At 38.2% G+C, this 60,948-nt stretch overlaps 1 protein-coding gene across 1 annotated transcript; it reads right to left on the reverse strand.

Moving 5' to 3' along the window:
• Positions 1–31,808: 31,808 nt before the first annotated feature.
• c27h16orf87 (chromosome 27 C16orf87 homolog) lies at positions 31,809–56,527 on the reverse strand. Its single transcript, XM_060911249.1, has 4 exons — positions 56,229–56,527; positions 53,400–53,478; positions 36,193–36,372; positions 31,809–33,757 (listed from the first exon to the last, which is right to left on the reverse strand). The coding sequence occupies exons 1-4, from the start codon at positions 56,292–56,294 to the stop codon at positions 33,639–33,641; spliced, it is 444 nt and encodes a 147-aa protein (XP_060767232.1). The 5' UTR covers positions 56,295–56,527; the 3' UTR covers positions 31,809–33,638.
• Positions 56,528–60,948: the final 4,421 nt, after the last annotated feature.

Genomic DNA, 60,948 nt, shown 5'->3' on the forward strand with positions numbered 1-60,948 from the left:
TTTAACATGACAGATGCTGCTGACAAGCCTACATGTAAGGATTGACCTTTTATGAATAACCAAAAATATCAGAAAACGCAAAATTGTACTGAATAAGTTGAAATGTTATCGGGATAGTGAGGTTCACTTCGCTTAAAGATACACTGGTCCAGATTTGCCTAATGTATTGTGGTCTGTCTGTGGCTAGAATGTGCCTTGACTTTGGGTTGACACTTCCTGTAAAAATAAACCCCTCTGGACAGTGGTATGAAGATTAGTCGTGAACTGGAATGTCAGACGTGTTCCAAAACAAAGAATTCAATCATGTTGCCTCCTGCCAGGAAAACATCGCTTGAGAAAGAAAGAAAACAACAACAACAACAACAACAACTAATACTTAATCCAGGGGTTTTCTCACATTCGCAAATAATGGTACAGGCAGAAAATAGTTGTTTTGTTTGTGCAATACAGCACACAGGATGTGAAATGAAGCAGTGCAGTACAGTGCAGAATGTTCCCAAGTGGCACAGCTGTCTCAGGTTTCACATTTGTAGTCAGGAATCATGAGATTGAAGTTTGAATCCTGACCATGCCACACTGTTGTCGAGCGTCCAAGAGAATATATTCAACCCTCTGGATGAGGAGGACAGGACTTTTCTCTTTGAACTCTTTGAATCAGAGCGATGTTAGCTAATCTGTTAGCCCATGTATACATATTAGGACAGTTAAGCGACAGTTTAAAATTTGCAGTGGCTTCTGACGTACATGTTTAACCTTCACCATCTGCTGTTGCTAGTTGGCATGCAATATAGCTAAGGTTGCCAGATACCCATGACAAAACCAGGCCAATGCCAAAACTCAACGCATGATCCTGAACACAAATAAAAGTCCAAAATCAGGGCTACTGTTATCAAATATATTGTATTATTCTATCCACATGCACTGGATATGAGCAATCGCACGCTCTGATTGGCCACTTTACTACTAGGCTATCAGCTCATATACCATGAGTAGAGAAAAACAAAATGGCGGAGTGTGTTGCTGAACCAACCGAGGATGAAATAAAAACTCTACTTGAAAACAAAACCGCAAAAATTATCAAGTATTTAAAAGAAACAGAAATAGCTGAAAGAATATAGTTTCCCCCCCATATCTCCTGTGCCACACTCCAGCCCAGACGGTGGCAGTAATGCACCTTTAAGTTGGTTTGCCAACCACCAAAAAACCCTAAAGAAGAAGAAAACCAAAAAAATACAAAAAAAACCCACAAAACAAAATATGGAATAAAAGTATTTGATGTTAAGAACATATCTTTTTAATTTTTCAAGAATTATTATTACTATCACATTTTTCACAAATTGCTCATATTATTTCGCTGGTTTGTTTACATTCTAAGCGGAAATTATTTTGTCGGACATTTTGTATAAAGTTTTTATTTATCAAATTTGCAAAAAATAAAAATAAAAATGCTCTGTTTCTCAAAATCCAATAAATATGGATAGAATAAAGCTGTTATTCCACTCAATCTCATCGTACATGGCTTATACACAACTTGGTGCTACACGCCTCGTCGGCTATCAGCTCATGTATGACTCAATTTCATGGAATAACTGTTAATTTTTTTTTTGCGGTCCGGTTTCCATCAAATCCTGCGCTCTGATTGGCTGGCGAGCGGGTCCGTATCCTACGATACGGACCCCAGTTACGGACCCCGGTTATGGACCTCTGGTGACTCGCTCGTTCACAACAACAAACATAGTAGCATTTTTTGTCAACATTTATCTTTTTTTATAAGATTTATTTATAAGATTGTCAAAAATATTATAAATTTTTGCCAGCATTTCTCAGGAGAATAGCATTAATTTTACAGCATGGATAGCGATACCGACAGTCTTCACAGCGAAAGCGAGTTTTACTCCCCTGAGGAAGAAGAAATAAAGGAAAACATTTCAGGAGAAAGCTAAAAACCTGTAACTGTTGCTAACGCTGAGCAAAAACATGGCTGAATCCTGAATGACTCAATTTTGTATAAATAGGGGACTACATAGGCGCCAAAATGTAGTTTTTTTCCTGCCATGGAAGTGCACTTGTATACAGAGGAGGAAGCCATTTGCATTACAGCCGTGAATGAGGATTCAAAATGGCGGCTCGGCTCGGTTTTCCCTTTCGGGCGCTCTGGTTTTCTGTTAGAATTTGGTAAAGAAAAAAATAAATATATTATTTACCAGCTTAAGGTCGGTCCATATGGTGAAATACCGTGACCCCGGCCTTGAATGCTGACCTCGGCCCAGAGGGCCTCGCTCAGTACTTTCAAGACCTCGGTCACGGGATTTCACGATACGCACCTCCCAGCTGGTAAATAACATATATTTCCAAAGTAACACCATACAATACATTTTAATGTACTATATTAAAACCTAGACACTTTTCTACATCATTCTTTTACTAAGAATAATGTTGCTCTCGAGCCTAGGAATGGGGAGAAACTAGAAAGTGTGGCTCAATATTTGATAAATAAAGAACACATTGGCAAGTAATTCACAATGTACATAAAGCAGTGTTGAAAGGTATGTACAGTATGTACAGTCACTGGTACAATGATATCAGAACGGCCAAGGCCAACATGAAAAACAAACACCAAGAATGCAGTAACTGATGAAAGAGAAGCTGAGTTCCTTATAACTCACCTATGACTTACGTAAATTGTTTTATTACATATTCCCATAAATAAAGAATAGCAATCCAATGAACTCACACCAAACAAGCATATTCATCCAGTAAAGGATATCTGTTATTCTTATTCTATAAACATTTACTCTTATTACACAACCTAATTTCTACATGTTCGCCGTGTTTGAAACCTCAGCCTACATCGTGTGCATTACAGGTGTGGAATAGAATAAAATTGTATTATTTGAATAAAAATAAACCCTGAATTAATATAATTACTCTAATGTGTGCAGTGTGCACAACAGCTACCTAAAGTAACTCAAACTCACAGGGTCATTACCCGCGGATAAATTAAAGTACATTAAATTAAACTAAATTATGTGGAAAATATTTGCTTCCCTCAATATCACACAACCTGACTGGCCATGCAAGACCACAGTACTTTTCCAAGCATGAAGAAATCGTTTGAACAGATGGAGTCATAGAGCGTAGTCACATCCGACCTGAACCACACTGAGCTGAATTTCACTTCCTGAAGACAAAACTGAAGGCAAATCAAACAGGAAGTGTAAATGGCTGCATCAAAACAGCTTCAAGCAAAGAATCGTGGACTGAATGTTATCAGATTAGTTAGGGTTTGTGATTCTTGTAGAGAAGGGGCTCTTTTCCAGCATTTATGGTCTAACAAGAAAAAAAACTATTCAAAAATTAGGTACATTAGACAAATATGTACTACCTAATTGATTGATTGATTGATTGATTGATTGATTGATTGATTGATTGATTGATTGATTGATTGAAGCCAGTTGAGTTTTTTTATTCCAAAACGTTCCACTCAGACCAAGTGAGCATTATTCATACTTCTTTATTGGACCTATTTGATTAAATTAATGAGTCATACTTTTAATAATAACCAAATAATAATAATAATAATAATAATAATAATAATAATCCTTGATTGCGATCTTCACTATTTAACAATTATTCTCTGAAGGTGAAATGAAACCTCGACTTCATCTCGATTATTATTCACCAATATTCACTAAACCTAAGGCGGATAGTTGTTTTGGTATAAATACACCAATGATTTTGTTTTAAAATTGTATTTAAAAATTTTTTATTTCAAACTTCAAAAGCGGCATGTACACCGAGTCACATAAAATACTTTGTTTTGAAATCGATAAAATAAATCACAATTCCACCTTACTTTTGGTTTTAGACCAAACTTCGTAGCATCTTTAATGCTTTTAGGAACAGCATTTTCTTTCATCATTTCTAATTCTTCCTCACTTATGGTGACGAAGCGATTGGCTGCCATTTTGCCAAGTCGTTCGAGGTGATTATCGAGAAATGGTCCTAATCTCTCGACCAATCAGTGCACGCAAGTTCCTATAATCACCTGCGTATTAATACTAATTTCATTATAAAAATTTTTGGATCTCATGTTAGTCCCAGACACCATCAGACTATTGTTTGTAAACAGTATGGCTGTAAATAATCTCAAAATCAGATGCTAACTGTCTTTACATGCACAAATAAGTAGTCTGATTATTGGAGAGAGAAAACGATTTTGTCAATAAATCCAAAATCTTTCAATAACTTCAAAAACTTGTATTAGTTATAACACTTTGAAACATCCACATGGGTTTCACAACACGGAAAGGACATAAATAACAGCAGTAGTTTAGGATCTGTCTCCAGACTGTATGGAATCATAACACTGTCACACCCACTGCGTTTACAGCATCGTGTGTGTGTGTGTGTGCAGGATGTTAATGAGCCTTTTGTACACGGTCATGTCTTACATATAAGTGACTGGGCTTTATTTATAAATCCCTCCCTCGTGAGAGTATGGTTTTCCATCCTGTACTGGTGCCAGATCCTGAGTGTACTCTATAGATGTGTGTTATGTAATGGACAAGCAGTGGAAAGGTACCACCTGTGTGCTGTGCTTTCTCTCACTGGAATGTGAATCCATCATGGCCTTTCCACAGACAGCATTTATGGTGGGTGGAATTCACCATTATCAGCTGGTGCTAACTCAGTTTCGCATGTTGTACGCAGGGGTGTGTTAGTGAGCCAGAGTGTTCGGGAGCATGGAGGATATGGGGCTGGCAGCAAGTCGGCTCATAAATGGATATTTCCTCAACTCGATTTTGGCTGTCCACACATTTACATGTGAATAAGGAGATGATGAATAGGAGAAAAACACACCAACGTTGCTTAAAATAATATTCCTGCTCTATGAAATATCTTATTCCGAGCAATTGCACACCTGATTGGCTACTCTACTACTAGGATATCAGCTCATATACCGTGAGTAGAGAAAAACAAAATGGTGGAGCGTGTTACTGAACCAACCGAGGATGAAATAAAATCTACTTGAAAATAACCCTAAAAAAATACAAAAAAGCAACAAAATATGGAATGAAAGTATTTGATGGTAAGAAAAGTATCTTTTTATTTTTCAAGAATTATTATTATAGCATTTTTCACAAATTGCTCCTTACATTTCGCTGGTTTGTTTACATTCTAAGCGGAAATTATTTTGTCGGATGTTTTGTGTAAAGTTTTATTTATCGAATTTGCAAGAAATAAAAATAAAAATGCTCTGTTTCTCAAAATCCAGTGAACGTGGAGAGAATAAAACAGTTATTCCACTCAATCTCATCGTACACGGATTATAGACAACTCGGTGCTACGCGCCTCGTCAGCTATCAGCTCATGTACGACTCAATTTCATGTAATAACTCTTAAAGGATATGGGACATGAAACATAAAAGCACGCTATATCAGTTTCTTTCCATTAAAAATATGAATTAATTGCATCAACAAATACAAAATCATCTATTAAATTCAGCAAAATCGTTATATTCGTGATGATTATATGGCATTTCTGCTCGACTTCCGATATGCATTTTTTGCAACCGGAAGAGCCGCTGTCACGTGATCATACGTCACAAAAACTTTTGGGCACAGCACAAGCGGGTAGATGAATGGAGAAGTGGATGACAAGAAAATTGTTTTTATAGTCTTTAAAGTACATTGGACATCATGGTGTATTGTGCTGCTTATGGTTGCAATAATTCCAATGGGAAATGCCCTGGAGTAAGTTTTTTTGCATTCCCCAAGGACCCAAAGCTGAGGAAAGTGTGGGCTCACCTGCGCATGCGCAGTAGGCTTCGCGCATGCGCAGTAGGCTTGGTAGGACGAGGTAGGATAACTTTACAGAACACCTGTTGAAAAAACTTTGCACCTACTGTTTCCCACAAACTGTGTTCGGACCATTTCACTGAGGATTCTTTCAACATTAATACTCAGGTACTGAGCGATATTAATTCATGAAACAGGAAGTATAAGGATGAGAAAAAAAAACAGTTTAAATCGGGAAGCTGCGCACATTTGCGCCAGGCTGCACAAATGTGCGCAGCTTCCCGATTTAAACTGTTTTTTTCTCATCCTTATACTTCATGTTTCATGAATTAATATCGCTATTTTTTTTTTTAATCGGATCTGCGCGATTCAGCCGTGAAAAAGGCGGCATCCGCCGAAAGGCGCGCTGTTTACATCCCTGCACGGAGGCCAGGGGACAGGGCAGGAATATTTTTGTTGATATGAGTGATCCGGTGCGATTTCGCGACCCCCCTGTTGAAGACTTCTGCGCTAAGCGACTGAAAGCCGAGGTAAGGATTAGTATTATAATTTTGGGTGTATCAATTATTGATTATCATAATTCTGACTCGTTTCGCCATTTTGAATGTTTTCATCTCGGACTCTGGAAGCATTGTATCTCAATCAATCTCGAAAAATATCAGCAAAAAAAAAACTAGCTTGCAACGGACTTTAGCTAGATCTATGATGAACTTTCAATGTATGATACAAAAATAATACTTCTTTCAACAGATCATTAGCCTTTGAGCAGAATTGTTTTTATCAGTTTCATGGGGACTGAATGAACTCTCACTCTCAGAATCATCTGACCCGTCAGAGTAAAGACAAGATCCATGTTCATGTGAATTTCCAGCTATCGGTTCGAATTGATAGGGTCTAACTTCACATCTCTGTGAAACATCGGGAATATCACTGTCGATGGTGTCCATTTCGGTAACCTGTTTACATTAGATTCCCAAGCGCTGGCTCCTTGGAAAGTTTTTGTTGCGTCACGGGTCACGTGACCACCTAGCTCATTAACGAATCCTTGTTTTACGCTGATGTATAAAAAAACTTGAATAATGTGATGATTTTCACATTTTTGACGCCCTGCAGTGATTTAGATGGCATTTCTTATGTCCTTTATACATAATTATGCCCAGGTAAAAATCCATGTCCCATATCCTTTAAATATCCTAATTGACCATTTTTATGTCAAATTGATATTTTGTCAGAGATTTACATCAGGCCATTAAAACTCCTGAATCAAGGAAGAGATTTTTGTTGACAAAACGTTCCATTATGATACTTTCCAGGTTGACTTATGTGACATTATAACAACTGACATTGCATCACAGTGTACATGGCAATATCTTGGACTTTTCCTCACCTTTAACTGAAAGAAGTTTAATTTGATATTTAATATTTTTTAGAATTTAACGTAAACCCATAACAAAGCTATGACACCATAATAACAGTATTGTGTATATTTTTGATCGACCTCTGTTTATAAGATATTTATTAATACTGTACTTATGGCACTGTCATGACACCATAATTACAGAATTATGTCTCCATGTGAATAAGTTTAATTTAACTACAGTACTGTGCAAAAGTCATAGGCACCCTATGCATATTTTTTCTTTTCATACAAACTTTGTTATAGATCTCTAGTTTATGACTTCTACATTATCAAGTCGGTACAAAAATATTTTAGAGTTCCAAACGTTCAGGGGTTTTTCCAGCACAAAATTAAATGTTACAGGAAAAAAAAGTTTGTATCTGAGCAGCATATTCCATAAGAGAGCACTTTCCAAATTAAAAAAGAAAACATAATGAAGGCTGCTGGGTTTTGGTGTAAAATGAAGAAGTGAGTGTGACGGTCAAAGTGTCCAGAAGAACTGGGGCTGGTTCTGTAAGATGCTCAGTAAAACCTACAGATCATTTCCACATAAAACTGCACTCACTGGACCTCAGACTACTAATTTATTATTATTATTATTATTATTATTATTATTATTATGGCGGCACGGTGGTGTAGTGGTTAGCGCTGTCGCCTCACAGCAAGAAGGTCCGGGTTCGAGCCCCGTGGCCGGCGAGGGCCTTTCTGTGTGGAGTTTGCATGTTCTCCCCGTGTCCGCGTGGGTTTCCTCCGGGTGCTCCGGTTTCCCCCACAGTCCAAAGACATGCAGGTTAGGTTAACTGGTGACTCTAAATTGAGCGTAGGTGTGAGAGTGTGAATGGTTGTCTGTGTCTATGTGTCAGCCCTGTGATGACCTGGCGACTTGTCCAGAGTGTACCCCGCCTTTCGCCCGTAGTCAGCTGGGATAGGCTCCAGCTTGCCTGCGACCCTGTAGAACAGGATAAAGTGGCTAGAGATAATGAGATGAGATGAGAGATGAGATTATTATTATTATTATTAATTAATTAATTTATTTATTTATTTATTTTAAAGCAAAGCGTCGTCTCACACCAAATATTGACTTTGTTTCATTTATTATGGCCCCCTGCTTAATGTTTATAGTATTTTTTTTAATGTTGAAACATTTCATTTCATTATTTTTAAGCCATTTTTGTCCACAGCATTTCTTTACATGTTCCTCAGACTTTTGCACAGTGCTGTATTTATGAGATTTTAATGTAAAGTCATAACAGTGCTATAACACTAATATGTCAGTAATATCAGAGTTATGTATATAAAAATAAAACATAAGTGCAACCATAATTTTTTTTTGCTTTGCATGTTTGAGAGGAGGGGCGGCACGGTGGTGTAGTGGTTAGCGCTGTCGCCTCACAGCAAGAAGGTCCGGGTTCGAGCCCCGTGGCCGGCGAGGGCCTTTCTGTGCGGAGTTTGCATGTTCTCCCCGTGTCCGCGTGGGTTTCCTCCGGGTACTCCGGTTTCCCCCACAGTCCAAAGACATGCAGGTTAGGTTAACTGGTGACTCTAAATTGAGCGTAGGTGTGAGTGTGAATGGTTGTCTGTGTCTATGTGTCAGCCCTGTGATGACCTGGCGACTTGTCCAGGGTGTACCCCGCCTTTCGCCCGTAGTCAGCTGGGATAGGCTCCAGCTCGCCTGCGACCCTGTAGAACAGGATAAAGCGGCTAGAGATAATGATATGAGATGAGATGTTTGAGAGGTCACATCATGACCATTTTGTGACTCTGACACACCAAAAGTCATAACATTCTTATGTAATTAGTTTAGAATTTGGAAAGTGTTATAACACAACCTTATGTCAATACAAATCTGTCACCTGACTCAGGGGTTAAGTCAACTTGACTTCAGAATTAATGAAGGCAGGCTTTATGAAAGATGACATGATTCTGTAGGTTTAAATTAGTGACAGGAAGGGCTTACAGTCACGTGAAAAAGAAAGTACACCTCTTCCAGTTACATTTTTTTTTTACCAATCAAGACATAACAAAAAATCATCTGATCCTTACCAGGTCCTAAAATTATGCAAATCTAACCTCAGGTGTAAAGCAACACACAACAGATTCCACTGTGTCATTATTTATTTAACAAAAACTAAGTGAAAATTCAGAATCCATGTGTGAAAAAGTAAGTACACCCCACGAGTCAATAGCTTGTAGAACCACCTTTTGCAGCAATAACTTGAAGCAATTGTTTTCTGTATGATTTTATCAGTCTCTCACATTGTTATGGAGGAATTTTGGCCCAGTCTTCTTTACAACATTGCTTCAGTTCATTCATGTTTGAGGGCATTTGTTTATGCACAGCTCTCTTAAAGTGCCATTCCACCATTGGATGTATTCTTTGGCATAAAATACAATATATTTTATGACAACATGACTAGACAGAGAAATCTTTTAGCTTCAAAATGATATATCAAACATAATTTTTTGACAACGACAAGTATATTAATTTTGCGACCAAAGTCACCTACTGTACCCTTTTAATTTCCGCGCAGTAGTGAAACGTGATGTCATCGGCAGGTTCCCCTTCTTGTGTACCACGTCACGTGTGACGTGGCACAGATTATCAGCAATGGCGGATAGAACGCGATTTCCATTTGTCGATTGCTGTGCCGATATTCACCATCGACCGTCTCCTTTGGGCATCACTTGCTATTTTCCTTCGCTTCTTTTCCAAAGCTGACAATCGCGTTCTATCCGCTATTGCTGATAATCTGTGCCACGTCACACGTGACATGGTACACAAGAAGGGGAACCTGCCGATAACATCACGTTTCACTACCGCACGGAAATTAAAAGGGTAGGTGACTTTGGTCGCAAAATTAATATACTTGTCGTTGTCAAAAAATTATGTTTGATATATCATTTTGAAGCTAAAAGATTTCTCTGTCTAGTCATGTTGTCATAAAATATATTGTATTTTATGCCAAAAAAAATGCATCCAATGGTGGAATGGCACTTTAAGGTCTTGCCACAGCATTTCAATTGGGTTGAAGTCTGGACTTTGACTTGGCCATTCCAACACCTTGATTCTTTTCTTTTTCAGCCATTCTGCTGTAGATTTGCTGGTGTGCCTGGGATCATTGTCCTGTTGCATGACCCAATTGTGGCCAAGCTTTAGCTGTTGGACAGATGGCCTCACATTTGCCTCAAGAATACTTCAGTATACAGAGGAGTTCATTGTTGACGCAATGACTGCAAGGTGCCCAGGCCCTGTGGCTGCAAAACAAGCCCAAATCATCACCCCTCCACCACCGTGCTTGATGGTTGGTATGAGGTGTTTGTGCTGATATGCTGTGTTTGGTTTTCGCTAAATATGGTGCTGTGCATTATGGCCAAACAATTCCACTTTGGTCTCATCTGTCCAAAGGACATGGTTCCAGAAGGCTTGTGGCTTGTTCAGATGCATCTTTGCAAACCTAAGCCATGCTGCCATGTTCTTTTTAGATAGAAGAGGCTTTCTTCAGGCAACCCTTCTGAACAAGCCATACTTGTGCAGTCTTTTTCTAATTATACTGTCATGAAATTTAACATTTAACATGCTAACTGTGGCCTGTAGCATCCTAGATGTAGTTCCTGGGTTTTTTGCAATTTCTCTGAGCATTGTACAGTCTGACCTTGGAGTAAATTTGCTGGGATGTCCACTCCTGGGACGTTTGGCATCTGTCTTGAATGTTTTCCACTTCTGAATAATCTTTCTCACAGTAAAATGATGGATTTCAAATTGTTTGGAAATGGCCTTTTAACCCTTCCCGGACTGATGTGCAGCAACAATTGCTTCTCTAAGGCCCTGTCCACACGGCAACGGATTCAGGTGACTCCGATACAATTGCTTATCATTTAGGCCTGGCGTCCACACGGCACCGGCGTTTTGGGTGCCCAAAACGCAATCTTTTTGAGAACGGGTTCCAGAGTGGAAAGATCTGGCAACGTTGCCGTTGCGAAGTCGTCTGGATGAGTAGAACGGAATTGTTTACAATGACGTCACAACCACATGACTGTGAGTGCTTCATGCCGGGTAGAAGTGTAACAAATATCACCAGGAAAAAGCCTTACAGAGCACTAGTGAGAGTGAAACACGAGCTTGGATATTATTATTATTATTATTATTATTATTATTATTATTATGTTCAGTGTTAGTTCACAGTAGTAATGCAAGAAGCAGAATAGTGACAGTAATAGTGAAGCAAAAACATGCAATTGTACAAACACTGCAGCTCTACAGCAAAATATTCATTTATGAAATGGTCTGATTCTTAACACCAGTAGTGCCAATGATCTCATTGCGATGCGATGCGAGTTGTCAACAAATCCTATAACTTGGTTCATGAAACGCGCTTACAAAATATTTTCACTGTGAATATTTATTGTGTAATGGTGAAAAGTGAGAGAGAGAGACTCTGCCCTTAGGGCAGAGTCAATCCCGCCAGCAAAAATAGGGAAAAAAAAGGAGCAATCTCACCTCTTCAGATGTTGATTTAAGTCCGACAATACATTCCTCAAAAAGGGCGTAGAGGAGCAAATTAATCCATCAACGTGTAACATTCAATTTATTCCGGACCATTAAAGACGCCGCCTTCCGCGTAGAATCATACGTCATCCTCGCCGCCATATTGGATAGGTCAAAGCGGAGAATAAAGATTCATGTGCTGCGTTTAACTGTACCAACAGGTTTACCGTCCAAACGAGATCACATGGGATTACCTTTCACAGGTGAGAAACAACAAATTAATCCATCAACGTGTAGCATTCAATTTATTCCGGACCATTAAAGACGCCGCCTTCCGCGTAGAATCATACGTCATCCTCGCCGCCATATTGGAGAGGTCAAAGTGGAGAATAAAGATTAGCTGCGTTTAACTGTACCAACAGGTTTGCCGTCCAAACGAGATCACATGGGATTACCTTTCACAGGTGAGACTGGAAAAATACTTTTCATTGTATTTGGTCATTATAATGTAATTTTACAAACAGATTTTCCTGACTTTGTGGCTAATATGAAGTCTCGCGCATAGTAGTTTATGCGCATGCGTCCTTACTTCTTCTATTGTTCTGGTGTCTCCGAAGGGACCGTCTTACAGCGCCCCTAGAGGTGTGGCATGTGTATTGCATCGTTTTCAGCAAGCGTTGCGTTGCCATATGTACCTGATATTTTACTGATTGTTGCCCATTTGGACGCGATATATTTTTAAATAACATCTCGTTGCCGTTGTCGTGTGGATGTAGCCTAAGATCATTGCTGATGTCTTTCCTCCTTGGCATTGTGTTAACATACACCTGAGTGCTCCAAACCAGCAAACTGCCAAAACTTCTGTTTTTCACTTGCTGATGATCATTATCTCATCTCATTATCTCTAGCCGCTTTATCCTGTTCTACAGGGTCGCAGGCAAGCTGGAGCCTATCCCAGCTGACTACGGGCGAGAGGCGGGGTACACCCTGGACAAGTCGCCAGGTCATCACAGGGCTGACACATAGACACAGACAACCATTCACACTCACATTCACACCTACGCTCAATTTAGAGTCACCAGTTAACCTAACCTGCATGTCTTTGGACTGTGGGGGAAACCGGAGCACCCGGAGGAAACCCACGCGGACACGGGGAGAACATGCAAACTCCACACAGAAAGGCCCTCGCCGGCCACGGGGCTCGAACCCGGACCTTCTTGCTGTGAGGCGACAGCGCTAATCACTACACCACCGTGCCGCCTGCTGATGATCAATTAATCAAATTAATTTGATCAGCAACACCTGGCTGCTAATTGCCTTCATAATTTATATGAAAGCAGTAAGGGTGTACTTAATATTTCACACACTGCTACTGCATTTTTTGCTTACTTTGTGTTAAATAAATAATGACAGTGTGAATATGTCATGTGTTATTGGTCATGTGAGGTTGTATTTGCCTAATTTTAAGACCTGGTAAGGACCAGATGATTTTTTTATTATGTCCTGACACTTAAAACCTAGACATGAAAGAGGGTGTACTTTCTTTTTCACATGACTGTAAGTAAAATACAGCTGTGTCAGTAAAACCTGTTGTGGCAGAAACATAAGAGAGAAAGTGACTATGAGTCTAGACTAACAAGTATGAATGTGGTGTCCACTGTAAACAATATATTTCTAAAATAAACGAACGTGCCCAACAGAGAGAATGCATTACATTCATGCATTATGCAAAAGGTCAGTCATGCGCAGAATCTCATGAATGCATTTTGATCAAACGTACAATTGAGCTGTGTGTAAGTTAATATCCTGTCACAGCTATTCGCACCCCAGACATTGCTCTAATGGACATGCTGTAAGTCAAACAGGGTGGCTTTCCATCGTCCAGGATGACATGGATGACATCCTACTGTTTGTTCATAGCAGTGTTTAGCCTTGAACTATCTGAGGTTAAGTTTTATATTGTGGCCTGCGGTTTCTGTTTACAGCGGCCTTCTCTCCATCCAGGGATGTGTGACACGGCAGGACACAGCAGCACAGCTTTCACCCGCTGAAATGAACTGCTCCAGTGCCTGAGCTTCAGACCATTCATTGTACTAATTGCATTTCACTTCCAAAGAATGCTTTCCATTGATTATTTCTCCCCCATGTTACCGCTTGTTTTGGTTGCGTAAAAAAAAAAAATCCTTAGAATCATGACCAGACATTACAACCAGCTATGAATAATTTTCCTGAACACTGAAATACCACCGAGTGAAGGTCATGCTCCTAAAAGGAGATGAACTCATCTTGGTGGTAATATATTTGAGGATGATTCACAGCTCAGGAGTGATGGAAGGCAAAGCTACAGTGACAAAGAGACAGGATTTAAATAGCACTTTAAATGACAAGTAAAGCAAAAGCACCAGTCTGAAGCTCTTAATCCTCTATAAAACATTGCTGTAGCATTCACACAAAGTGGTGGCTTTAAAATAGCAATAAAGTGCCTGAAATAGAACGTTTTCATGCCAGCTTTAGCTATAAAACAAAAATTGTGAGCTTTGTTCAATTTCTGCTATATTCCAAACCAATTTCTGCTATATTCCAAATCTTGACATTTCATAACCCATCTTTTTGTATATATGTGAATTATTTTTAGGGATGCCCCTTCATCTTTCGTTGCTTATGCCAATTCTGGATTTGAATTCTTCAAAATAAGTGAGCACTCTTGTCATTATCTGGTTCTGAAAGGCTCCATTTGAGTAAAGCACAGCCTTTGCTTGATGCCATCATGAAAATCGTGCTAAAAAAAGAAAAGATTGCATTTAGTTACCGTGAACTTGCGGATGTAGTCAGATACGCTGAACCCGCTGGTGTTGAGGAGCAGAGATTTGTACAGTGACGTCCCCATGTCTTGATGTCTTTACTGGAGATCACGACAGTGGCATTCTTTAAATCTGGACTCTCTGGGGGCCACGATCATTCTGGACCCCTAAAGGGGTTCTGTCTTCATGGTCCTGTTCCCTTTTGTCTTTGTTTGTGCCCCTCCTGATACCAGAGTCCCCTCAATGCGGCACCAGGCCCAGAGCACTTCCTGCAAAGAGATAACAGCTGCCTGAGATTAGTACGGTATGCTGGAAATGTCAGGGTCCTGTTTTGCTAATGGGGTACATATTTGTTTTCGTACATCGCAACTGTCCCTGGAGAAGGCTTGAGAGTTGTTTCTGCTGTAACCTCAGATCAGAGGGCAGGACAGGAGAGACAGGACTGTCTGGTCTGGGATAAAGTTATAGTGATTGTGTGTGTATTTTTCTCATTGCGGAAGCAACAGATTCCTGAGCAGATCCGTCTGCTTGTAAGGATCGCTAGATATGAGCCAGGTTCAACACGGTTTTATTTACCTATAAAACTCAAACTCTTCCATATTTCTTTCATTTTAAAAGCTTGGTTTGAAGAGAAGGTATTTATTTTGGGATGATGGTCAACAAGCTGTGATATGTGATGTATCAAACTCACATAGCAGATAACAGCACAGATGCATGACGAGGTTCTGACTAACACTTAATTCTTCTTCTTCTTCTTCTTCTTCTTCTTCTTCTTCAGTAAATGCTTTATCCTGGTCAAGGTTGTGGTGGATCCGGAGCCTGTCACAGGAACACTAAGTACAAGGCACAGACACACCCTGGTTGGGATGACAGCACGGTGTAATCACACATTCAGACACTCATTCACATCTAAGCAATTTAGCGCAGCCAGTTCAACCAGAGAACCTGGAGGAAACCCAAGGAGAACATGCAAAACTGCACAAAGACAGTAACCTGAGCTGAAACCAAGAGCCCTGGAGCTGTGCCAGTGTGCCATCCTTTATTTATTTATTTATTTATTTATTTGGGAAACTTTACCTTAGTGAACTTTTATCTATATGGCATACACAATGTTATTAGCGTCATCATTCATACATGGAATGAGTGTGTGTGTGTGTGTGTGTGTGTGTGTGTGGTGCCCTGTGAAGGTGTCCCATCCTTTATCCTTTTAGCAAAAAAAGTATTGTTGCATTTTGCATTTATTTTAGACCTCTTATAACAGTATATGCATTTACAATTCTTTAAATAATTTTATAAAATTTTACATTTAAAGCTAGACGGCCTTTCAATTTCATAAAATCAGTGAAATTTAGTTCCCTCTGAAATGTGGTGATTGTGATATCTGTTTATTTCTGTAATATCTCACAAAATATCAGGCCATTCTGTGGCTGAGAAGTTATTTAATTTAAGGGGATTAAAGCAAATAATGTGCATGAAATCGCTCACTTCGCGCAGTCAAGCAGACAGAGGAAGTCTGTGTGCGCATGCCCAGGTTTACCTTCTTCTTCTTCTTCTTCTTTTGGGTTTTACAGCAGCTGGCATCCACAGTGTCGCATTACTGCCATCTACAGGTTTCCCTTTGAGCGTGCACTGACAGTTCCATCATTCTGTCGCTAAACGAACAGCTGATCACACCGAGGTGCTCGCTGAGCGCCCATATTTATTAGTTTGGTCCTGCGTTTCCTTTCCTTCATATATAACATAACGTCTTTTCTTCTTGCTTTCCGTTACTGTAGTCGGTCTTTCACGTTTCAGTTGCACACTCACGTCCTCCATTTTTCTCTCCTGTTTCAAATCTGTATCCCACAATGCCTTGTGTGAACAGGGAAAGCCCATCATGTGATTCATGGCATAGTATCTTGAATTGGGTCATGGTGAAGCAGGAAAAAATAGAAGAGAATTTAGGGCCACGTGGCCTCTAAATTAATTAATTGTTCTATTTAAAAAAAAACTAATAAAATTGAAAGTCTGTGATTTGAATTCAGTAGCTTTCGGTCACTAAACAAAAATAATTGGGTGTTGGGAAAATGACTTTTATGACCTACACTTGAAAAATCTGAAAGGCAGTACAGCTTTAATTGTTTAAATATTTTCTTAAAATTTCCAGCAATTTTCATGGAAATTGGATGATGTTAACTGTTTTGGAAAAAAAAAGCAAAAATATTTCCCACTGATTCTTGACATGGCCAAAAGATCTAGCTTTCTAAATTCCTGCAGGTTCTACCTGGAACCTTTTTGAAAATTGAAACTCACTTGTAAAGTTCTACATACACCTTTACATGTTCTCCCAACCAGACAAACTGAAGAACCCTTTAGGAAACCAAATTGAACTTCAATGTAGTCCTTTGTAGGCTAAAGGCCAATTTATGCTGACAACCCAGTCCTCGCAGATAGCATCGCAGACATTGTCTGCGTAGCCCCCCCACCTTCGCAGACGCTCTGCGCGTACCTCCCAAAAATTGTGACCACCGCAGAAGCCTCGCAGACAGCGTCGCAGACAAGAGGGCTCTGATTGGTCCACTCTACATCCGCTGTACACGCACTTCCGCTTCCCTACTTTCCCGGTTTGGTTTGTTTTCACGACCGGCATTTTTAAAAACACGAGCGAAGATGGAGCAGCATGAAGAGCGGTTGATTGAGGAAGTACGTACATCTATGCGACTCCAGTTCTAGTCATTATATTAAAAAAAAAGTTCTAGTCATTATAAGTAACCAGAGGATAAACACTCCACTAACCACACCCACCAACTACTCCTAGCGACTTCGCGCTCCCTTGCGTTGTGGCGGTGAATAACATCGCGCACGCCTATTACTCCCCGCTCAACGATAAATTACAACTGTCTGCGAAAAGCTATCTGCGAAAGCCTTGTCGCAAGAGCATGCAGAGGCCTTAAAGTGGCAGTTTGTTAGTGCAAGAGGTGGAGCTTTCTGAATTGACAGACAACATGACTGACAGGTGTTTAGAGATTCCTCCTTGTCCTGATGGGATGATTGTTGGTGGTCCACATTAAGTCTTGCTTCTCTGATTTAAAGAGTTTAAAAATCTCTGGCTGCTCATTTAAGACTTTAAAAATCAGGTAAAACATGAGCAGCAGTTTGAATCTCAGGTGTACACACTCCAGGACATCTCTGCATCATGCACTTGACTGTGTTTCAGGGAAAAAGACAGCAGGGAGCCATTCTTGTACACATTTATATAATGATATACAGTATTGTGCAAAAGTCTGAGGCGCATGTAAAGAAATGCTGTCGACCAAAAATGGCTTTAAAATAATGAAATGAAATGTTTCAACATTAAAAAAATACTATAAACAGTAAGCAATTAAGCCATAATAAATGAAACAAAGTTAATATTTGGTGTGAAACGACTCTTGATAGATAGATAGATAGATAGATAGATAGATAGATAGATAGATAGATAGATAGATAGATAGATAGATAGATAGATAGATAGATAGATAGATGTGAGTGAGTGAGTCTCAGGTCCAGTGAGTGCAGTTTTATGCGGAAATGATCTGTAGGTTTTCCTGAGCATCTTGCAGAACCAGCCACAGTTCTTCTGGACACTTTGACTGTCACACTCGCTTCTTCATTTTACACCAAAACCCAGCAGCCTTCATTATGCTTTCTTTTTTTAGTCTGAAAAGTGCTCTGTTATGTAATATGCTGCTCAGATACAAACTTTTTTTTTCCTGTAACTTTTAATTTTGTGCTGGAAAAAAATGGACATTTTGTACTGACTCAATAATGTAGAAGTCATAAACTAGAAATCTATAACAAAGTTTGTATATATATATATATATGGGCGGCACGGTGGTGTAGTGGTTAGCGCTGTCGCCTCACAGCAAGAAGGTCCGGGTTCGAGCCCCGTGGCCGGCAAGGGCCTTTCTGTGTGGAGTTTGCATGTTCTCCCCGTGTCCGCGTGGGTTTCCTCCGGGTGCTCTGGTTTCCCCCACAGTCCAAAGACATGCAGGTTAGGTTAACTGGTGACTCTAAATTGACCGTAGGTGTGAATGTGAGTGTGAATGGTTGTCTGTGTCTATGTGTCAGCCCTGTGATGACCTGGCGACTTGTCCAGGGTGTACCCCGCCTTTCGCCTGTAGTCAGCTGGGATAGGCTCCAGCTTGCCTGCAACCCTGTAGAATAGGATAAAGCGGCTAGAGATAATGAGATGAATGAGATATAGATTTATATATATATATATAGGGTGCCTAAAACTTTTGCACAGTACTGTGTATGTATGTATATTACATAGTGGGTTATAGAGGAGAAATTGGCGAGTTCTTATTACAGCTGAAGATGCTAGACGGTAAAATATAACACAATAACACAGAGGTGAGAGAAGTCAAAGGAAGCGATATGCACTGTACTGGCACAGGAGAGCTCTAAAATAGGACTGGCTGGTTTTAAATTGGAGGAAAGGATATAAAATGGTTTGAAAATGGATAATATTGTACAAGAAGAATTTTGAGTCTCTCATACTGCAATTACACCTCCAATTTCAAACAGTTGACGTGTTTTTCGATCAGCAGAAGGATGGAAAGCAGCCAGCTGTGTGTATTTGAGATAAAAAAAAATAGCTTGGAGAGTTTGTTGTTCATATCAGTGTGTGTGGGTGGATGGGTGGGTGGATGGGTGGATGGGTGGGTGTATTGTTGTTCTACACAGGTGGCACTGTAAACACTTCAGTTGGTTCTTAATTGTGAAAAGCCTAATAAGTAAACGTGTATGTTCTGGGATGGAGTGTTCTTTCTGATGGTCTCTTTTCCTGGCATTACAGGTGGTATATCAAGTGTGCCAGGCCACAAAACCGCAACATGATTTGCTTGAACGTGAAGTGGGTTTCAGAGACTCGTTCTCTCACACAGTTCCTGCAGTGTGACTGTTTGTGAGGCTGTGCGCCAATGATGAGCAAAAAACAACCATGAGCCCAAACAACACATGTTTAATACTGTGTTTTAAACTTTGTGCCACTGGATGTTGAAATCTTTCCTGCGTAATTTTAAACCAGATGAAATATTCTGCATAGGAAACAAAGGAAATGTGATTCCCCCCCCCCCCCCCCCCCCCAATACACTACCGTTCAAAAGTTTGGGGTCACTTTGAAATGTCCTTATTTTTGAAAGAAAAGCACTGTTCTTTTCAAAGAAGATCACTTTAAACTAATCAGAAATCCACTCTATACATTGCTAATGTGGTAAATGACTATTCTAGCTGCAAATGTCTGGTTTTTGGTGCAATATCTCCATAGGTGTATAGAGGCCCATTTCCAGCAACTCTCACTCCAGTGTTCTAATGGTACAATGTGTTTGCTCATTGCCTCAGAAGGCTAATGGATGATTAGAAAACCCTTGTACAATCATGTTAGCACAGCTGAAAACAGTTGAGCTCTTTAGAGAAGCTATAAAACTGACCTTCCTTTGAGCAGATTGAGTTTCTGGAGCATCACATTTGTGGGGTCGATTAAATGCTCAATGGCCAGAAAAATGTCTTGACTATATTTTCTATTCATTTTACAACTTATGGGGATAAATAAAAGTGTGACTTTTCATGGAAAACACAAAATTGTCCGGGTGACCCCAAACTTTTGAACGGTAGTGTATGTATAGCAGCACATGATTAGATCATAGCCTATACTCTTTTCCAGATTAGTTTCACACAGAATTGTGAACTATGGACTGTGAACTTTAGGATTTGGCTGCCATCTAGTGGTTACATTCACAACAGACTGTATTTGAAGTAGACGTTAATCTCAAGTACAACTCAGAAATTAAGAAAGATATATAGAATGTTAAACTGAATAAATATGTTACTTATTAAAGGAATAATAAGTTTGAAGGGGAAAAATATCAAATGTACCCAATTAATATCCAACTTACCAAAATGTAGACAATCAGCTAAGACATATTTGCTGCATCATGCAGCGACGTATTTCTGAAAACAGTACAATGTATGTTTAAGAGCCATCCAATTTTATTCTGTTTTCTTTTATCTGGTTTGTATTTTCACAGATGTACAATTTGCTAATAAGCACATAAAGCAGCATAATTAGACATAGCTTAAATAAGTGCAATTAAACATTTGTTTTTGAAATATCCTGTCAGGTTAGCTTATATTAGCCAGCTATCTAGCATCTGTAGTAGAGAATGTAAACATCTGTGAATATGACATTTTTAAGAAAAAAATCTGTCATAAATCTTGTCAGCTTGTTAGCTCTTATTAGCTAGCTGGATGGAGTTAGCAATGTACATTATAGAATGATCCAATATGATTGAAAATCCTGTAAGAATTCTTGTCTTCTCGTGTTAGCTCTTGTTAGCCAGCTGGATAGAATTAGCAGTGTAGTACATTATTTAAAAAGAAATCATGAATATGACCGAAAAACCTGCAAAATCGGGTCATGTTATCGTATTTTAGCTTGCTGGATGGAGTTAGTAGTGTACATTTGAAATAAATTATGAATATGACATTAAAATCCTGTTAGAAATCCTGTCAGGTTTCCTTGTGGTAGTTTGCTGGCAGCAGTTAGTGGTGTAGATTATTGTATTTTCTTAATTTGACCTAAAAATCCTGTCAGAAATTCTGTCAGAAAAATCCTGTCAGGTTAGCCCTTGTTAGCTAGCTGGGTCAAGTTAGTAGTGTCCATTACAAAATGTGATAAACCTAAAACAAACAAACCAACAAACAAACCTGTCAGAAACTCTGCCAGGTTAGCTCGTGGTAGCTAACTGGTTTGAGGTAACACAGTGTAGATTATAAACAATTAAACATATAACCAAGAAATGCTTTTGGATTAGCTCATGTTATCTAGCTGGCTAGGGTTAGCAGTATAGATTAGAAAATGTTTATTAATATGAATTAAAGGTCTTTCCAGAATCTTCTCAGGTTAGCTCATGCTTAGCTAGCTGGTTAGGGTTAGCTGTAGCTAGATTAGCTGGCTAGATTTAGCTTATGTTATACATTTTTTTTTAAATATAGCATCTAAAAATCCTGTCAGAAATCCTTTCAGGTTAGGTTGAGGCAGCAAACTGATGAGATTTAGCAGATTATGAACTTTTAGGAATATAATGTTAATATCTAGTCAGAAATCTTGTCAGATTAACGATTGCTAGCTAGCTGGATAGACCTAGTAGTGTTTATTAATATGAATTGAAATATGAATTAAAAGTCCTTTCACAAATCTTGTCAGGTTCGTTCATTTTAGATACCTGGCTATGGTTAGCGTGTGTATATTGTGAACATTTATGAATATAACCTAAAAATCCTGTTAACATTTGCTCACCAGCTGGATAGAGTTAGCAGTGTAGATTATGGATGTTTAATATGAATTAAAAATGTTTGATAATCTTTAAAATTCCCTCAGAAATTCTATCAGATTAGTTCATCATAGTTCGCTTTCGAGATTTAGCAGTTCATGAACAATGAGCGTGAATGTAATTTTCTTTCTTTTTTACCTATTTCAATGAAGAAATAATAATAATAATAATAATAATAATAATAATAATAATAATAAAGTGTATATAATGTTTGTTACTCTGTTAGCCGAAAGTGCAGCTTTACAAGCTTTAAAAGAAAATTACAGTTATAATGAAACAAGACACATCTGGGTTTTTATGGTTATGTATTCATCATAATAACTTTTCTCATTTCCTCTGATTGAGAAATTTTAAATGGTTTACAGGGAAAAAAATCATAAACAGGAACAGATGCATTTTACTGAGGATGTAAGTAACCCTTTGCAGAATGAGCTTCATTTGCATAAATGCATATTTATGCTGATATTTTAATGAGTGATTTAAAAACAGGTTATCACTGGTTTGGAAATAAACATTACTGAACCAATAACAGCTATGAAATAGCAAACTCTTTTCCAACTGAGCTGCATAAAGGAGCTAGAAGAAATAAATTTATCACACAGTCCTGTTTTTTAACCATCTATTCTTTAAAAATTGACATGATAAGAGCTATGGATTTTTTTAATGGCAATAGTGTTTATACTGTATGCGCGTCTACAATGTATGAGTTATCAAAACGTGCATTATAAAGATGAATTGTTATCTTCATTGAGAATGATCATATGACCTTCATTTTAATTAAATCAGGTTGATTTATTATCCACACTGAGACACAAAGGCAGGAGTGTGTGTGTGTGTGTGTGTGTGTGTGTGTGTGTGTGTGTGCTATCCTCCCCATCCCCTGAGCATGGAGCAGGAGAGTGTGTATTATTCATACAGATGATGCTCCAGAGCAAAACCATGCATTTAAATCAGAGCATTTCCTACTAGAATGTAAACTAGGACTAAAATGTGTGACGTCATCCTCTCATGGAGGAATGGGAAATATCTCCCATGAGTCAGGTTTGAGGTTTTCAGTTATTAAGATGAGGTCTTTTTTTAAAATCCTATTTCCCAATGCAGCATTTGCATATGGTTTAGCAATACAATCTAAAATACCAAATCTATGCATTATTTATCATAATGATGATCAATATTAACATACTGATGAAAATGAAGTCTCTTCCCATGCTCAGGGCTTCTCCTGATGGCAAGCAAGAATAGAAATAATGAGAAACGCTGAGAGCGAGATGACCATAAATCATCTCTCTCTTTTATTTTTTTCGCAATCAATGCATTTTGAACACATGATATTTTTAGGGTCATATAATCTCCAGATGATGAATATGACTTTTAAAAATTATCTTCATCAGAAGAATTCAGCCAAGCAGTTACATTTCATACATACAAAAAAATAATAATAATGCTTGCATTGCAAAAAATTTTGATTATGAGATTAGGACCAGAACAGAAGAGGAGGGTTAAGAGTGCAGACGGCATAACGGCTGTCTCTCAGCTCCTGCTGTGCTTTTGATGGATGTGAGAGCTGTATGCAAATAGAGGTGCTGAAACACACACACACGTTTGTCTTACTGGCTTTGTGAGGACCTTCCTTTAAGGTAATTATTAATCCTGCTAATTAATGCTATGCTGCATCTAAATCTTCTCAATTTAAAGTTAGTATAGGAAGCAACATGGGCCTTTTATTTTGTTTTCTTTTTCATGGGGATCAGCTAAATGTTCTCAGAAGGTCAAAACTGTCAGGTATTCCTTTCTTTTCCTTGTGGGGACATTTGGTTCCCACCAAGATATAAAACACACACACACACACACACACACACACTTGACTCATGTTGGAAAATCCCCATTCCAACCCTCACTGCATCTAGAGTTTTATATACAAACAGGGATTATCTTACTTTTGTGACTGTTTGACATGAGAATTATAGCACAGGCTATTATTCTAAATGCAAATTTGTACTTTACAACTTTATTTCTACCAGTTAATGTGAATTTTTTCCCTCTAAACATTATTACACAATCAAAGTGTTGTAGAAGTCAGTGGAAATAGACTGCATACTGTATTTGTGTATTTATAATTTTGGAGGTACACCGAGTGCCGCCTCACAGCTCAGGGTTCACTTTGATCCTGGGCTCAGGTTACCGTCTGGAGTTTTGCATGTTCGCCTGTTATGAGAGTGCAAATATTTCCCATCCATGGGGTTTTCCTGCCTTACACTCAGCGTTCCCAGAATTAACTCCAGACACTTTATGACCCTGACCAGGATACAGGTCTTATTGATGAGAAATGAATGAATCATTTTCAGTAAAACAAACATTAGGGTGCATAAAAGATGTCTTCTTTATTTATTTTACCCATATACACTATATTGCCAAAAGTTTGTGGACACCTGAACATAACACTGCATTCCAGATTTATTCCTCCTTCCTTTCTCTTCCCTTCTTGCTTTTCACTAGATTTTGGGGCATGGCTGGGGGAGATTTGTGTGTTTATTCAGTTCAGCTACAAGAGCATTAGTGAGATCAGGCTCTGCTGTTGGGATGTTGAGGTTGTGGAGGCTCCAGTTCCAGTTCATCCCAAAGGTGTTCAGTGGGGTTGAGTTCTGTCAGGGTTCTGTGCAGGACAGCTGAGTTCTTCACTCCAACCTTCACGGAGCTCGTTTTGTGCCCAGAGCTATTGCTATACTGGAATAGATTTGGGCCTCAAGCAAAACAAATGGTCAAAGGCAAGGCAAGTTTATTTATATAGCACATTTCATACACAATGGCAGTTCAATGTGCTTTACAGAAGTAAAAACAAAAACAGTAAACAATAGAAAATAAAATTACATAAAATAATTTTATTTTTATTCTAAAACAATTAATTAAAAGAATTAAAAGAAAATAATAAGAATTAAACAATAGTAGAAATAAAATAATAAAATGAAGTAGAAATAGGAGGAGAAAAAAAAGAAACCAGCAGAATAGAATAAAGAATAAAATAGAATAAAGTTGAAATTAAAGTAAATTTAAAACATGCAGAGAAAGTAAAGATTATAAAAAAAGAAGACAATATTAATTATTTAACAGAAAGCATCTGAAAACAGCTTGGTCTTTAACCTAGATTTAAAACTGCCAACAGCAGGAGCATTTTTGATGTCCCCTGGGAGTTGGTTCCATAGCTGTACTGCATAGTAGCTAAAAGCTGCTTCACCATACTTTGTTTTAACAACTGGTTTTAATAGTAAATTTTTCTGTTTTGATCTGGTAGATCTGATTGGGTTAGGCCGCTGCAACATATCAGAGAGGTAATTGGGCCCTGTACCATTTAGAGATTTGTATACCAGCAGCAATGCTTTAAAGTCAATTCTGTAGCTTACTGGAAGCCAGTGAAGGGACCTTATGGCCCTTTTCCACTACCCTTTTTCAGCTCACTTCAGCTCGCTTCAGCCCGACACGGCTCGCGTTTCGACTACCTCAGAACAGCATGACTCAACTCGCTTCAGCCCTGCTTAGCACCCAAAACTCGCACGGTTTTGGAGTGGGGCTGAAGCGAGCCAAACCGAGCTGAGTGAGGCTGGGGGCGTGAGCAGACACTCCCCTGTGCACTGATTGGTGAGGAGTGTCCTCACATGCCCACACACGCCCCGCGAGCACGATGGGATCTGTAAACACCGCAACCCGGAAGAAGAATAATTACGAATTACGAGAATTTCTGAAGCCTTATGCGCCTCACCTCATCTATACGCTCTTGCCAGTATCTGTTGGCGTTGTCGGTGACAACAAGCCACAGCACCAAGACCAGCAACACTAACGACTCCATGTCCTCCATGTTTATTGTTTACTATCCGGGTCGTGAGACTACCGCTTAAAAGGTCACTGATGTCACTGTTTGCGCCGCTTAACGACATCACGTGACGTCCACCCACTTTCGCTAACTCCACCCAATGTGTCCACCCACTTCCAGCCAGCACGGTTCAGCGCGGTTGTAGTCGAAATGCAACTTCAATAGCCCCGCTCAGCTCGACCCAGCCCAACTCAGCACGGCACGGCTCAGCCGCGTTTGTAGTGGAAAAGCGGCAATAGAATTGGAGTAATGTGCTCTGTTCTTTTTGTTCGTGTGAGAACCCTAGCCGCTGCATTTTGAACCAGCTGAAGTCGTTTGATGGTCTTTTTTGGCAGGCCTGTGAAAAGGCCATTGCAGTAATCAACCCTACTAGAGATGAAGGCATGTATTAGTTTTTCCAGATCATTTTTTGACATAAGTCCTCTTAGTTTGGAAATGTTTTTTAGGTGATAAAATGCCGTTTTAGTGATTGCTTTCATGTGACTGTCAAAGTTTAGCTCGCTGTCAATGAAAACACCAAGATTTTTAACCATTTCTTTAGTTTTCATCCCTTTTGTGTCAAGAATAGTGGTAATCTTGAGTCTTTCATCTTTTTTTCCAAATAGAATTACTTCTGTTTTATCTGTGTTCAGCTGAAGAAAATTTTGTGACATCCAGCTATAGATTTGATCGATACACTGGTAAAGACATTCAAGGGGGGCATAATCATTAGGTGATAGAGCAAAATAAATTTGGGTGTCATCTGCATAGCAGTGATACAAAATTGAATTTTTATTGACAATTTGCCCAAGTAGGAGCATATAAAGGTTGAAAAGTAATGGTCCAAGAATCGACCCCTGGGGGACACCACAGGTCAAGGACATTGACGTTGAGGAACAATTTCCCAGGGTAACAGAGAAGCTTCTATCTTTTAAGTATGAATTTAACCAATTGATACCTTTACCAGTCAATCCAACCCAGTGTTCAAGTCGATATAGCAGTATGTTGTGATCAACAGTATCAAAAGCTGCACTGAGGTCCAGTAATACCAGGACCGATGTTTTGCCTGCATCAGTATTAAGACGTATGTCATTTATAACTTTAATCAGCGCTGTTTCAGTGCTATGATTGGCACGAAATCCTGACTGAAAATCATCAAAACGGCTGTTTGCTATCAAGAAGGCAGTTAATTGATTGAAGACAATTTTTTCAAGGATTTTCCCAATGAATGGTAAATTTGATATTGGCCTGTAGTTATTTAATACTGAAGGATCCAGATTATTTTTTTTAAGAAGGGGCTTTACAACGACTTTTTTTAGGGACACAGGAACAACGCCAGTCTCCAGGGATGTATTTATAATTTGAAGCACATCTGTAATTATAAGATGAAGAACAGACTTAAAAAAGTTGGTGGGCAGAATGTCCAATTCAGATGTCAAAGTATGTGAGATATTAATAATTTTAAAAAATATTTCTGAATGTCACATAAATGTGGACTTTTATTCTGAGTTTTATTCCTCTAAGGACTTCTTCAGGTCTGATTTTTCCATTTCTGATGTATTAGTCTCACTAAACACTTTTTTTGTCTTTTCATGCCCATGAACGTTATTTTTTTCTGATTAAAATGTCTGAGAGCTGCTTGTCTGATTCCTAAGGATGACCATGGAGGTGTGAGCCTTACTGAATTCTGTTCAATGAATTGCTTTATCAACAAATTCATTTCCCCAATCAGAATCCACACTTTTAAAAACAAATGTTTTCCCACTTTGTACTACTGAGAGACATTTTTCTAATTGCTGCTGTCCATGCAAATTAGCACAAAAAACCTTCTCACTTGTGTAAATAAGAACACTAACGACCTCTCAGCAAGCAGATGATCAAAGTTAAACAAACCAGCTCTCAGTGGCATACTTTGCATTATTAAACACAGCAGGTATTTTGAGGCAGTTCTCTGAATTGCAGCACACAATCAGATAACATTAGAGAACTGTATTATTAAGGGCTGTTCAAATGTATTTTTTTTTTCAACTCAGTCAGGGATAATGTCACATTACTGGTACTGATAATCAATCAGTGTTAAAGTTTGCTAAGGGAGATAAAGGCTCACATAGATCAGTGGACACAGCAGGAGATGTGTGCCAGATGCTTTTAAAATCCAATCTGAACACAGAACAGCTGAGGATTGCAGTTCTTGCACATGTGCCAAATGGTGGCACCTGAGATTTAACATCATAATGTTCTGTTTACTAAAGAAAACAGAAAAACCTCAGTTGCAGCGCAGTAAATTGAGAGTACCTCATTTGCATGTGATAATACAGAGGGGAACCATCAAGGCCTTCTAGGCCTTCAGAGAAGGCCCAAACATTTTGAAATGCTGATATTTAATTGCTTTCAATATTTCACAATTTCATTATATTTATTCTCTTCTAATTTGGCCTCATTTTCTATCAAATTTGTTTCAGAAATGAAAGGGTTAGTCCTGAAAACATTAAAATCGAGTTAGAATTTATGTTCTAATGTGACCATGATTCACATACAGCACAATCATAACACTAGGGCGAGCATCCGTTCCTGCATGGTGCCTAGAGCAAATAATGCAGTTAATAAATCTTTCTTTTACACTGGTATCATGGCATGGAATAGTTTACCTACAGTTACTAAACTTCTAACATCTAGAGGGATCTTTAAAAGACAGGTAAAGCAGATATTATGGAATAAGGTGGACATTCACTGTTAACTTGAATAGATTTTCAGCAATTTGTGTTTTTTATTTATTTATTTGATTTTTGTTTTATGTGATGCCCTTCTCTCCTCCTAATTATTTAATGTCTTTTAAAGTCTGAGTCTGTCTGTCTCTTGTTTATATGTTTCTGTGTAACACCAAGGACCATGCTGGAAATAAGTATTTTGCTTTTGCATGTTATCCTTTGGATTACTGTTTTAATGTGTTGATCCAGAAATAAATCAAATCCAGTGAGATTATTTTGTTTGTTGTCTCTAGGCTGAGAAGAGTTTAGAGCTGCTCACTCATTGGTTAGGACTTCATTGCCGGGACAGAAGGCCATGGCAGTGTATGTTTATATAGGAAGTGACAGATGAATTAACCAATCAGATTTTGATTTATTGTGGGCGGGACCAAAAATTTATCGCCCTCGGCCTTCTCAAAGGCCAATGCAAGCTTAAAGGATATATGCAGAGCCTTTATTTTTAAATAAATTTGAGTGGATAGTATCTCCATCCTTGACTCTTGTATGCTGCATAAATGGGAATAAAAAATATATATATTTTTGAGAGTTAAAATCGACCACAAAGTTGCCATTTGAGCTGTCCTGCTGAGCCAGCCAGCCCTGAGTGCGTGACGTCACAGCGGTAATCGGTTTTAAGGCTGAAACCCTTTACAGCTATAGACCAAAGTCATATAAATAAAAATTTATGCTGAAAGTAAAAAATACCGTTACCGGCTTGCTCAACTAAGACTGATTTGACTTCATTGATTGTTGGTTGACTCTCATTAAAACAGGATGGGTGTTATAACTTATGCAACATACATGTACATGCATGCATTTTCACTGATAAAACGTAAAAGGCTAATTAAATAATCAGATGAACTGAGACAATCACATTCTGAAGCAAATTAAATAATCTTATACCAGTAATTTAAACACAATACAAGTTACATGTATTAATCTAAATTCAGGTAAACAACGTGTTGTTTTTGTTTTATATCCAAATGAGAGTCGGAGCTTACCCATCTGTGTTCTCGCTTCTTGAAGGCCGATCTTGTGGCCGATTGTTTTGAAACAACCTGACTTTCAGTTGTTCGTTCAGTTCTCCTTTCATTTGCTTCTTCAACATCAGGGCGAGATATTGCTGCTGAGGCGAGCATATCCAGCGGAGAAATCAGATGGCTGCTCCACTCATTCTCCATTTTCTCCATACTGAGTACTCCGCCATTACTGCTCGGCTCAGGCAATTACTAAAACCCGGGACGGGACATCACCAGTTTTAGCAACAACCGTGGGGAGGTCACTGCCCGAGCGATATGTCACGTCCCGTTCCATCCCGGGTTTTTACCAACAACCCTCAGCTCACACTCCAGGAGAACTGGTGCAACTGAACTTACTTTCCTTTTTTAAAAAAAAAAAAATAAATATTTTCCTTTCTTGTAGTTTTATTTAATTGTTGGTACTGCACCCTCTTTCAATACAGGCTTATAGCCAACGCTCCTCAACAGATCAGAGGTTTTGTACGAGTCTTCAGTAAAATGTGCAGAGCAGAGGAGAGACCACTTCATAGCCGCCCAATGTGCCCATGAACTTCTCACAAAACGTGTCCAAATCTTTGCAGTTTGAACATTCTTGGGCCATGAATGCAACATAAATCCACCTTCTGTCGTGTTGCTGCACTGGCCAGCAACACATCTACGTGGGATGGCGATAAATTAGCTCAAAATGGAAGATCAGAGTTGCAGTCAGCTCTGTGTTTTAGTATAGCGGAAATGGCGATGAGACCGATAGACTTCCTGCTGTGACGTTACGGATGTCAAGGTCATTCACTCAGACCGCTACCTATATGAATCACTTTAATTGTAAAAATTACTATCTTAGAGTTATTGTTAATGCTTAAAACTATTCCTATGCCATTCTTGAGGTCTCAAGGCATTTATAAACTAAAGTGAGGCCATGGTTCTGTGTATCTCCTTTAACCGCGAGTTCGTGCCATGGAGTCACCTTCCAGTCGGTGTAGCGTTCATCAGTAGTGGTAGTGAATGCTAATAAAGCAGTCGAGAGCAAGTATCCCAGACTAACAACCGAGAAACTAAGATTTCAGTCTCCAGACTCTTATTCCACGCTGGCTACAGTATTTTTCACTCAGACTTAAGTATTCATTTCCCTGTGTAATTTACTTCCATCCATCCATTCTGGCATATCACTACAGTGACGTGGCCACTCTGACGGCTTCAGCCATCAAAGTATCTAGGGAACATTATAATAGTAGTTTCCTGTTGCTTTCTACTGGATTATTATAGAGGTTTTCTCATCTCAACCATTCACACCTATGGACACTTTAGAGCCACCAGTTAACTAAACCTGCATGTCTTTGGGCTGTGGGGGAAACTGGAGCACCCAGAGGAAACCCATGCAGCCATGGGGAGAACATGCAAACTCCGCACAGAAAGACCCCCGCCAACCGCTGGGCTTGAACCCAGAACCTTCTTGCTGTGAGGCGACAGTGTCAACCACTACACCACCGTGTAATTTACTTAGTTATGTTTAAAATCAACATTGACAACTACACACAGACCTGGCAGTCTGCCACTAATTCCTTACAAAATCCTTTACCCTGTTGCTTTTTTGGTGTCTGGATAAGTTTGGGCTGAGCTCAAGTCCCAGCTCTAATAGTAACGGTTCGCCACTGTGATGATGTAATCTATAGAAAAAGAAAAAAAAAATCCACTATGAATAAAATCTCTGAATAAAAAAAATTACAAATGCATTTTTTTCTTTTTGTTGACTTGTGCCAATATTATTCAGCAAAATGGTATCTTTCTAGTGCATCATTACAGATTCTGTTTAAATCCCAACCTTGGTCATTATTATTATTATTATTATTATTATTTTAAATCTGAATGCTGTTTAAACTCCAAATGACTTCCTTCGACTGATCTGGGAACTGGGAGAGCGGTAAGCATAGCCTGTAAAGGCGTTCTGTGAAACCACACAAACAAAACATCTTGGTACAAGTTACATTTGTCTTCTTTATACAGGACTCTAGATAAAGGAAATGACAGACACCGAGACTGGGAGAGACCAAATATCTTAGCGTAAATTAAATTTTTTTTCTATCTTGTCCTAAGGGCATGCAAATCTTTTCACTCAACTGTACTGTCATATCTCAGACAGCAACATTTTAATATGACTAAGCTTCAGTCGTAACGTTCCTGTGAGTGAGAAAGAGATGACGGTTTATATCAGAGTGAGACAGAAAGGGAAGTGGAGCTTTCATAGCTGAGCTACAGGGACACGGACTAACTGAAATGTGAGCAGCCATTTTTTCTGTAGATGAAAAACACACACACACAGAGGAGAGATGGTTAGAATTAACAACAGCGAGACTTGCAAAGAATGCTTACCCTCTGATGTTTAATATAGTCATGATTATTACACATGTACACTTTAACCATTTGTGACATAAACGTTAATAAAAAAAGGGCATAAAATAGAGGATGAACTTAAATTAGAATGGAAAAGCAACAATAAATAAAGAAAACAAAGTTCCCCAGTATTAACTTCAGAGTTCCCGCCCTCTTTTTGCTCAATTGCATTTACAAAGCAGAATGGCTCACTGGGACATGGAAATAAATAAAAACAAGTAGTTGATCAGCTTACAACAAGCTCAGTGTGAGAAGACACACAGCATCAGCCATCTGATAAACGGAGCACTCTTTGGAAAGGTGTAGATCTGTGACTTGGATGAAGAACACCTGCACTCAGGCCCTGTTTACGCCTTAAATTAACATTTATAATGAACGAGTGATCGACACGCAGAGCAAACCTGACGCTGGGCACAAGTGTGAAAGAAAGTAGGAAAGATGAACTAAAACTCCATCCATCCGGTCTGGGGCTTCCTCCACCTAAGCAGGGGTTCTGTCTGCCTGGTGTGGGGCTTGTTCTGCCTAAGCAGGGGCTTCCTCCATCCAGCCTGAGGCTTCATTCTTTGGTTGTTACCTTCTGGGACTCCATGCCCAACACTAAAATCCAATCTCAATCTCATGTTATATCCCAAAATATAAATGCTGTTCATGATTTCCACCAGGTTCTATATTCTGGCTTCATGGAATAAAATAAAATGAGAACACACAGAAGCAGATCTCTGGAGGATCTCCAATCAAGTTCACACTTGTCTCCAGTGGGACATGCTGAGCACTCATAACCAAATTAGCAGAAATGCTCATTAAACAGGGCCTTTATAGCAATCTCAATCTTTCACATTGGTTGCATTTCATAGTTAAAGTGAAAGCTCAGGAGGGAAAAAAATACTAATAGCTGAGACGTTTGGTGTGTGAAATTTGTTTCTTTAACTTTGCACTGGCTAAATATAGCTAACATTAGGAAAACACATAGCCTCCAGTTTAGCAGTTGTGCAACTGCATGTCTCAATCATCAGACTTGATGTGGTTTCTCATACTGACTGACACTTCTTTAGAAAAATTAAACAAAAGGAAGGGGCAGAGCTAAAAACCTTTACAGCTCTGTTTCAAACCCAAATTACTTCCTTTAATTAGACTCATGCAGGGGGTGTGGCCTAAAGATTGACAGCTGAGAATAATATAGTTCAAATTTGTTTTTTGTTTATTTTAAATATATATACTTCATATGGATGTATTCGGTCATGGTTATGTAAAAAAAAGGCAATGATAAACTGGTAGCTGTAAGCTTCCCTTCACTGTCAGCTGCATCAAGCCGAAGCACGAGCAGCAAACTTCAGACACTTATCACATCTCAAGTCTTAACTGGTTGAAATGTGTAAATATCATGTGTGGCCTCATTATCCTACTCCTTTAATACCTTTTTTTCCCCATCATGACTAAAACCCCTTTTTTTTCAAAATGGCTAAAAAAAAAAGGAGAGACAGGAATGAGAATGTGCGCATCATGATAAATCACAACTTGGATAAATGAAAAAAGAACACTCCTTTTTTAATACATTCCATAAAATCTGTTTAAACATAAATAGAGAAGATTCCTACATGTCCATGTTTACAATATTTAAAGAATCGCCACGGTCACCGTCCCCTCATCCTCGTGCAACTCCACAAACCATCAGCCGCCTGAGCGAAACGCTCATCAGTCCCAACTTCACGCCTTCCTCCAGGATACACACGTCACCCCGAGGGTCATGCAATACGAGTCCTGAACTTTCACCTGGCAATCATGTGTAGCTCCGCCCCCTCACAGGATCAGTCTCTGGCCCAAGATCTTACGGTTAATCTCGGCTAAGGCCACGGAGAAGACGAAAGCCTTCTCGTCTGACAGGTTGGCGTAAATATCAACCTCCCGCTCCTGTTTTTCTGGAAAACATACAAGAGAACGAGGTCACTACAAAAGGGGGGTGAATTAGACAGTGAAAGAATTATTTTTCTATAATTCCACTATTCCTTTTTTTATTTTATTTTTTTTACTTTTTTCCCCCAAAGCAGCATTATGAGGAAAAAAATACAATAATACTAAAATAATTATATAATAAAATTAAAAACATTAAAATAAAAAGAAATAATTTTAAAATACCTTTAAAATGATAAAAAAAGAGACGCTGAACAATAAGTCTTTTTTTTTTTGCATCTGAAGCCTGTTAATATTGAGAATTTTTTTTATATAATTCCACTCTTAGTTCTTTACACTTTTTTCCTGAAAGAACTTTTATGAAATAAGCCAAGTAAATATTGTGAAAGTAGCATTAAACAATCAATAATAGAAATAACATATCGCAAAAAAAAAAAAATCAGCACTTTACAATTCTAACATTAAATATTGATGGAAAAGAAAGCGTCACAATAAAAAGTATAAAGTTCCTCCCTGTGGCTTATTTTTTAAAAATCTCTCTGAATATATAATTTAGATCATTATATATCAATTAATTGTTTAATTTGTTTTAATGCCAGAGAAACACCATCTCTACATGTTCACCTTCATTACAAACACCAGGATCTATGAATATACATGAATATGCAAATTAGAAGCACCAACATGTCCATCATATATATGTAATATAATGCTTAACGGAAGTTAACTTAACTATCCGGCTCGTTAACCGGTATGAAATTAGCATATATTAGACACGAGAGGGATTTCAGTACCAGAGCCTCATTGTTATTTTCTCACTGATTTATTTAACAGCAACCAAGCCTGACAAACTATGATGTTACCATGATGACAACCATCTGTTTATCATCATTAACGAAATGAACGATCTAGATCTCTTACAGCGCACTAAAAGTAATCAGGTTTCACGTTATCATCCTCTAAAGTCACACATAATTGGTCCAAATCTGTGGCGCTTATTTGATGACATGTACTTAGCCCCGCCTCCAAGTCCATTTTTGACTGAAAGTGTGTTTTAAATAGAAAATCTAACTTTACCGATGGTGCTAATGAATCATCTTTGGACTGTGTGAGTGCAAGATAAAAATAAACAGATCCTTTAACACTATTTTAGTGCTGTAAAACAGAAAGCTCCGTTTGCTTATCAGAGGAAAACATTTTGAAACACAAATGAAGGTGAGATTAATAATATAAAGAAAAGCAAATCTAAAGATGACTAATGTTTTCTTCGTGTATATAAAACTCTGCAGCTGAGCCAAGATGTTTAAAACTGAGAAATTTAAATCGCTCGACACTGAATGACTCAGACAGGAGAGAACGACTGCAATGTTGGAAATGTGTTTTAAAAAATAGTCATGTCTAGAAATGAGTGACTGGATTTCAAGAAAAAAAAATCTTTCACACTCACACACAAAAAAAAACTAGATGAATCATAATCACATTTCCATAAATGGCCTCGTGAGTACTGATATTTACAACACAGGACATACTGAAACTGATAAAGTTTCCAGTTGAACAGGAGGATTTACTTTAAAGAAAAAAAAACAATAGTATGAGACAATTGAACAGTTCTTGAGAGCTGTTGAATGTTACAGAAAGCATGTCGTTTGTGTTATCAGGCTGCTTGTTACGTCTGTGGTTTCAGTAATGTGTTTAGAGTAAAAGAGGAAGAAGATAAGGAGGATCTAAAAGCACGAGTGTTTATTAAAAAAAAAAAACTGTCAGGGGGTGTAATGATGTGCATTTCATATCGAATGTTAAAAAATTAAAGAGTCGCAATAAAAGAAATGTATTCCCAAGACTTCTCTGAGAAGATTAAACACTAAGAGAGACAGACCGAGAGAGAGAATGACCGAGAGGAAGACTGTAAGATAGACAGAATGATGGTATATAAGAAAGAGAGGGATTCATTGAGAGAGAGAGAGAGAGAGAGAGAGAGAGAGAGAGAGAGAGAGGAAGTTGATCAGGAATATGTTGGAGGAAAAAGTGAAGAAAAGTAGAAAGCGTGAGAAAGAGAGACAGTAGGAGAGAGTAAGAGTCTTAGAGAGTAAAAGACGGTGAGATGGAGAGAGAGAGACACCAACACAGAGAGAGAGAGAGAGAGAGCAGCAAAGAGGGAGATGAAGAGAGAATGAAAGAATGAAGCACTGAGAGAGCAAGACTGTGTGAGTGAGAAAGAGATGAGGAAAAGAGGAAGCTTAAGAAAGACTGAGAGATGTATGTTGTTCTGCAATTAATTCTGAATTCAGTGAGAGCAGTTTCAAGCTATTTGGATTGAATTTGAATTTTCACCTGATATGCCGACCTCCAGTCATCAGCAGCCAAGAACATGAATATTTATAAAGTTTTTTTTTTTAAACACAAGTTCTTGTTAAATAAGCCGGAGCATCAGAAGCTAGCTCACCTTTCTCCTCCTCCTGCTTCTTCAAGCTGACAGTCTTCGGCCTGCCCCGCCCTCTCCGGATGGTATCTGATTGGCTGTTGGAACGGGACCGCCTCCTGTTCTCCATATCATTGGTGGACGTTAAATTGATCTTCTCCCTTCTAATTCTTTCTGGTCGTCTTCTCTTCGCATCCGATTTGTCTAATAGGAGATTGGAGGAAATCAGGATCAGGGGAGAGAGAGGGGAATAAAATTAAACTCATTCATTTTGTTTTATTATTATTTACTTTATATCATTCCCTTTTGTATTATGTGATTTCTGCCTGCTTTAAAAGGCGACATTACAATTATTAATCAATTATTATGCAGTTCCTTGTTTTAACTTAAATTTTCCTGCATTTATCCACAAAAATGCTTTCACTCATATTTATTCACACAACTTAATATTTCTTACTCTTAACCAACCTTAAAAAAACAAACAAACAAACAAAAAAAACCACAACCACAACCTTCAAGTCAAACACAAAATGGCTTCCTGGTCCCTTGACATACTCACGACAAAGGGTATAACCCCGGGGCGCTGTAGAATGTAGTGCACTCAACACTTAAAAAGAAAAAAAACCAACAACAAATTTATTTCAAATTCAGCCAATGACTCATAATATTTTCAGCTCGTCTTACTTTCACAGGAGTAAATAATACTTGTTTATTTAAATAAAGACCTGAAAAGGGGGCATCATGGCTCAGGTAGATAAGGCGCCATACCATAAATCCGGGGACTCGGGTTCGATTCCGGCCCAAGGTCATTTCCCGATCCCGCCCCGTCTCTCTCTCCCGCTCATTTCCTGTCTCTACACTGTCCTATCCAATAATAAAGGTGAAAAAAGCCCCAAAAAAATCTTTAACAAAGACTAGGTTCTTTTTCTGTGTCTTATTTGTTTTCTTATTTAAAATGAATTTATTTGAAATATATAATAGAAAATACAATAGTGTGATGTGTAATAAAAGTTAAATTTAAATGTTTTAATCTTTCATCATTTAACCCTCCGGAGTCAAGAGCTTCTCCGGCGAAGCTCGATAGGTTTAGAATGAGTAGATCATGGATTGAGATAAATATCTTTGCAAGTTTATTATCATACAAGCATGATAAACATATTGACAGAAACTTTATACTTTCCTATGTGCCCACTGCCAAATAATATTAGAGTTTTTAAAACTACCTAAATTAGATGAAACATAAAACTTGTCACCTTACTCGGTCACACTGGAGTCGGAGCACTGAGTGCAAAATTACGCAGTCACAAAAGACTATTCACATGGTAACGGCATGATAATCACTTTCATTCTTTTGGTTTTGATTGGTTTCTCTTTTGCAGTGGGAACGCCCACCGTAAACAGGATAAAATCTGTCAGACAGAGTTAATACCTATACTATTTGGAGGTAAAACTTGTTGCAAGATGGCATGCATATTTTATGTGCTTTGGATGATTCAGGACAGCGATCCAATTCAATCTTGAGAACTGCGACACTGATGCTTTTTTTTACTTCAACCTGATCTGGCCGAAGATCAACTAGAGTAAGTGTAAATATTTCTTCTATTTCTGATGAGCAGATGGGTTGATATGCATGTGCAGTAGTGCAGACACAGGAAAAATGACTGAGAATTTTTTCCAAAGTTAAAAGTATTTTCCTCAAAAATAATTAATTTTGCTCTACTTTGAGTTTTGATTGGAAAAAATATATATATTTTATATATATATATATATATATATATATATATATATATATATATATATATATATATATATATATATAAAATAAATTGCTTACCTCTCTTCTCGTCGAAAGAAGGAGGAAAGTTTTGCTTGTTTTGACTTGGCGAATTATTAACACAAGAGAAAATACTCGTAATTCGCAACTAAAAAGACTGCAGCTACACTGGCAGCTTGAACATGCTTTCTAGTGCGATTGTGTTGCGCTTGCGCAGAACGGTGTCAGTCCTGCGCGCCTTAGCTCGTGCACCTGAAGGCGCACCTTGGGCGTGCGCGCCTAACGAGCTCCGGCACGTGCGCCGTTAACAAAGAACACCTGTCTTTAATCAATGAACTATGTTTGGGCTATTTAAGGACTGCGCCCATGCAAGGACGATGCGAAGTATTACGCCACGTCTAGGAACGCGAAAAATCCGAAAAATAAATTTCTCCATTCGGAAAACCGGAGATTTTCAAGAGTTTTGTCTAATATTCGGATTTCTGGGTCATTAGTGGAAAAAACCCGGAGGAAAATCTAAAAATCCGGAATTCCGGGAAAATCCGGAACACTTTCATGACTATGAACCCTTTAGAATTTCTACATTTCTGCATAAATATGACCTAAAACATCATCAGATTTTCACACAAGTCCTAAAAGCAGATAAAGAGAACCCAGTTAAACAAATGAGACAAAAATATTATACTTGGTCATTTATTTATTGAGGAAAATGATCCAATATTACATATCTGTGAGTGGCAAAAGTATGTGAACCTCTAGGATTAGCAGTTAATTTGAAGGTGAAATTAGAGTCAGGTGTTTTCAATCAGTGGGATGACAATCAGGTGTGAGTGGGCACCCTGTTTTATTTAAAGAACAGGGATCCATCAACGATAACCTGGTGACTTGTCCAGCGTGTACCCCGCCTCTCGCCCATAGTCAGCTGGGATAGGCTCCAGCTTGCCTGCGACCCTGTAGAACAGGATAAGCGGCTACAGATAATGGATGGATGGATCTATCAAAGTCTGATCTTCACAAAACATGTTTGTGGAAGTGTATCATGGCACGAACAAAGGAGATTTCTGAGGACCTCAGAAAAAGCGTTGTTGATCCTCATCAGGCTGGAAAAGGTTACAAAACCATCTCTAAAGAGTTTGGACTCCACCAATCCACAGTCAGACAGATTGTGTACAAATGTAGGAAATTCAAGACCATTGTTACCCTCCCCAGGAGTAGTGAACCAACAAAGATCACTCCAAGAGCAAGACGTGTAATAGTCGACGAGGTCACAAAGGACCCCAGGGTTACTTCTAAGCAACTGAAGACCTCTCTCACATTGGCTAATGTTAATGTTCATGAGTCCACCATCAGGAGAACACTGAACAACAAATGGTGTGCATGGAAGGGTTGCAAGGAGAAAGCCTGCAACCCTGTTTTATATACAGCGCTCTCCACAATTATTGGCATCCCTCGTTAAGATATGTTCTTAGGCTTCTAATAAATTCATTTTTTAAAAAATAATATAGGACAATAATGCAAAAAAAGAGAAAAATCCAGCCTTTAATTCAAGTGCATTTATTCAGTGGGGAAAAAAATCCCACATTAAGAAATAATTATTTTACATGAAATCATATGTGCCACAATTATTGGCTCCCCTGATGCTAATCCTTTGTACAACTCCCTTTTGCCAACAAGGCAGCACTTAATCTTCTCCTATAACATTTCACAAGATGGGAGAATACAGAGAGAGGGATCTTCGACCATTCCTCTTTGCACAATCTCTCTAAATCATCCAGAGTCCTGGGTCCTCTCCTATGCACTCTCCTCTTCAGCTCACCCCACAGGTTTTCAATTGGGTTGAGGTCTGGGGACTGAGATGGCCATGGGAGGAGCTTGATTTTGTGTCTGGTGAACCATTTTTGTGTAGATTTGGCCACATGTTTAGGGTCATTATCTTGCTGAAAGACCCAGTGACGACCCATCTTCAGCTTTCGGGCAGAGGCCACCAGATTTTGATTTAAAATGTCCTGGTATTTCAAAGAGTTCATGATGCCGTGCACCCTAACAAGGTTCCCGGGGCCTTTGGAAGAGAAACAGGCCCACAGCATCACCGATCCTCCCCCATACTTCACAGTGGGCATGAGGTGCTTTTCTGCATACTCATCTTTTGTGATGTATTAGAGTGTTTGTTGCCAAAAAGCTCTATCTTGGTCTCATATGACCAAAGCACATGGTCCCAGTTGAAGTCCCAGTACCGCTTAGCGAACTCCAGATGTTTACGTTTATGCTTGTACGTGAGAAAAGTTTTTTTCCGTGCATGCCTCCCATACAGCTTGTTGGCATGTAGAGAGCACCTGATGGTTGTTATGGAGACTTTGTGACCCCAAGATGCTACTCTGATGCAATTCTCTAACAGTGAGCTTTGGAGAACTTTTTACTTCCCTTACCATCCTCCTCACTGTGCGTGGTGGCAAGATAAACTTGCATCCTCATCCAGGCTTGTTTGCCACTGTTCCAGTTGTTTTAAACTTCTTGATGATTCCTCTGACTGTAGATATGGGCAGGTGTAGGCGAGTGGCTATTTTCTTGTAGCCATTGCCTGACTTATGAAGGTCGACACACATCTGCCTTACTTGAATGGTGTGTTCTCTTGTCTTTCCCATGTTGAAGAGTGGATAAGAGAAATAGGCCTCTGTGTCACATCATATTTATACCCCAGGGAAACAGGATGTGATGAATTACTAATTAAAGGTTCTTAGATACTCTGATCAACTTTATAAACTACAGTAGAAATGACAGAAATGCGTCAATTACATTTATTTTCTAGGAATTGTTATGTGTGCCAATATTGTGGAACAGGTGATTTTATGAAAAATTATTATTTCTTAGTCAGGGACTTATTATTTTTTTTTAATTCACTTGAGTTAAGGGTTACATTTTTCTACAATTTTCAGTGTGAGATTATGCTTCTGCAATAAAAATTTAATTTATTTTAAGGCTTTTAACACATCTTAACCAAGGGTGCCAATAATTGTGGAGGGCGCTATATATATATATATATATATATATATATATATATTCTTATCCTTTTTACGTCTGTTTGAAACACTACTAGTGCGTCAGACGGTGCATGTGAGTTTGTTGCCTCCTCCTCCAATAGTCTCTATCTAGAGCGTCACTGGCCAAAAGGCCCCAGTCCTTCAAATCGGCAACCACTAACTCCTTCCATGACTTTCTCGGGTGACCCTCCTTCCGTTTCCCAGCCACTTACAGGTTTGTGATGTCTTTGATGGTTTGGGAGCTGCGATGGACGTGGCCAAACCATCGAAGGCGTCTGTAGATCAGCCAGGCCCAACTTCTGGCGAAGGTCTTCGGTACTGGTGTTAACACCCGGCTTAATGTGGCACATCCAATGCAGCATAGCTCTTTCACTACGCTCCGGGCGCCTGAGATCCTCCTTTTTAATCGGCCAGCACTCACAGGCATATAGCATTGCGCTACGAACATAGGAGTTGTAGACTCTGCCACGAATGCTCCAAGATACACTCCTAGATGACAGTTGAAGTTTGTAGTATATATATATATATATATATATATATGATCCTTGGTTGCCACTTGGTCAGAAAACCAAAATAGTATGATGCATATTGTGAATTTCATGTTATTATTTCTCCCATATTTTGAAACGCTGTGTGGACAGATAATCACGATGGCAGTTTTTTTTTTATTTTTATTTATGCGTGTCAGTGTGTTATATATGGCAGCGCCTCGTTTCCTCCCTGTTTCACTGCAGTGTGCCGTTTCTACACAATACTGCAGGAATCCTGATCTTGTCAATAACCTGCCCTAACAGGAACGGCTCTGTTCTGCAGCATGTTTGATTCGTTGCTTCCTCGAAACTGTTTTCCATCAGTGTCAGACTGGGGCTCAGTGAAAATCCTGATGAAACGCATACAGTGCTCACATCACCCTTTAACCATCAGCCTTATCAAAAATTAAATATTTATTCATAAAGATCATTTCCAAATCCAATTGAAAACATGAATAAAATCCTGCTTTACACTCTCAAACCGAGTGAGGGCCGGTCAGCCTAAATAAAATCCTGACCCATTTGAAAATCGAGCAGTTATTCTTAGCATAAGCTCAGTATAAATAGTCCATCCTGCTTAGAGAACAAGCAGCTAACTTGAAACCTGAGCACTCAAACGAAAAAAAATCTCTCTGAACACACTTCCTCTCTTGCAGAGGGAAAAAAAATAAAAACCTTCACTCATCATGTGAAGTCAAACTTCTGCTGTAGCGGGATTTCAGTAGAACTCACGATCTGGACTGTGTTATGCAAAATAAAGAGCTGAATTTATTATGCAGCTGATTGGAGTTTAAAGCTGTGGTACAAAGAGGCCTGTGTTTAACATTCCACTCATAACTGTGAGCCGAAGTGAGCGTCAGCCAGCGGTTACACACTCAAACACCAGAAATATGCTGCTACAGTAAACACGTTAATGTGAAATACAGACTGGAGAAGTGTTTTTGGGATTCTTATACTCCAATTTCATCGTGCATCATGGAAAAACCTCACGATATCAAATCTTTTAATCAAATAAGGCATCTCTATCTCCATCTATCCATACAATACCATATTTTTATATAGATAATTTTTAGCATTATGTATTAAAATATGCCATTAATCTGATACCCAAGATTGAAAGCCAGCCAAAAAATGTAGATCAGATATCAAAAAAATTAATAAATAAAATAAAAGTAAATTAAAAAAAAAAGAAAAAAGCATCCAATCATTTCATCCAATCCTGTAAGAAATGGAAAAGACTGGAATTGCATTTAGAATATTTCGGAACTGGAAATGTTTACATATTAAGAGACTTTTATTTTACTTCATTATATTTGCACTGGAAGTGATTTTTGTGGATCTGAATATTTTGTCTGACTGAATAATCAAAGCTGCAGTTTTGTACAAGTTGTATTTTTCATCATCATCATCATGTATTTTTTTCCTATTATTTAACTGCTTTAGCTTTGTAGTTGTTTTTTTTACCTCGCCCACAACGGAGTAAGCGGGGCAAGGTATCATCATCAGTGCGATTTGTTTGTTTGTGTGGTCAACCTTTTGGTCAAAATAACATTTTCCATTATAACTCAAAAATGGTTGCCGGTAGACAAATGTTTACTATTATGAGCATAAAGGAACTCCCATATGGCCTTTCATTTGTCACCATGATCTTTGACCTTGAGTGACCTTGAAAGGTCAAACTCAAGGTCACGGATTTTCAGAGGGCTGTAACCTAAAAACGGTTGATGGTAGACAGATATTTACCATTACAGGGATGTGATTTGGGGCTGGTGAAATTATCTGAAAATTTTAGCCGGGGGTCTGGGGGCCACAGGCCCCCAGCTGGTCCAGGGCAGTGGCCTGGTGGGGGGACAAGGGGGGAAGCCCCCCGATGCTCCTGGGCTCTGGGGTTTTCTGACTTAAAAACTGTACTAAAATGGCAATCAAACACACAAGAAAAAACTTGTCATGATTAACAAATTCAAGCCAATTTAATGGTCAACATGCAACTCTGACACACACACACTCGCTCACTCTCACACACACACTCTCGCTCGCTCTCACACATACACAATCTCGCTCGCTCACACACTCTCACTCACACACTCTCTCTCTCTCTCTCTCTCTCACACACTCTCTCTCTCTCTCTCTCTCTCTCTCTCTCTCACACACACCCCAAAGAACCAGCGCGAGCAGGGCCCGCTAGCCCCGCGCCTTGTGACGTAATTCGCCCCGAGGCGAGCCGCGGTTTTTCTCCAACCATTCCCAGCGGAACTTTTTTTTCACTATTCTGTCGATTTCTTTAACTCGATTTGCATCTTTACGCTCGATCACGGAGGCTGCCATCTTTCAACTCTTTGTTTGAAGCGAGCTTACGTACAGCTATCTAACAAGCGCGTTCATTGGTTGTTACAGAGCGATGAGCCAATCACATACCTCGTTTCATCTCATTGACGTAATTACGTCATTTACGCAATTACGTCACTGAGATGAAACAAGGTACGTGATTGGCTCATCGCTCTGTAACAACCAATGAACGCGCTTGTTAGATAGCTGTACGCAAGCTCGCTTCAAACAAAGAGTTGAAAGATGGCAGCCTCCGTGATCGAGACGTAAAGATGCAAATCCGAGGCTGCCATCTTTCAAACAAAGTCGGAACGAATAGGATACGAATGTGGATGAGGGAAAATCGGAAAAAAAATTTTTCTTCAAGTTTTGAGGTGAAAAAAGCGGAATTCCGCAAATTCGCGGAAAAATCACATCCCTGCATTATCAACTTATAGGAAGTGCCATATGGGTTTTCGTTTGGCACCATGACCTTTGACCTTGAATGACACTGAAAGGTCAAACTCACGGGGAGTGGAGTATGTCCAAATGTAGAACATTCGCCGCCGCGTGGGGATAACAAGAGAAAATTTAACAAAAGACCACATTGTCAAGACTGGCAAGTCTTTTTATTAGTGCAGCGGCAACTTTTCCAGGCGTGTCTGTAATATTGTGGGCGTAGCAGTAAGGAAACACTGTGTAGCGGCCCGATACGTTGAAAAGGCCTAGTTAGAACCCTGAAATTAGACCTGAGCCACTTTCTTATGTGGTCCGAGATCAGATACATATCCGATATGTAGTCATGTGACATGAACGAGAACGTCGGAATGTCTGCGTTCTCCCAATGTGCATATCGCCATCATCATCAAAGAACAGCAACCAAAGTAACTATACTCAGTGGAAGGAAAGGGAAATTTGGGATTTAGTTAATATTTGGGGAATCGATTCAATTCAAGCAAAATTACAAGAAACCTGACTTGAATATTTTTCAAAAAAATTGCCCAAGAAATCAATGTGCACATGCAGGGCGTTTCAGCAGACAGGCGTGTTCACATTAAAGATAGATTTGCATCACTTCCTGTTATGAATGTGAACTGTCAAGACAGACAGATCCAAGCTGATAAAAAAAGAAAAAATATTTCACAACTGTACAAAGACACTCATAATAACATAAACGTAGCCAATTCACTCTAATTCTAACATCACACCACATATTTATGGTTCAGAGTTAATCCAGGCGCTCACTCAGAGTCGTTTATCTCTCTGCAGAGCGGCTTTATTCTCCTTTAATCCTTTAATAAATAACTCCCTTAGAGTCGCATTAGATTGGTTAGTAAGCTCCACAACACTCACACTTTAGTTAATTATTTACTATTCAGTATTTTTTTGTTTTTTTCCCCCACCCGTAGAAATAGTGATTAAATTCATAGTTTTTTTTAGATAAAATCAGAACAATTGTGATGAAATGATGACTGAAACTATCTGTTTTTTATACAGAAGTAACAAAAAAAGTGGTATGAACGATGAATGACTGAACAAAAGAACACACGCATTTTCTCAGAATGTTTGCATGTTCAGTGTTGATGAATTGTATCAAAGTGGCATAACCTGAACAGGAAATACAATTAAACCATGAAACTTAATTATGTGCATGACAATTAATCATGAGCTAATCTTTTAATCATTACTATCATACAACCATGAGTGAAGATCCAGCCTCAGATCAAATCATAATGCAAATAAATTTGACTTTTTAAAAAAATGAGAAGAAGAATGAAGAACGGCAAAACACGCTGCTTTATCATTTATTAATCTGCACTAACAGTGCTGGAGCAGATTGTTACTCTCACTCAGGATCTTTCTACTTTATTATTTTTACTATTCTTCTTTTATTACTATTTTTATTATTCTCCTAAGGTCTTTTAGGATGCTATTTCCCCGTCAGTTTTCAACCAATCATCACCAAATTTCACATAAAGAATACCTCTGGGCTGAATTACGTTGCTATGACTTTTGGTGCTGATCTGGATCACCGAACCAGAATGATGCATGAAAAATGGGATTCTGTCAATCACTTATAACTCTGTCAATTTTCATGATTTTTTTCAATCAGTTTTTGTTTTTTTTTAATTTTGTTCAGGGCGGCAAGGCACAACTTTTCCGAGGCATCGTTCTCTATCTCTTACCGTTCCAGATCTATAGGGTATGGTGTCCAGATGTCCCGGTTTGTAACAGCTAGCACAAATTACTGTGACTTTAGTCACAGTCTCTATCTAGTTTTAGATTTTCTTTTATGAATCCGATGATGTTCTGTGATGATGTAGCAGCTGCAAATCACAGGTTTATGTTAAAGCGCTCTTTCGAATACGTTATTGTTTCTATAGTAACGGTTCATTCACAGGGACTCGTCCGGTGAATGTTTGACATCATCCGAGATGTGTGTTTAACACTGATGGAAGACGGCTAAGGTCATAAAACATTTCGGAGCGTGAAGTTATGTTGAAGCTGAAGTTCATGCTTTGTTAATGCTAATGTTCAATAACCCTCCCTGTGTCCGAAATCACTCACTCGTTCACTATTCCCTACTCACTATATAGGGAATCACTATATAGAGGACTATATAGTGAGCTCATTGATAAAATGATAAAACGCTTTCGGATACTAGTCCGTCACACTGGTATTTACGTCATTACTGTCGCACAATTAAAACGTGCCAGATCAGTCGGCTGGTGGGTTTTCAAAATAATAAATACACGCATGTATTTTTGTGATGAATCCATATTATACTGAGCGTATTTCCCACATTAATCAATACAAAGTACTTTGTGTCTGCTGCATCTTTCAGTTCTTTTAAATCAAGCCTGAATACTTTCTTCTTTGCTGCTGCCTTTTATTAAATCAGATTTGAGGCTTTTGATTTGATTTCTTACAGCACGACCACAATGCATGATGGGATATATTGTTTGGTTAGCGACTATCGGTTGTACACTACTTTTCGTGATGCATTGTGGGATACTTTGAGTGCACTATATAGGATGTAATAATGCTCACTATACATTCGGACAGCACTGCAAAATGGCAAACTCACTATATAGTCCACAATATAGTGAGTAGGGAGTGATTTCAGACACAGGGTCTGACAGTAAATAACCATTGCTAAAATAAACACTAAGTGTTCACGAAATAATTTCAACCTTCATGGTAAGACCTTTTTAAAACGCATTTACTAATTAGTAGGGCTGTAACAATATGCGTATCGAAATCGCGATACGCAGAGCCACGATCCGTGTCGCGATACAAGAAGGCAGAATCGCGGTACACCCTTTCAAACTTCTCCTCAGCCCAAAAACAGAGGTGCTTCCAAACTTCAATTTATGAATACTTTACTTTTTATTTAAATTACATTTTAAACTTACTTAAATTATTTTTATTTTTTATATCTATTAGTAAGTCGTTTTTTCGCCGACCTGCGACAATCTTCTGCGAGTCACGCAACGTCCACACTCGCCACTGGCAGAGCATTCATTTCTTTTAAGCGGTCGGCATTCTGGTTGCGACGCGGGGAGCGAATCTGTAAACAAGCAGCTCATTGGCTGGCTAGGTGTGCCACAAGCCAATCACAATCACTTGACCGGAAAGGCATGCAGTGTTGCCAGATTGGGTGGGTTTAGGTGCTTTTTGGCTGGTTTTGAACATATTTTGGGGGTGGAAAACGGTAGCAATATCTGGCAACACTGAAGGCATGTCTGCTTGGGCGGAAGCCTTCTGCGGTAGTTACATTTTGACACGCGAGCAATGTTTCACTATAAAAATTCCGTAATTTCCATCTGTTTTCCGCGATCACAGAAAATCATTGGCCCTATGAGAGTGAGACAGTGAGAGAGCCACACCCCCCAAAAAAAATCTTAACGGATTTACACGATTTGGAAAAATTACTTTTTCAGAACCGAAAAAAACAGAGCTTCCAGCTCAACAGTATTATTTTGAGAAATAAAACAATCTTTGGATATACATTTGTTCATTTTTGCATACATATTACTCATTCTCTGCAGTGGTCTGAATTATTTGTTATTAAATAGTTAATGTAAGTAAGTAAATGTTAATAAGTCAAATTTACTACTTTAAAAATACATTTTAAAAAAATCGTGGGTGTATCGAATCGTGGGTCAAAAATCGCGATACGAATCGAATCGTGAGTTGGGTGTATCGTTACAGCCCTACTAATTAGTAATTTACATTTACTACGTAAAGTAAAAATAACTATGCGATCAGTATGCGAGATGTCTCTATTTGTTACACGGCTCATTTGAATACTCGACTCTGATTGGTCAATGATGGCATTGTACAGTCTTATTTCTCTGTAAAAGCTTGTTGCGATGGACCATGCCATTAGCCGAAGCAATAAAATCATTTTTAAAATCAATAATTTGTGTCAAGTTGCTTTGTAATAAGCGGGATAATGTACATCATGCTGGTCATTACTGTGAAATAAACCCCTTCAGGGTGATTCAAGATCCTGCATCACCAGTCTGGGTTTATTTCTCAGTAACGACCAGCATGATGTACATTATCCTTTACATAATGCACGGTTATAGCTGCAGTGTAAAAAATAAATACTGTCAGCCAGTGCATTCTTTCCTGGAAACAATATTTCTACATTTAAACAGCTAGACACAGCTTAACATCATCCATTTTGAATAGTTAATTAAAGCTGCAAACATATAAAGATTCACATCTCACTAATCAGCTAAAGTTGATCGTGACGAGCCAGCAAGGACAGAGTTCCCATTTTTTATAAAGCCATAATGAAGTTAATGAGGCTCGTGAGGCCTAAATGCTCGGCGCTGTAGGGGAGGAGGGAGTGAGGAAGGGAAGGGAGCATTTTCAGGCAGGAATTAGTGAATTAGTGCGCCCTTCCCCCCTTTTCCACTCAACGTTACTCGCTCAAGTGAACAGTAAGAAGTCAGTCCAGCACTGCGGAGACGCTCGAAATCCTGCACTTACTCCGCTTGACCAGGAAACGTCCAATTTACACCCATTTACACACCATTCATTCCGTACACACATTCCAACATGGCACTATTAACTCGATGGAATCATGAATGAACAGATTTTTTTAAAAGATATATATACACTTTTTTTTTAAAATAACGAGCTCCTTATGATTTATATAGTTTAACAACTCATTAGGTCACATAGCGCAATGCCATTTTGCTTAATTTAAAGTCTAATTGAGTTTTTATGTATCGTTTCAAAGCGACACGTTGTTAAAGTGACTGGACTTGTTTTGATTCATGGAGACGTCCAAGTGAAAAGACTTTTTTTTTGTCATTTTAAAATAAATTATCAACAACAACAACACTACTACTTTAATTTCTACTCCTAAATCCCTGTTATTTCAGTATTAACACACTGATTTGACAACATTCTGAATAATCAACTACATCATCCTTTTTCTCCCCCCCCATGTTGGAATTTCTAATATAAAGTAAAAATCTAAAATAAAATGCTGTAAAATAAACAGGAAGTTAAGTGTACGCAATGACACTTAAAATATAGTGTCATGATTAAATCATAATACAAAATTACACACACACACACCCTGTGATATCAGCTAATGATGATATCTGGATAATAATTTGCAATACAAATGTGTGGTGAATATTAATATACAATAATATACATGAATATAAAAACAATATATATAAAATGTAAACAATATCCTCTTGAATTGTCTGAAATCTTAAACTTAAAGTTTATTATCCTTTAGAAGTCTTGTAAAAAGTGCACTTTGGTCAATATGTTTTCATAATTATTTTAAATTTCATAACCAAATTACTTTTATCTGTAGCTCCTGTAGTGAATTTATCACTGACTGCAAAAGAAAGAATATTGTTCTTTTAGTTATTTATGAATTTTCTTTTTCCTGCAGGTTTCTTCAGAATAATACAAAGTGGGCAGGACATTATTTGGTTGAGGTTTACTTATTTTATTTCATTAGCTTCGCCATCAAAACTAAAATTTATAAAATAAGTAATGAAAATTTTTACAAGTTAAAAAAAAAATAGATATACAGTATGTATGGCAGGGTAACCACAATAGTGTTAGCCAATTACCGTGGGCCCAAGGTATTTTTATTAATTAATTAATTAATTGATTGATTACCTATATATTGTAAACAGTAGTCTACCAACAACATAAGACAGGACGTGCAAGATGATGGACTGAATTACATTTCAGACATATAGATTTAAAAGTGCGAAGATTGTTGCAATCATAATTATTTAAAGCTGAAAAATAATAATTCAACATGGCAAATTTAATAGAGCTAAGATTGTCCATGTTTGAACCTTAGAGCTAAGGCTGTTCATCGAGGTGCGACCCGATGCTTCCAAGTACCAATTAACAGCTATTCTATGAAATCGAGTCGTACATGAGCTGATAGCCGACGAGGCGCGTAGCACCGAGTTGGCTATATTCCATGTATGACGAGATTGAGTGGAATAACAGTTCTATTCTACCCAAATTCACTGGATTTTGAGAAACAGAGCATTTTTTTTTTTGCAAATTCGATAAATACAAACTTTATACACAATGTCCGACAAAATAATTTCTGCTTAAAATGTAAACAAACCGGCAAAATGACAGGAGCAATTTGTGAAAAATGCAATAATAATTATTGAAAAATTAAAAAAACATACGTTCTTACCATCAAATACTTTCATTCTATATTTCATTGGGGGTTTTTTTTGCATTTTTGGGGGTTTTCTTCTTTAGTTTTTTTTTTGGCAGTTGGTAAACCAACTTAAAGGTGCATTACCACCACCTACTGGGCTGGAGTATGAAACAGGCACTACTGGGGAGGGGGGATATATTCTTTGAGCTATTTCTGTTTCTTTTAAATACTTTATCATTTTTTCAGGTTTTGTTTTCAAGTAGTTTTTATTTCATCCTTGGTTGGTTCAGCAACATGCGCCACCATTTTGTTTTTCTCTACTCACGGTATATGAGCTGATAGCCTAGTGGTGTAGTAGCCAATCAGCGCGCATGGTTGCTCATATCCAGTGAATGTGGATAGAATAATCAGAATTAGCAATCTGCTTTGGTCTGTGTCCCTTTTAAGGCTGATTTATACTGTACTTCCTGTTAAATGTGTACGCAAGATGGCCACCGCGTGCATCCTGCTGCCATTTGACGCATTTCTTGTGCATGTCTTCAGAAATTTATGCAGTATTGCACCATGTGACACTGTGTGTACAACTAAATAAACAAACTAATATTGTGTCTCAAATTGCACTCAATTTTCTAGGTTCGTGATTTTCCTATTAGAGTTAGTGTGTTGGGGTGGCACGGGGGTGTAGTGGTTAGCGCTGTCGCCTCACAGCAAGAAGGTCCGGGTTCGAGCCCCGTGTCCGGCGAGGGCCTTTCTGTGCGGAGTTTGCATGTTGTCCGCGTGGGTTTCCTCCGGGTGCTCCGGTTTCCCCCACAGTCCAAAGACATGCAGGTTAGGTTAACTGGTGACTCTAAATTGAGCGTAGGTGTGAATGTGAGTGTGAACGGTTGTCTGTGTCTATGTGTCAGCCCTGTGATGACCTGGCGACTTGTCCAGGGTGTACCCCGCCTTTCGCCCGTAGTCAGCTGGGATAGGCTCCAGCTTGCCTGCGACCCTGTAGAACAGGATAAAGCGGCTACAGATAATGAGATGAGAAGAGTTAGTGTGTTGCATTTTAGAAACCTTAAACCTACTTAAACTTATTTCTTTGGGTTTCTTAAACCTACTGAAAGCTCTGTTTTGAGTACAAGTCGTTCAGATTTTCAAGATTAGTACATATTTCTGAATGTACAGAGAGTCTTTGATTTGAGATGTGGATCATCACAACAATCGTGCCTACTGTAGAAACTGAGACATTCAGACACGTTTGTGTAGTCAAAGTGAAGAATATGTGCACTTTTGCCCAAACCACAGCGACTAAAGTGACATATTTCCTGCACTCTCGCCTGTCTTGTTCCTGATTGTATGCAAAACTGCTTAGAGTTGGAATATTTTCCATGTGGTCAACAAACCAACTGCAATCTTCCCTGATTTCCTTCTCAAAATGTGTCCAAAACAGACCAATGCAATGTTATTGAGTTGTAAAATCAAATCAAAAATATGCATGATGTCATCAAACAAAGAGCTGTACTCGATCTACACGTCTTCCTGGTACTCGATCTATGACGAGGAGATGCCTTGAAGACGTCTCTGTCAATCATTTCACAATCTGACACACCTACACAGATCTGTTCAGGAAGGAAATTTTTATTTTGGAATGATTTAGATATAATTAAAATCAAAAGTTAAGGATATATTCCTTAGATCATATATGAATAAAAGGTTTCTTTAATGACAGCTTTTTGGTATAAACAAAAGGTTTTTTTGTTCTTATTAGTTAGCATTTGAAACTGCATTTGAAAAGAGGCTTCAAATGATTCATAGTTTAAACTTCCTGTGAAGCGTTTCAGTGCAGATTAAAGCAACTCAGAAAAGTGGGAGAGGCACAACACCTGCGCTGCTACTCACCTGTGTATTAAACTGCAATTTATTTTTAACCTTTAACATAACAGCTGAGCCATTATTTCTGAGAACGACTACGTTTAATTGGGGAGAGGAAAAAATAATTAACTCACGTTATAACTCTAATGTTGATTGATATGCACTTGGAGGTTAAGTTTCAGATTAAAGGAAGAGATCAGCTACACGGATTTTCCCTTTGACCAAAAAGTAGACTAAAAGCTTGAGTATATTTAATTAAAATCTGTAGTTTTATACTGGAGTTATAAATCAAATAAAAACTGCATATCTAACTAAAATCACACACTCAACCAGCTTGACTCAGTGAATACACAAATTAAACCCAACGTCTAATTTCCAACTCCCTACTTTAGGCCACGCCTCCTAGGTCTCGAACCAAACTGTGAGCTATGGAGGAAGGTGATTCAGATCCTACACTGATTTTAACTCTGCAGATGTATTTATTTTTGTGTATATTGACAAAAAAACAGTGTATCGGCGTCATACACTATCAGAAATCACCACAAATCTGTCTGAGTCTATATTACCGTCTAACAACCGAGACACGATGATAAAATGGAGGCTATACGCATTTTCCTACGTCTTAGTAACGTTAACCTCAGTGCTGTATTTGAGATGCGAGGGAAATTATATATGCGTTTCGTTTTTGACCAAACTGTTCCTTCGCTGTAAATGTGATGAATGTTTTAAACAAATACTAAGACCACACAAGTGGGAGAAAAAAAGCATTCCGTATCCCTTATTATATTAAATTACAATTTAATTGAAAACAAGTCATGCCTTTTGGCACAAAATATCTACTAAATGGATTTTTTTTTAAATAGTAACCATTTATATAGTACACAGGCCAATATTTCAGACTACAACCCGTGATTATGGTTCCCATAAAAAGCTTCTTGAACAACACAACCCGAATTTAAATTAAAAACGAATGTGTGACGTGCACCAGTATAGCATTGCTCAATTTGTCTTTTTTTTTTTTTTTTAAAGAAATGAACATTGAAAGGCGTTACCTATAGCAGGCGGCTCTCTGAGCAGCTTTCGGCTGATGAAGACATAACCACAAGGGCACGACTTACAGGCCACAGGGATCTAATTAACCAAGGAAGGGGACACACACACACACAAACATATATATATATATATGTATATGAAACAATGCTGTTTACACTGTTTATAACACACTCGAATGCTTTGATGTCCTGATTGCATAACACTAACAAGATAACAGTATCACATCAGTTCAAGGACGGATATTTACCCTGATCTTGATTATTAACGGTGTCACGTCAACCTTTGCACCTGTTTAATTATTCATCGTGATGATTTTGGTGTGTGGATTGTAATGGAAAGAACATCCTACTCTCCACTGTGCTGCTGCAAACAGGAAATTTCCCCATTGTGGGATAATAAAGGTCTTCTTATCTTATCTTATCATTAGCACCTTCTACCACACACACACACACACACACACACGCCACCTTTCCAAGCACAGTGAAAATGACATGCATTAAAAACAACACTGACTAATCCAGAACTACTTCTGTGCAAAAATTATACAACGTTTAAAAGGCCAAGCTCCTGCAACTCATCACATCCTGTTGTTGTTCTAAGTCATCTTAATTTCAGTGTTTCTGAACGCTCTGGGTTTTTATATATATGATATGATCGTATAATAACCTGACATTCATCACACCGTTTTGTGTTTTGATTTGCATGCATACTGATTGCTCCAAGAAGCTTAAATTCATATATTTGATTCAGGCCTTAAGACTGAAATGTTATTGCTATGAAATTGACTTGATTTCTGTCTTGAACATAATCAGTTAATAATTGTACATCATAATGGAAGACTGTGGTCTTTTTTTTTCTAGGTTGTTTTGAATACCAATTGATTATAAAACTCATTTAAAATTCAAATGAAGCTACAGACAGGCAAACAGGGATTACTTATCACTGCACGATTTGTCTGCTCTATCGCTTATGTTTCAATAAACACATAATACCAGTAAACATTAGAGCACTGAATTTTCTGCCACAATGTAGAAACGGAAAAATATTGAGCTTTTTATTCCTTCTTCTTCTTCTTACTGGCTTAAAATGTCCTGATACCATGGACTGTGATTTCAAAACCAGGTGTTAAATTTTCCTCACCAGACCAATTTAAAAGAATAAAACTGCTCCTTTTTTTTTTAAATAAGTCAACGTGAAATTTGAAAGCAGTGAAAAGTAAACGATGAGAAGTGGCCCATGATCTGGGCATCCTGCCCTGCACAAACCCAATAATGTGGCCTTGGCCTTGACAAGCAGGAAACTCCATGCTGATGATGAGTTCTTAGCAGAAATGATATGAACGTAGGACATAGAAGAGCTTGAAATTAAATTAGAGGTAATATGAGATGTGTGTGTGTATGGGGGGGGTTAAAAAGGAAATGAGTCAGATGAACACACAACACATTAGAGTTGAAAGTGTGCAGTTCTGTGCAAAAGTCTCAGGCACATACAAATAAATGCTGGAGAGCAAAGATGCCTTCAGAAATAATGAAATTAAACGTTTGTACGTGAAGAAAAATATTATAAAGAGCAGTAAACTGTAATAAACGGAAAAAAGACTATATTTAGTGTGACAAAAGCAGCAGTCTCAGGTATAATATGTACAGTTTTACTGAGTATCTTACAGAACCAGCCACAGTTCTAACGGACATTTTGACGGTCACACTTGCTCCTTACTTTTGCAGCAGCAGCCTTTGTTATGACGTTTGTGTGAAAAGTGTTTCTTGTGTAATATGCCGCTTTCTTTACTGACAAGCAAACATTTTTCTCAAACATTTAATCTTCTTCTGGAAAACTAATGTTCGGAAAAATGTTTTCGTACTGACTCAAGCGCCCGATATTTTTTTATGACGAACTTTGTCAGATTTTTATTGGATGACTTGTATATTTTTAGGACTTTTGCATAATGATATAATATTACAGACATGATAAATTGGTATAATCGATCAATCAGACACACAATGAATGAAATGAATCCATAAAAATGATCATGTTCTGAAATGAGGACCATTACACTCTCAGAAAATAAAGTGCATTACTGTACCTTTAGGGTTACAGCGGCTCGTTACTGGGCCAGGACTCTCTAAGGTACTTATTTGTACCCTTTGCTTGGTCATTTTTTGGCCCTAAGACACACATAGTGACCTGGAAGTCCAATAATGAGCCCTAGGGGGTGCATTAGTGTACCAGATTGCACCTTGGGGGACAGAAATGGACTCTGACTGTACTGTACCGTACCTCTGTTTCTGACAGTGTAGAATAGATAGATAGATATAGATATAGATAATGATTTCAGAAATCAGAAATGTATCTTAAATGACTTAATGAATCGCACAATAGCTGTAAATATGCACCATGTTTCCACTGCAGTACCTTTCTAAAGCCACATTATTCTTATTTCCGAGATCATACAAAAGAGTCAATATTTCAGATTTCCATGAACAGGAAGACTCCAGCTGGAATATTATACATCTCTCTCTCTCTCTCTCTCTCTCTCTCACGCGTGCTAATAGCTTATTTATTTATTTGTTTGTTTAAATATGGTGATATAAGAGCACATTTGTATCAAATCAGGGCTGAAATCGTTAAGAGCCATGCTTCTTTTCCTTCCTGAACTTTTTCTGATTTGTTTTGTTTTTTCATGCTACACACTGAAAGAGCCAATAAAACAATCCCCACTGCTGGATAATAAAAGCAGCAACTTGAGCATGGACAAACTTCCTCTCCACAGCAGGAACACTTCCAGATCAAATCATATTCAGATCATCAGCTATAAAATCAACACTCACCTGTTGGTCACATTCCGGACACGATTTAGTAGCCATTTTCACTTTCTTCACTTTATTGGCGGACATTATTTTTAGTTGAAAAACACAAGTCCAAAATGCGGAGGACGGAATAACCAAGTCGCTCCCTGCCTGTAATATCAGACACTTCTCTCTCTCTCTCTCTCTCTCTCCCTCTCACACTTACACACACTCACACACACACATGCGCGTGCGTGCGCGCGCATTCACACACACACACACACACCATCAATCAGCCCGAAACCCTGAAAGAAAAAAGGCTACAGCTCATTTTCCACATTATTCACACTGCACATGCGCAGTGCGGCTAAAAAAAGATACAGTAACCATGAACATGCTGTTGATATTTCCTCTGTCTCTATAGGATCCACACTGCGCATGCGCGGTCCGGTGCTACCGGGTCACGTGACCCAGGAAACAATGAAACCTATATGATTATTTACATTTCTTGTATTACCTATATATATACACATACACACACATTATATATATATATATATATATATATATATATATATATATATATATATATATATAATTTCTGTATTAAATCGCATTTTTTAAATAAATATGAAAGACAGTGTAAGGAATGTTTTGGAGAACAGTAAACAAATGTGTTTTATACATAGGTATGACATTTTGTTTAAAAAATAAAATAAGATATTCTAATCTAATCACGTCATTTTTTAAAAAAATTCTATATATTTTTTAATCAATTGTATAGAAATAACCACTTTTCTAATATTGCTGGCTGAAACTAAGGTCAAAGGATCTTTTTTTTCCCAGCCCATCCCCCAACACACACACACACACACACACGCACACACACAGTGTGGAATTTTTCCATTGACTTGTATATTAACAGAGCTAAATCATCTAACCTCCAAACCCCAGCCTTAACCTCAGTAACTTTGTAAAGAGAAAAGAAATGTTCTGCCAGTTTCTGTGCTTTAAATAAAAATGCAAAAAAAAAAGAGATCTGCTTAAGAACTTCAGCTTTTATTTTTATGGGGGAAAAAAGCAAATAAATGATCTAATAATACTATTATAAATTTAATTTTCATCACCTGGAACTAGCCAAATGTCTCCTGTCATAAAGAAATAAACCCATTCCCAAACACACACTTTATTCCAATTCTGTCCTGCTGCTCGAGACAGGATGGATGGCTCTCCAAACCTCAAAAACAAAACCAAACAGAAGAAGCAAGGGCAGTCTGTGAGAAGTGTTCTATCAAGTTTACAATCTTTACTGCCATGCAATATAATCCAATTTACAAAAGCATGTCAGAGAAATCATTTAATAAGCAATGACCTTTATCCAGATGTCTGTCTGTAATTAGTACACAGTCATTTATTTCATGTCTGAATTCAAATCTGTGTTTCTCTTCATGCCTAATCCTCATTAACACTCATCCTCATCATCACTCCTCACAATACTGTGTATTCTGTAAATAGACTTATGTAGTATATTATTTAAAGACCCATTATTTTAAAAAAATCTCTATTTTGGTGAATCTTTGTTTCTTTTGCTCAAAGCTGAACTGATGAACGACTGATAAATGTCTGTGGCTCTGTGTTTCCTCCCCTTCTCACACAAATCTGCCTTCAGCAAGAAGACAAAGGCAACTTTAAAAAGTTCTGCTTGTCTCTGATGGATGCTCCTGTAGAAACATGATCAGTCTACAAGATTGTGTGTGTGTGTGTGTGTTTCAAAGATAAGAAAGGAAATGTAAAAGGTTTTTTTTAAAAGATTACAAAATCATATTTTACTGTTTTTTGTTTACAAGAGAAAAAATACTCTGTTTTTATGTTTTGCAACGCTAAGACAAAAACAAACAAACAATCTTATGAATTTCCAGAATTATTCATTTCTGGCCTCAGATTCTGAGCATTGTTTCCTTTATTGCAGTTCTAACATTTAAAACTCCTGTATAATGAGGTCACTGAGGTCATGATCTGATTTGTCCACCAGATAGCAGTGTTTCATTTTATTCATTTATTTATTAAATTACTTTTATATATTCATTGTGATGACAAAAATAAAACACAATTCATTCAAACTTTTTGAAAAACTTAACTGGATGGATTATTTTAATTCGGGGGAAAAACACAGTACGTTCACATACTGTTACGTTCACAATGCAAGTGATTAAAACATTTCAATGTATTTACGAAGTAACTGATTTTGTTGAAAATTACAAAAAAGAAACCCTATTTAAGTACTTAAAACAATTCAGGGTGCAATTATATTATATTAATTCTTGTCTAAGGCAATTAAGACTAATTTAATTAATATGTTGTTGTGTTGCTTTTGTGGGTTCTTTTTTTTGCTCACTTGGGCAGTCAATACATAATTTACTAGAAAAGCACTCGGAGAGCGCAGACCTCCGCCAAGAATCCTTTAAAAAAATCCGGGATCCAGAAGGTGATCCGGATCACTGCCAAAATTTAATGGATTGTTACTTGTGCCCAGTCACACCTCTGGAAAAAAATTTCAGAGCAATCCGTTCATTACTTTTTCCGTAATGTTGCTAACAGACAAACCAACCAACCAACCAACCAACCAACAAACAAACAAACACTACCGAAAACATAACCTCCTTGGCAGAGGTAAAAATCAGTCTCTTTAAAATTTCTAAGCTTTTTTTGCTTGTATATTTTTCTGATTAGTTTTCTGTTTTATATTATTGTTTCAGTAAGTTATGTTTGATCAAACTTTATCATGTAAATTACCTTTTTCTTCTTTACATTTTATACTTTTTAATATTTGGCTGCGAATGAGAATTCCATTTCAATGAACTACAAGTTTCAGTAAATTATTGGTCAAATCTACATGCTTAAATTGTACTGTGCTTCTTTATTTCAGTGAATTTATGGCCACCAGTCAAATAGAATTTGTTGTTTAGTGTGCAGTATCATAAAATATGATTTAGTCAGTCTTTCAGCTATTTCCTCCTCAGAAACTCAAATTCTAGGTGTGTTTTCTAGGTGTACCTCTTTTTTTCATATCAGTGATTTATATAGTTTTGCATAATTTGCATATATTTCCCCTACACACATAATCAAATTGGTTGGTTTTGTCATTATATACTCATATTAGACATGCTCACATTCTTCTATCACCATGAATGTTGTTTTTTTATTATTTTCCTCTCACCATGAATATTAAAAAAACAAATAAACATACAAAACAGACAGTCTAGACAGCGATAAACATTAATCTATGCTCATGAAACTCACATGTTGGCATTTAATCATTCTGTATGAACACAGAAAATTTGAAGTTCTGCGCCACGTGTCAGTGCAGGGCATTAAACTGGACAGCAGGTGGCAGTACAGAGTTATTCTGGTGGAAAAGGTCCCGCCTCCTGCGCGCTGATTGGAAAGTCAGTTTCACCAGCAGGCCTGCAATTGGACAGTTGCGATGACGTTCCCTGTTGCCGCAGTAATTATAACACCATAACAACGGTGGAGTTTTGAGGGTCGCGTGGTCCATTTCGAAAGTTGACCAAACAAAATGGCGCATTTTTTTTTGAATAATAAAATACTTTCAGTGACAAATATTTAAAAGTTTATCAGTTTCCAGGTGATTTCCAGACCATCCTGGCAAAATTTTTGCTTTGTTATATGAAATATGAACATATTGTGGTCCATTTTGTGGTTATATGAGCTATAATTAAATATACAGTTGCAAATTAACTAACAATTAATTTTTTCGTGTTTTTTATGAGTCTGTAGTGCACATAAGGTGGAAATATTCAATAATAATTATATTTTTTGGCAGGGAAGAGGAATAAATGTGCTGCATGATTGTACTGATGCAATGGGAACATTGCTGTAAATTAGTTCAGCATTTATTTATTTTGTAATTGTATTTATTTGTATTTCTTTTTCATCGAGTGAAAACATGCTGTTCGGGACTATGTGCTTGTTTACGGTGGTACATATTCAAGCAAATAAAACATTAAAATGAATAACATTATAAAAACTTTTCAGAGTGGACCATAACACGGATCTCTCCAGTAAAAGAACACTGTCAGAAATAAGGGTACAGTAGGAGTCCATTTCTGTCGCCCATGGTACAGTCTACACTAATGTACCCCCTGGGGCTCATTATTGGACTTCAAGGTAACTTTGTGTACCTTTTTAGGGTAAAAAAGGTACATAGATGTTCCTAATCAGTATATAAAGGGTACAAATAAGTACCTTAGGGTACTGCCTCAACAACAAGCCATTGTACCCCTAAGGTACAATAATGGCGGCACAGTGGTGTAGTGGTTAGCACTGTCGCCTCACAGCAAGAAGGTTCTGGGTTCGAACCCAGCGGCTGGCAGGGGCCTTTCTGTGTGGAGTTTGCATGTTGTCTGTGTGGGTTTCCTCTGGGTGCTCCGGTTTCCTCCACAGTTCAAGGACATGCAGTTAGGTTAACATGAGGCGGCCTTGGGCTGAAGTGCCCTTGAGCAAGGTACCGAACCCCTGACTGCTCCCCGGGCACTGTAGTATGGCTGCCCACTGCTCTGGGTGTGTGTTCACTGCTTCAGATGGGTTAAATGCAGAGGATGAATCTCACTTTGCTTGAAGTGTGCATGTGACGAATAAAGGTTTCTTCTTCTATAATGTACTTTGTTTTCTGAGAGTGAAAGGGTGGCGGAATCTGTTTTTATGTAAACCGTGGCTGGTGCAGTGATGTGTCAGTGATCCT

The sequence above is a fragment of the Neoarius graeffei genome, chromosome 27, assembly GCF_027579695.1.
Source record: "Neoarius graeffei isolate fNeoGra1 chromosome 27, fNeoGra1.pri, whole genome shotgun sequence".
NCBI lineage: Eukaryota > Metazoa > Chordata > Actinopteri > Siluriformes > Ariidae > Neoarius > Neoarius graeffei.

Coding starts and splice junctions, on each gene's coding strand:
- c27h16orf87 (XM_060911249.1), bottom strand. CDS start 56,294: ATGTCCGCCAATAAAGTGAAGAAAGTGAAAATGGCTACTAAATCGTGT. Junction 36,373..53,399: donor CAGAGAGCCGCCTGCTATAG/GTAACGCCTTTC, acceptor ATCTCCTATTAG/ACAAATCGGATGCGAAGAGA. Junction 33,758..36,192: donor GAAGCAGGAGGAGGAGAAAG/GTGAGCTAGCTT, acceptor TATGTTTTCCAG/AAAAACAGGAGCGGGAGGTT.